At 49.3% G+C, this 71520-nt stretch overlaps 1 protein-coding gene across 2 annotated transcripts; it reads right to left on the bottom strand.

The window, feature by feature from the left end:
- Positions 1–41869: 41869 nt before the first annotated feature.
- Positions 41870–66770, bottom strand: Dnajc27 (DnaJ heat shock protein family (Hsp40) member C27). 2 transcript variants are annotated; one of them, XR_009375675.1, is made up of 8 exons: positions 66479–66770; positions 62938–63020; positions 60084–60153; positions 56521–56685; positions 55744–55866; positions 48718–48878; positions 45740–45985; positions 41870–42095 (listed from the first exon to the last, which is right to left on the bottom strand). XR_009375675.1 is itself a non-coding variant. In XM_059248331.1 (7 exons), exons 1-7 carry the CDS (start codon positions 66566–66568, stop codon positions 45853–45855), a joined length of 825 nt encoding a protein of 274 aa, XP_059104314.1. In that variant the 5' UTR covers positions 66569–66770; the 3' UTR covers positions 45511–45852. The 2 variants fall into 2 exon arrangements, 1 of the variants encoding a protein (XP_059104314.1); XM_059248331.1 differs by lacking the exon at positions 41870–42095 and having other exon boundaries at positions 45511–45985.
- Positions 66771–71520: the final 4750 nt, after the last annotated feature.

Here is a 71520-nt window from a genome sequence, read left to right as displayed (position 1 = left end):
GTCTGCACATATCCCTGCAGGCCAGAAGAGGGCGCCAGATCTCATTACAGATGGTTGTGAGCCACCATGTGGTTGCTGGGAATTGAACTCAGGACCTTTGGAAGAGCAAGCAGTGCTCTTAACCTCTGAGCCATCTCTCCAGCCCATGTCTCTTGGTTTTTACTGCCTTTTCATCAAATGCACTGAGCCTTGGACTGCAGCCATTTTAAGTGTACACTCTGACAGATGTTGACAGCTGTGGGATGTCGTGTGACTATGTTCCCAATAAAAACACACGCCAAACTCTGCTGTGGCCACGAGAGTTCCACTGTGCCCCCACACAGTCAACTTCCCCGGCCCAAGTTCCACAGAGGTACGGCAGCTCTCACCACACCACACTGACATCATCCACTGTCACCTACGTTTATCTTGGTATTGCCTTTTTTAAAAAATATGGTGCCACACGCTCCGACACAGAGCTATGTAACCACAGCCTCAATAATTCAAATTTCACAGTCATCAAGTTACGCATCCTCGGGGAATTAGCCTTTTGGGATGCATTTTAATCTACAAAACTTGGCCTTGAGGCCGGACACACCTTGATTCGCTGTGAGCGTGGGCACAGTGTTTCCCGTCACTGTCCACCTCCACTTCCTTGGCTATAAAATGCCACGGACAAGGACAAGCACCTCGCAGAGGTAGGAGGAGGATGAATGGACACACTCTAGGGAGACCATACTTTAAAGGCTTATGTAAGTATGAGTCCTAGCTGGGCACGGTGGCGCACACATTTAATCCCAGCGCTTGAGAGGCAGGGGCAGGTGGGATCTCTGCGTCTGAGGCCAGCCTGGTTTACATGGTAACCGTGATTCCGGAGTGGTTTCCCATCTTCAAAGATGCAGGCTGTGAGGAAGGCCAGCGAGTCCCGAGACACTGAAGAAGCAAAGACCAATGATAAGCTTCCTGAGCGGTGCGTTACAATTCCCAGGGAGGCGGGAGGGTGGTCGAGCACGGAGAACCAGAGCGAGGCCATGAGAACCCATGGGAATGTTCCCCGGCCTGCGTGCCCAAGGATGCTCTCCGCATGCAGCCAGACCACTTTCATTTCATATCCACCTGAGACCTTCACTACGCCTCCTCCTACTCCCCTGCTCCAAAGTAAGGTGAACGGAGTGGGAGAGCACTGCCATAATAAAGTGTGGAGGATGGGGGCGGGGAGGGGGCCGCATCAGAATCCGTCATCCTCCGTCCCCTCGGACAGCGTTGCCAGAAAGAGACTCCTTTCCCTGGCAACCACAACAAAATGGTGGCTGCCTCCAAAGTGTCTCTTCCTTTGCCTCCTGGGCCCCCCTCCTGTTTGCTGAGGGTTTCCCCGCGGAGGTGAGAGGCAATCCTCAGAAGCCACGACTAGCCAACAAAGCCGCAGTCACTCCAGCTAGAGTTCGGTTTTTTTTCTTAATTGGGAAATGTTCGACAATTGTGAAGCTGCCTATTCTGAGGGTGCTTTGTTATTGTTGTTGGTATCCTTTTGTTTACACTTTTGTAAACAATGCATATGGGGGCGGTGTACACACCCGCGCACACAGAGGCCAGAGGAGGATGCCAGGTGTCCTACTTTATCACAAGCCACCTTGTTCCCCCGAGGCGGAGTCTCTAACCGAACCTAGAGCTAGGCTGGAGGCCATCAAGCCCCAGCATCCCTCCCGCCTTCCCCCTCCCCACAGAGCTGGCGTTACAGTCCTGGTCAAGACCATGCCTAGGGGCTGGAGGATGGCTCCGAGGTTAAGAGCACTAGCTGTTCTTCCAGAGGTCCTGAGTTCAATTCCCAGCAACCACATGGTGGCTCACAACCATCTTGTAATGAGATCTAGTACTACTTCTGGCCTGAAGGGATACATGCAGGCAGAGCACTGTGTACATAACAAATAAATCTTAAAAAAATAAATAAATACAAATAAATAAATAAATAAAGACCATGCCTAGCCTATTATGTGTGTGTGCTGGGATTTGAACTCAGGTCCATATGCTTGCACAGCAGATAGTCTTGCCTGCTGGGCAACCTCTCCAGCCCTGTTGTTCTTTGGTGTTTTGTTTTTGTTATTGATTGTTTTTAATTTATTTGTATTTTATGTACATTGGTGTTTCGCCTGCATGTGTGTCTGTGTGAGGGTGTTGGATCCCCTGGAACTGGAATTAGACAGTTGTAAGCTGCCATGTGGGTGCTGGGAATTGAACCCGGATCCTTTGGAAGAGCAGCCAACGCTCTTAACCGCTGAGCCATCTCTCCAGCCCCGTTTGTTTTGTAAAGACCATTCAGAATCAGGTATAGCGCTGTACATCTGTAATCCCAGCACTCAGGAAGTGGAAGAAGGAAGACCATAAATTCAAGGTCATCCTTGGCTACATCCTTAAAGCCACTTCAAGGCCAGCCTGGGCTACAAGAGACCTGGTCTCAAAACAAAATAGACGAGACAGCTAGAAAAGGTAAATGTGGATATTTACTAAACAGGGAATGAGGATCCAATCCCACAGCTGAGGACTGAGACAGACTGGCAGGGAACAAGCACCCCAGGGAGGTATTGCCTCCACCCCACTGCCTTCTAAGAGGGTCCCCCTACCAGGACCAGCAGTTGGCAGCTGCCATAGTTTCAATCCTTCAAATTCATGTTGAAACCTTAACTTCTGATTCCAAATATTATGGTGGAGAAAGGTGCTGGGTGAGCGGGCTGGGTTTTTTGTTTGTTTGGTTGGTTCTGTTTTTTGTTCGATTGTTTTTTGTTTTTATCCACTTGACACAAGCCAGGGTCATTTGGGAAGAAAGAACAACAATGGAGGAAATGCTTCCATCAGATTGGCCTGTAGTCCAGTCTGGGGGGCATTTTCTTGATAATGATGCGGGAGGGCCCAGCATACCAGTGAATGGTGCCACCCCCGGGCAGGTGGTCCTGGGTTATATAAGAAAACCAACTGAACCCAGCAAGCCATGGGGCCCAAACCAGTGAGCAGCCTTCCTGGACAGCCTTTTCCTGCCTCCAGGTTCCTGCCCCGAATAAAATCTTTCCTCCCCAGATTGTTTTTAATCGTGGCGTTCACCACAGCAGTAGAAACCTAACTAGAATTGTATGGCTTTTAAAACATAACCAGGTCCTTAAGAAGTCAACGCTCTCTTGTGGGATTCGGTTGGTTCTCTCAAGAGCAGATTACGATAAACTTGGGTTAGTTTTTTTTTTCCCCCCCTCAGTGTCTGGCTTTCTGGCAGGAGTTGAAGCCACATAAGGGCCTCACCAGAAGTTGATCAGACACCATGTTCTCAAACTTCCCAGTCTCTAGACTCCCAAGCTATTAATACCTCTATTTTTTATAAATGACCAGAGCTTAGATGTTTTGTTATAGGAATGGAAAACAGACTCAAACAGTTACCAAGCCAATCTGCCAGCCATTTAGGAACTTGGCCTGGCTCTCTTGGGTTAAAGTCAGGCCTCAAGGACAAGCCAGGGGCCCACCTAGAGCCAGTCACGAAGCTGCCAGGGGTGGCTGCCACCGTCTGACTCAGCTGGCTCTGCACTGGGTATCTCGAGAACCAATCTTGCACTGACATGTCAACAGCAAACCACAGACCCAGAGATCTTGACGTTCAAGTCCAATCTACTTGGCCCGGGGTTTTAAACAGAGGTAAAGGAGAGTGAGGGTGGGCGCTTCTCAAATGTGCCCTTTACGTCTCTATTTTACAGGAAAGTGTTCTTCGGAAGGGGAAGGAGAGAAATGCTTCACTTCTAATTAAAATGCCTTCCTTAGGAACCATGAGGAGAAAAGAAAAAGCTGAAAACGTGATCCAAAGGAGGAAAAGGTATCAAGACAGAAAATGGCCAGGAGGGGAAGAAAAGAGAAGCAACAGACAGCAGCTGGAATATATAAATCACAATCACGAGAAAAAAAAGATAGGAATGATTAATAAAATTAATGAGCAAACACAGGCCCTATGGTCATATCTGCTATATTACTCAGAAGTTTATAGATCAAATCATTTTTTAATAATTCTTCTGGAGGAGGAGAAGTGATTAGAAAAAGAAGGAATGAACTTAGCCTGATTCATTTATAGATCAAAGGTGAGACATGCCTACCAGGACTAAATGGAACAGAGAAATGATTTAGCCAGGCGTGGTGGCACGAGCCTGTAACCTCAGCCCTCAAGTGTTTGAGGCAGGAGACTAATGAGCTGGAGGCCAGTTTGGGCTAAGATCGAGGGAAGGAGGGAGGGAAGGAGGGAGGGAGAGGGAGGGAGAGAGAGGGAGAGAGAGGGAGAGGGAGGGGGGGAGGGAGAGGGAGAGGGGGGAGGGAGGGGGAGAGGGGGAGGGAGGGGGAGGGAGGGGGAGGGAGGGGGAGGGAGAGGGAGGGAGGGAGAGGGAGGGAGAGGGAGGGGGAGGGAGGGGGAGGGAGAGGGAGGGGGAGGGAGGGGGAGGGAGAGGGAGGGAGAGGGAGGGAGGGAGAGGGAGGGAGAGGGAGGGAGAGGGAGGGAGAGGGAGGGAGAGGGAGGGAGGGAGAGGGAGGGAGAGGGAGGGAGAGGGAGAGAGGGGGAGGGAGGGGGAGAGAGGGGGAGAGAGGGGGGGAGAGAGAGGGAGGAAGAGGGAGAGAGAGGGAAGGAGGGAGGGAGCAGGCATCTATATAATGCTCTGCAGTTTATAAGGTGTACCATGTCATCATCCCCTGCCTCCACCAGGCGACAGAGCATCACCCCTGTCCTTGTTTGTCAAGGTACAGAATGCTAACAGACATTAATGGTTGTCACAGGCCACTGTGTGGGTTGGGACCCTTGTCACTGAGGACTCTACACAATGGCCGCTTCCCAGAACTGGGTCCTAAGCCCTCTTCTCTTCTGATCCTACCCTCTCTCCCTTCTCGTCCCACTCTTTTGGGGCCCCTTCAACGTTTGGCGATTACAACTTGACGTCTGAAGGTCTCACGACATGGTCTGCAGAAGGTATTCAGTAACTACCCACGGACTAATCTGATTAGATAATCCACAGAGGCGCATCACACTAAGTTCATCGTGCTGGGAGGCCCTGCTGGCATCCTCCGTGGGTCACTCCAACAGGCTCCTGGGCTGCCTTGAATTTCCTTGAGCCCACCAGCATGATCCATGTACATGCAAACCAGATCCTGTCCATCCCCTGCTTGAATTCCTTCTGTACCATTCCATCATTGCAAGAATAAAGCCCTTGCCTAGTGGGGATGTCGCTCCCATGGACGAAGCCCCAGCACCATGTAAACCAGGCATGGCGGTGCATGCTGGGAATCCCAGCACTTGGGAGGCAGAGACAGGAAGAGAAGTTTGGTTATTCTCAGTTACACAGAGAAGTCGAGGCTAGCTAGCCTGGGTTATGTGAGCACTTGTCTCCAAACAAAAATTTTTAAAGTTAAAAACAGGGTGGAGGCTCAGTAGTATCGGATCTCCCCAGAATGGGCAAGGCCCTGGATTCCTATCCCAGAACTAGAGAGACAGACAGAGACAGACAGAGACAGAGACTAAAGTCCTTCCACTACCTGGCTACGCTCTTCTCTCTCCAGTTCCCACCACCCAGTCATGTTCTTGGAACATAGTGGTTGATCCTCATCAGCCCCAAGCAATTGTGACCCTCTTATGGCTCTGTTTCCAATGCTCCACCCAGAAAATTCCTATTGGTCCTTCAGGACCCGACTCAAAAGTGGCTCAGAAGCTTCTTCCTGGGTCTCCCTAGACAGGTCCCCTTCTGCAGACGGGATCTGTTCCACAGCTTCTGGGCTCTGTGAGCACAGGCCATGGGATCGCGCATTGTATACTCCCCGCCCTGAACATTTGCCGCTCTGACAAAATGTTTGGTAAGCGGCAAAAGGAATGGAAATTTTCCCCCTGGACAGGAAGAACAAGGGACTGAGATAGCCACTGTTCCAACTCTGCCCAGGGGATCTTCTTATGCAAGTCACTTGTGCCTGAGGACTGGATTAAAACTAGGCCAGGAGAACGTCCATGACTCATTTTCCAAACTCCTAAAATCACAGCCTTTGTTGCTGCTTTTCACTTGAGCCAGGAAAGATATTTGTCACCAAGTGGCAAAGGAGGAATGTCAGCACTCTAAGGGTTAAAGAAACCTTGGGGGCTGAAGGGGTGACTCAGTGGTTAGGAGCATTCCATCACTCTCGCAGAGGACCCGAGTTTGGTTTTCAGCACCCACATGGTGGCTCACAACCACACAGAACTCCTGTTCCAGGGGATCTGTGGGAGCCCCACAGAGGTTTCCTAGTGAGATCTGAGCTTGCTTTACCCAGCAGGACTGCGTAGGTGGATGATTGGACCACGGGCCTGGGTACCAGGTGTTTAGAAGGGTCTACACTTGGTTGTATCTAGCAAGGGGAGGTCTTTTGCCCCGCCCCTTGGCATTGTTATAAAAAGCCCTTTTGAATAAAGTTCTGGGCCAGTAGATGAGGATCCAGGCCCTCCCGAGGCTATCTTGTGTTTCTGTTTCTCTCCCCTCTATATTTCTATCTAAATCTCTTATCCCTCACTCCTCAAGAGTACCCGGGTAAAGGTGGGGGCGGGTCCCCCACAAGGATCCAACACCCTCTTCTGGACTCCAGGGTAACCAGGCATGCATACAGTGCACCTACATGCACGCAGGCAACAAAACACTCGACACATACAATAAAAATAAACAGATCTTTAAAAGAGATAGTTAAATCTTGCTTTAAAAAAAAAAAATCACTCTCAAGCCACCAAGATCAACACCAGAACATTTCCTCAGCCTCAGTAAGAGATGAAGAAGAAGAAGAAAAAAAAAGAACATTCAGCCGGGCAGTAGTGGCGCACGCCTTTAATCCCAGCACTCAGGAGGTAGAGGCAGGTGGATCTCTGTGAGTGCGAGGCCAGCGTGGACTACAGAGTGAGTTCCAGGAAAGGCGCAGAGCTATACAGAGAAACCCTGTGGGGGGAAAAAAACACAAACAAAAAAACATTCGACAGACATCGACCAACGGATGCAACCAAGGCCCTGCGAGGGACGTTCAAGGACTCCACAACAGGGCTTTCTCCTCCTTGAAGCATGTGGCAGCCTATCAGGAATGCTATACTGCACGTGTCTAAAAGATGCATATAAGCAAACCCTGCCTCCTGGGGAAGAAACACAGATGTCGGATCTGCTGTGTGCAGAGCAAGGCCAGACTGGCACCAGGGTGTTGCTAGATGGCATCTCTTGAGGTAGAGATGGCTTCCTGTGACCTGGCACAATGTCCTGGGCATAAGATCTAGCTCATGTTTGAAAAGGCAGGAAAGCTGGGCATGGTAGCATGCACCTGTAATCCCAGTGTCAGGAGGAGGAAGCAGGAGAATCAAAAGTTCAAGGCCAGCCTCACCCTTGAAGCCAGGCTGAACAACATGAGCTCTGTCTCAAAAACATTTTGTGTGTGTGTGTGGGGGGGGGTCAGGGAAACAAATTCTTCCATGCATGGAAGGGGAAACAGCCCAAGTAGAAGAGCTTAAAAGCCATCTTCATGCTAAGTATACACAGACTTTTTGAAAAGCTGAGCAACCACACAGAGGATCTGATGGAGATCTTAGGGGAGGTGTTGGGACAGAGTCTTCAGCGTGTGGCTCAGACTGACCTCCAAGGTCTCCAAGGTCCAGGATCACAAGTGTGTGCACCACCAGCCCCAGCTGAGAACCAGAAGTGTAACGAAGGCAAACACGGCCCTGTTCTGGACCACACGTCCAACCTCTTAAGCATCCCACGGCCATGGGACATCCTGTATCCCACGCAGACTGGCAGCTTCAAAACCGAGTCCCAGGCCAGTGAGATGGCCCAGCTCAGCAAGCAAAAGTGATTGCCACACAAGCCAGGTGACCTGAGTTCCAGGCCCAGAACAGACAGTAGAGAGAACCCACTTCTAAAGGTTGTCCTCTGACCATAGCATGCACACCTGGGACCACACTCGCTCATACAAACACACCATGCACATGCGTACACGCAGTGGCATTAAGAATTAAATTTAAAATGAAATAAAATTAAGCCCCTTCTCCCCAGGGTTATTTTATGCGCCTCCTAGCTTGGGACAGTCTCGGATGATGGCTGTCGACTCCATCCCTGCCTCGTACTATGTCACCCTCACATTGAGGAGTAAAATCAGTTTCCTCTTGCACCTGAGTCAACCTTATATTGCTTTGACCAACACTACTGAGACAATGGTCTTTAAAAACTGGGCACTGCCATTTTCTCCCAGAGGTCGTGTGCTGTGAGGGAGCCGTAGGAGCTACACGGAGGCGCGCTACAGAGATGTCAAGGCTGCCGAAAGAGAGCAAGGCATTCTGAGAGCCCGCCAAGAGAGCTACCAGCCAAACACGGACTTCTGAATGAAACAGGCCCAGCAGCCAAAGAAAGTGACCCCAGACAGTGCCACATAAATCATAAAACTACCATCAGAACAGAGCCAACCCAGAGGACTTCGAGAAACAACAAAATACTGAACGGGCCATCCCACATTAGTGAAGTTCTTCCACAGTCTCAAGTGAATTATTGGTCCAAACATGTTTATCTCTGTGGTATCACACGTTTCCAGAATGTCTTTATATTACACTGAAGGGAACGATACAGTCCGATTATGGACATCACTGTTACGGACATCAGTAGCCAAGGGCTGAGTGTTGTTGGTATCCTGACAGTTTCCGCACTGAGACCAGCATGGGTCATTGTGGCCACCTGGTCACCTTGCACACACAGGCAGGGTCTCATCCTGAGTGCTGTTAAGGCATGCATGTCTGGACTGTGACTAAGGATGCATCACCTGGTGAGGGGACAGGTGGGAAATGACAGAATGATTATTCTAGGCTGGACCACCTGAGCGAGATCTGTGGTAACGCACAAACTGGAAGGTCTACAGCCATACCACCTTGAACACCTGATCTCATTTCATCTCGGAAGCTAAGCCGGGTCTGGCCCGGTTCAGTACTTAGATGGGAGACTGAAGAACAAGAAACTTGGAATCCTAGCGATTCTCATGGAGAATTTACCCAGCCCTGGGGAGCGAGCATGGGTTCATGTGTGCTGGTGTGTGCACACATGTGTTCATATAAAACAGCCTCAGTCCCCACAGCTGGCTCAGCTCTGAGCTTCTTTCCCTTAAAAAAACAAACAAAAAAACCTAGCTGTCTATAAAATGCTGACCCCAAACATCACAAACATGGGAACACCAAAGCTAACCACAAAATGTCAATGAAATAATATGGGTGAAAGGTGGGCCCTACAGTGCTTGTGAACCATCAAGACACACTAGGAAAGCTCTGTTTACACAGAGATAAGGACCAGAAAAGACCACAGAGAAATGTGACCGGGGAGAGGGGACTGAGAGAGGGGTCTCTGCAAAACATTTATGTGTTCGACTGATGTGTTCATTATCCTTCAATCACGAAGTTGGATTCCATGGCCCCATCGCTCCTCCCTTTCATCTCCTCGGGATCCAGGTCCCCTCCTTAGACGCCCAGCTGTACGCTGTTCAAAGAGGGACAGCTGCCACTCTCTCTCTGGGACAATGGCAGGGCCCAGGGCCCAAAGAGCAAAACTGAGGTTGCGTAGGACTCCTCCGGGTCTGTCTCCAGCACCTCTCCCACATGCGGCTTCCTCTTCGCTAAGGTGCCCAGGCCTGCGCCCAGCCCCCATGCCCTCCTCCTCCTCCCAGCCCTGGCTCCCCCTCATCCTTCTCCACGTCATCTCCACATCCACCTGACCACGGCTTCACAAAGAACTTTCCGTTACAGGCTTCCACCCTCTCTGCACCCACTTCCCAGGAGTAGAGGGGAGTGCTTCCTAACACATTCCGGGGCCTCCCGTCTCTTGGGCACTGTTCTTTCACAGTGCTCAACAAGGGCATCGGGACAGCCAAAGCAGGCGGCCCAGCCGCCTGGTTCCAAAGCCCCTCCACACCACTTCCAGGTGACTCTCCAGCAATCTAGCCCTCCTTGCCTCCTTTGACTTTGACAAGCCTCAGTGCCCTCATCTGTGAAATGGAGCTGACCTCCAGAATGCACTGACCTCCAGAATGCATGAGGACAGTGTGTATGTATACACATTTGGCTCCCGCTGTGGGCGAGGGTGTCTTTGGAAGTCTTATCCCCCCCCCATCCTCTTTGCTGAAACTCTCCAGGGCCCCCCCCCTTCCTGAAGTGAGTAACAGTATAAGTTTTCATTTGTAAGCATGAAAAGGTCCCATCCACAGCCTCATCGTGCTTCACTTTGCAAATAAAGACCTCAGCAGGCTGCTCATTCCACTAGAGACCTTTGCTCCCAAATAGCCTTCCTGCTGGGGACTCAGTCTACAGACTATTTGTCAGGGATTCCTAGGCCCTCGTTTCTGAACGACACACAGCACAAGTTAACAGAAGCTTGTGAGTGTGTGCAAGGGTCTCCGAGGCAGTGACGGACCAGAGACATGCTTCCCGCCATCTTTGCTGTGTCTTCCACCCTCCACCCTGCCACGCTCCCTTCGCCCCCAACCATCAGCTGCTCCGGGTCCTGCCTGCGTGGCTTCCTCACCTCATCTCAGGGGCGTTTAAGGCAGCTGGAGGCAGGGTGTGCTGTAAGAGGCATTCCGTCAGAACCCAGATGAGGGAGGCTGTAGCTCCTCCTGACTCACCCCTCCTTGCCAGTCAGCCCTAGGCCTAGCCTGAGAATCCCACAGCTGACAATCCCATGGCTGCCCCTCTCTGCCCCAGACTCAAAGGCCGCAAGGCTCTCTACTCTTCACTCTGTAATATTCTGTCATTCCCTCATCTACGAGGCCCCAACACCACCCTAATCCCATCCGTCCACCTGCACACAATCTCCTCACTGGAACCCACCTGCTGGCCCCTTGAGAAGAATCCAGGACAAGATGTCAGGTTGCCACAAATCCCAAGTCTACCTCTAGTCCTTCCCCGACAGAGCCAAGCACACACATGGGTCTGTGTCTGGGTGTGTGGGGGCTGCAGGCGACTGACTCTGGCACCAACCTAGCACAGGAACCACTTCCTTGGTGCTACTCACAGTCATAACCAAAACCACGAGACCCACCCAGAACCACAGGTGTCCTCTATGAAATGGAGCCCACCTCCATGACCCAGGAGAACCTAGTCAGGGTCAACAAGCAAGGAGAAGAGAAGGAGGAACACATGGGCAGGAATTGAAGAAGAAAGTGAGCCCAGGTGGGGGGAGGAAATTTGGGGGAGTTTGCCTGATGGAGGACCTGAATACTTGGCCCTCTAACGCCTCCCCTGCTCATTCCTGAGGGAGTTCCCATCCCACAGGCCGGAGGAGTAAACACTAGGGTGAAAGAATGACGCTTTTCTCCACACCCAGGGGACATGGGTCCTAGGTATCTGTCCCCACGGCAACGCTGCATGGACCGTGGTTTCCACAGTACTCAGAGATGGGATGCAGGAAAGCTCTAAGTGAAGGAAGACTTTGCTGAGTGGGCCTGGGAAACGAGGCACCTTGTGAAAAGTCACATCGTGGGACTGAAGAGATGGCTCAGTGGTTAAGAGCACTGGCTGCTCTTCCAGAGGACCCGGGTTCAATTCCCAGCACCCACATGGCAGCTCACAACTGTCTCAAACTCCAGTTCCAGGGGATCCGACACCCTCCCACAGACATACATGCAGGCAAAACACCAATGCACATAAAATAAAAATAAACAAATCATTAAAAATCAAAAGAGAAAGCCACATTAGTCCCAAAGAAGTGACTCAGAAACTTCTGGAACACGTACTGTAAGCTGGGCTTCCAGCTTATCTCAGGCTCCTAATTTAACCTTGGGAGGGCCCCTTTTCTCCCTTCTATCCCCAAAGCCAAGTTCCAGGCACGGTTTCATGTCAAGCTCAAGTTCCCCTGGGATGCAAAATTCTTATTATACATTTTTTATTTTATAAATATGTATTTGTATATTATGGGGGGGGGGGGCGCTGGAGCTCCAATTCGGAGAGCCTCGAGCGTGCTGGGCAAGCACTCCACCACTGAGCTACGGTCCCAGCCTCGAATATCTTTACTCTTGAGTTACTAATTTTACCTTTTTCACCCTGATCCCAACAGGGGCTTGCTTGCTCTTCTTTGCAGCCCTGGTCTCTTTTAAGACCAGTAATCCTGAGTTCAAAACTCATCTGCAGGGACCCAGGCTACAGCTGTGACCCTGGACCCGCCCTGTGACTACACTTTGTCTGGATCCAGATCCACAGTCCTCCTTTTCCGGGAGCCTCCAAGTTAAGTTTCTTGCTGACTGGAGAAGGCGAGGCCCAGAGTGACATGGGCCTGAAGTACCGACACAAAGCTCCGAGCAAGGGGCCTCAGAATAGATAAGTCCAGGTTCAAAACCGAGATGACGATGTTTCCATCTACTTGATGAACAGAGACTCAGGGTCTCTACAAGCTGGGGCTTCTACAGAGATTTGGGTGACAAACAGGCAGAGTACTTGTCGCCAGTAGACAAGAGAAGCCAGGATCCTGCTCTCGGGCTAAGGGGACAAATTCCCACCGCCACGTGGGAGCCCTGGCCCAGGAGTCAGCACCCCTGGGCTCGCCCCTCATTTCTGCTGCCAGTGAGCAGCAGCAGCTGCTTATCTGTGACCCGGGGGCTCTGGACTAGATGCTCTCCCAGGCTCTCACCTGTGCTAACACCTTCCGACCATTTCTAGAACAAATCAGAAGGCCTAAGTAGAGAATTTGGTAGAAGAGTGGGAGTATCTAGGCACAGCTCAGTGCTGGCCAGTGTCCACAGGCCAGCAGCGGCTTCTGTCTGAATCTCAGGTACACCCTCTCTCTCCTGGCCCCCAGCCGGTCATCTCCTTAGGCTGACCACCAGGCCCATCCTCTACCACACAGAGCTGATGCAGCAATCGGGTCCCCTCCACCAACCAAAGAACCCACAGGACAGTCTTCCTAGACCACACCCTGGGAAACAGCTCCCCCTTATAATCTGGTCAGTGGTTTGCTGGCCCCTTGGGGACACAGTGTCTGCAATCACTCAAGTCTGCTCCCTGCTAAAACCTAGAATCTCTGCTATGGCAGGGCCCCTGTGTGCCCAGCCCTAGGATTAGGGTTGGACTGCTCAATTTCACTAGAAGACACTTTCTGTACCCCAAATGTCTCCGGCCAACAAGCGGGTCTAGGTGTGGTCAGAGGCGGGGGTGCTCTATGCTCTTCTGACGTGTTCCCTCAATGAATACCACACTGGGGTGATATACCCAAGGCCCAGGGACCCTGGCAAGAGGACAAAGGAAGAAATGCTTATTTATTGGAAGGTGATGGTTCAGAATATGTCCCCAAGCCCCAGAGGCTGCCAGACCGACCTGTCCTGACCAATCCCCGGTAGCAATGACTGTGTGTATCCTCCCCCAACAGAACTGTCCACAAGCAGGGACACAAGCTGAAGCCACCAACCCAGAAAGCCACAACAGGGATGACAGGTGTTCACAAGAAAACACCCAATACCAGGCAGCAAACGAACAAAAACATGGTGGTGTGCCCACAAATCCCCACAGGCTCTCGCCCAGAGCTGAGCCGGGGAGAAAACTTCCGTGAAATTAGCTGAGCATGGGAGCCCACATCTGTAATCCTAACACTTGGCAGTTAGAGGCAAGGAGGGTCAGGTGTTCAAAGTCATCCTCAGCTGCAACAAGGCCATTTGGGGCTGCATGAGACCCCGCCTCAAAATAAAAAAATAAATAAAGATCTGTGAAATAGATTCCTACCTGACCTAGAACGGGAAAACAGAAAGAACATTGGACCAAGACCTAAAAAAAAAAGTTAAAACCCACTGGGCAGTGGTGGCACACGCCTTTAATCCCAGCACTCAGGAAGCAGAGGTAGGTGGATCTCTGAGTTTGAGACCAGCCTGGTCTACAGAGTGAGTTCCAGCTAAATCTGTGACACAGTGAAACCCTGTCTCCAAAAAAAAAAAAAAAAAAAAAAAAGTTAAAACCCAGCAGAAGCCATGTTTTCCTCTAAACAGATGGGAGACAATGGAACAGCCCCCCAAAAGTTCTCTCATCAGCCACCAGATGTCCCATTGGGGTCACTGTAGTCGATGCCCCCAACCCCAAGCAGACAATGCCAAGGTTTTGGTAAGACTAAAACGGTGAGGTGTGGGGAAAAGAACTCTGGAAGCGGGTAGACAATACCTGGTCACCTCCCAGCTCTCAGGTCAAAATGTGGAAGGCACGCCGTAAGATGGAATTCAGTGACCCACATCTCTGGGGAGCCCTTCAGGGGATGACCAGATGAACTCAGGCCAGAGTCACAGCCCATCTTCTGCAGGCTTTGGATGTCAGTCCCTCTCAGCACTTGCTGGGGGCACAAATTAGTCAAAGATGAAGCCAAACGTTCCATCCCTTCCAGCAGAAATAGCATACTAGGACCAGCATGCCCCACACCACAGTGACTAAGACAACTGTCCCCAGCTGTGTCCCCACACCCTGACTTCTGTGGGGAGACCACCCTTCCTTACACCACCTATCTGCTGGGGACACTGAGCTCTAGGGCAGAAGCAAGATCTCCGATAATCACTTCTCCGCTCCTTACAGCTCTTCACAGAACCCAACAACAGGCTTGCACCCACGTTCCCTTGGATCTCCGTAACAGCCATTTCTGTGTATCCCCACTTGACAGAGAGCACTGAGCTCGCCCAAGTCAAATCCCATCTGGAGTTAAGCCAAGACAGCTAGAGATCAGGATTTGCCACAAGAAGTGACCAGGGTCACTGACGGAATGGCAGGGCAAGCCTTTCTCCACACCAAGACTCCAAGGGACCGTCACCTACTCCACTCAGCGCAGGTGGCTGAGTAGCCCTGAGGCCCAATGTTCTGCATCAGACGGCACGTGTGTGTGTGTGTGTGTGTGTGTGTGTGTGTGTGTGTGTGTATGTGTGTGTCCGTGTCCATCCCGGGGGTGTGGAAAGCAATCCCACCTGGGTGAGACCCGGGTGGAAGGGGAAGGAAGGCCCAGGATGGCCGGGGAGGAGGGTGGCACTCACCTCCCTCAGCAGCTGTATACCTTGCAGCTCCTCCTGCTGCTGCTGGGCCACTGTGACCCCCAAGACGAGCGTGTGCACCACGCAGGAGACCACAGAGATGATGACGATGGGGCTGAGGCTGAGGGGCAGCGTAATGAAGAAGGAGAAGACGAAGAAGGCCTGCCAACCCACCGTGTCGCTGGCTGCGTGGGCGCGCGAAAAGTTCAGGCCCAGGTAGGAGAAGATCTGGGCTGTGATGAGCAGCCACAGCAGGTAGGGTACCACTCTGCGGCTCACTCGGTCCGGGAGCAGCCCCTTTTTGCAGAGCACGAAGAGGATGATGTCCAACACCAGCCCAATGCCAGCCACCATGAGGGGCGCCAGCTTGTCGCTGGAGAAGACCACCGCGCACATCACCACCACGTAGCAGTCAAAGAGAGCCGCAAAGACCACCAGCACCAGCAGGGTCTCGTGGCGCTGCCTTTTGAAGTAGGTCTGGTAGAGGTTCTCCAGGGACTCAGGCACGAAGGTCAGCCGCATGAAGCGAGGCAGGCACAGGCAGGACCCCGAGTTCCGCACTGAAATTTCATGGGTCCGGCCGACCCCACGGTCGGGGTCAGAGGGCAGGCTGACCGAGTACTCGGCTGAGTACTCTGCCGAGTACTCGGGATCCGAGAAGCCCTGGTTCCTCGGCATCTTGGCTGGTGGCGGCTTCGAAGAAACGAGGGAGGAGTCCGGGGTCAGGCTCTTCACCAGGGCTTCCTACCCGGGGAAGGCGGGGAGGCTCTTCTTGGTTGTGGATGAAGGGAGATCACCTGGGGCAGGAATGCTAAGGAGGTTCTCGGGACACAGGTGGCACCAATCATCTGCAACTTAAAAGGACATGGCTAAGTAGAAGCGCCTCTTTCCTCGCCACCCACCCCACCCCTCACACAGATCCCTGGCTACCTAAGCCTCCAACCCCAGTCTCCAAGCACGCCCACACACACTCAGTCCGGTCCACACCAGACACCCGGTTTCCTGCCTCTGGCTTCTGGAGGGGCCTAGCCACCTCTCCATCCCTCGCCTGCCCGGCTCTATCCCTGACTTCCTCACCTAAAGTCCCTCCAGGCCCAATCCCCGCAAAAGCTGAAAAATAAAACGTGCCTGCAAGGAGCAGGGGCGGTCCTGGGGATTCCCGCATCTTCCTTCTGTTTACTTCCTTTCCCCCACCCAACCCCGGGAGACTCCCTCCAGCCCCTTCCCAACCTCGGGCTCCGCAGCCTCGCCGAAGCCCAGCCCTGGATCCCGGCTTGGCGCTGACCTGTACGAGAACTCGGGAGCCGCGCGCTCCGGGGGCCGGGGCTGCGGGGCCGGGCCAGGCGGGCTTCAGCGAGCCGCAGGCTGCTCCCCGTCGCGCCGCCGCGCCAGTTCGTCCGCCCGGAGCCGGAGCGCGGCTCCCCTGGCCGTCAGGCCCCGGGTCGGGCCGGGAGAGGCGCGGGGCTGCGGCTCAGCATCGGCGGGCGCAGGGGACGGCGGCGGCGGCGGCGGCGGCGGCGCACGCTGCGGATGGCGGGCCCAGGCCGGGGCAGCCGGCCAGCATCCTCTTCCCGCACGCAGGGCGAGCCAGCCGAGTCCGTGCGCCGCGCTCTGCACACTGATCCACGCGCGCCGCAGGCCCCGGGAGGCGGGCGGCCCCTCCCCGCCTTGTCGCCGCCTCCAAGGCGCGGGGTGGAGGGGCCCCCTCGCTGTCCCCAGTGTCCCCCCACGTCCCAGCGCCCGGCGACAGCTGCGTGGAAACACCGGGTGGGTGGCAGAAAGGAAGGAACGAGGCGAATCCACACCTTGCCTCCGGCAGGCCTGTGTTACGGAGGATCAAAGCCCGGGATGTGCACTCCCTGCAGGTGAGGCGTGCTCGGGGCACCCCCTTCTTCAACCCTGGCTTCCTTCCGGGGCCAAGAGAGGCCTGGGCTGAGGTTTGGGGGCCGCTCCCCGAGTGGGCGCGCCCCGTCTCGGTGTCCCCGCCCACCCTGGCAGCCCAGACATCAAGCGTGGGGCTTGATCTCTCAGGGAGGAGATAGGCAGCCTAACCTGGTGACAACAGCGGACTGGAGTAGCTTCGGTTGGTACCTGGCACGTGGAGCTGGAAGTGGCCTTGCTTCACGAAGGTCTCCAGTGCACCTCCTACCACTCTGAGATGTGTTTGAATTCTTCCTTTAAGACGCAAATGCTCCTTTTGAATCCATCAGTCTTCTAAACCGTAGTATCAATTATTTTCCTTGATTTTGCCAGAACGCCTTGTTGGAAGAAAATGTGCTGAGGGGACAGAGGACAGCCCTCAGCATTAAGGGGTCAGGTTGGGGGGGGGGGGCGGTAGGTGCTGGCTAGGGGTGTCTTGTCATGTTTGGGTGGGTGCCTGTTTAGAACTTGAGGCATACATTCCCAGCACCCAGGGAATAGGTCTATGATCTGCCATTGCTGCTGTATGTATGGGTGTCCCTCATCTTGTCTGGAGACCCCACCCCACCCTGCCTCAGCCCACACTCCCCAGGGCTTTGATTAGAAAGGCAGGGCGCGAGGGGCTGGAGAGAGAGCTCAGTGGTTAAGAGCACTGGCTGCTCTTCCAGAGGTCCTGAGTTCAATTCCCAACAATCACATGGTGGCTCACAACCATCTGTAATGAGATCTGGTGCCCTCTTCTGTATACATAATAAATAAATAAATCTTTAAAAAAAAAAAGAAAGAAAGAAAGAAAGAAAGAAAGAAAGAAAGAAAGAAAGAAAGAAAGGCAGGGCGCGATAACTTCGACTGTAGAAGGAAGGTTGTCTGAATGAAGCGTCACCCCCACTGTTTTAAGTTGTTTGGGGTCCAGAAATTTAACTTGTTTCTTGATGGTAAAGGACATGTGGTTTTTTTTTTTTTTTTACTTTTAACAAAGGAATGTGTTGAGGAAGAGGAGGAGGGGAAGAAACGGGAGAGAGGAAGGAAGGGAGAAAGAAAAAAAAGTGCTACAGGGCGGAGTCAGCTGATAGAGTGCCTGGCTAGCATGAACAAGGCCTGGGATTCAGTCCACAGATTGAATCCCCAACGCTGCAAAAGTAATAAATGCCCAGAATCCCAGCACGATCAGCAGTTCAAGGTCACTTCTAGCTGCATATCAAGCCTGAAGTCAGCTTACGCTATGTGAGACCTTCCTTGTCTCATAAAAGGAAAACATAAAGATTCAGGGTGTGCCTGAACTGCTGAACTGCTAGGGATACCGCTCCGTGGTAGAGGACATGCCTAGTATGTCCTTAAACAAGGTCCTTGGTTCAGTCCCGTAACTACAGTGGTTAAGAGCGCTTGCTGTTCCTGCAGAGGATCCAGGTTTGGTTTCCAGCGCCCGCATTGAGCGGTTTGCGTGGTTCATTCTGGGGGATCTGGCGCCCTCTCCTGGCCTCTGATGGCACCAGCACTCAAGAAGTATACAAACACGCAAGCGAAAGACTCATACACATAAAATAAAAATAAAATAATTTTTTTTTAAAAAGCTAGGGGCTAGAGAGGTGTCTTGGTGGTTAAGTGCACTTACTGTTTTTGTAGAGGACTGGGGTTCAGTCCCCAGCATCTACCTAGTGTCTCACAACCTTCAGCGACTCCAGTTCCATGGAGTCTGGCGCCCTCTTCTGGCCACCATGGACACCAGGCACACACACAGAGTACATACATACATGCAGGCCAAAAAAAAATATTCATGCATATAAAAATTTTAAAATAAAAAAATAACTTTAAATGCCCATAAATACATTAGTTTTTGTTTTGTTTATTTTGCTAGAGTTTCTCTGTGTAGCCCTGGCTGTCCTGGAACTCTATTTGTAGATCAGGCTGGCCTTGAACTCGGACATTCTCCTGGCTCTGCCTCCCAGGTGCTGGGATTAAAGGAATGCACCCCCTGCACCTGGCAGGGTTTATTTTGACACAGGGACACTCACTCCATTACATCTTTACAAGTCCCCCCAATTCTTGGGGTCTCCAGTGCTCCCTCATGTGGCAAGGCCATGCCATACGCCTGGGTCCTGCGCTGAGGTTCCTCAACAGGGCTTCCACTACTACCTGTGTTCCAGACCTACATCCCCTCTACGCCTTTTATTTTATTTTCTTTGTATGAGTATTCTGCCCCTGTGTATGTATGTACACTGTGTGCATGCCCAGTGCTCAAAGAAACCAGAAGAGGGCATCGGATCCCCTGGGACTGGAGTTAGGGACAGATGTGAGTCATCATGTGGGTGCTGGGAACCAAACCTGGGTCCTCTGCAAGAGCAGCCAGTGCTCTTAACCATTGAGCCATCTCTCCTGCCTGTTGGGATTCGAACCTAGAGCTTCATACATGCTGAGCAAGCATTCTGCCCACTTAGTTCAGTGAACTTTATCCCCAGACCCGAGAGCGGTTAGTTTTAAATGTCCTTCGACCTGAATGTTGGAGTGAGGAGTGAGAGGGCTCCCCTCAGAGACACTCCTGACCTCAGCTTTGCTGCCCACTCAGTGTCCTTCCCTAATCCTCCCTGCTATGGGAACCTGTTTACTGGCATGTTCTAAGAGTCAGGGGGGCATGAAGAGCAGAAGACCTGGCCTCATCCTCTGCCTACTGCCGGTTCTGCCAGGCACCACATCTACCAACAAGGCAGCCGCTCAGGTAGACACAGTTCACAGTTGCTGATTACAATGGATAGGAGCCTGTCAGGTTGGGAAGAGAGGATCTGATTGGGCCTGAAGGTGACACATTGGAGGTGCTTAGAGCCACCCAGCCAATGTCTGGCAACAGGAAAGTCTGCAGCATAGCCCCCAGCCTGCTCTGCATTCCCAGTCAGGGGTGTGCTCTTTCCTGTGGATGCTGGAAGACATGCGTAGATCAGGTGAGGCCTCCCTGGCAGCTAGATACATGGAGTGAACACTTAAACTCAGAGGAGCTGCTCACCACCCCAGCCCACCCGTGCAGGAACTCACCAGTGTGATTCACAATGCCTCCCAGAGTCCCTGGCACTAGCATAATCGATACTTAAGCAGAATGAATGGATGACTCCCTAAAAGAGATGGTACTTTTTTTGTTTGTTCGTTTTCGAGACAGGGTTTCTCTGTGTAACAGCTCTGGCTGGCCCTGAACTCACAGAGATCTGCCTGCCTCTGCCTCCCAAGTGCTGGGATTAAAGGCGTGCGCCACCACCACCCAGTTGAGATAGTACTGTATAAGGATGCTGGCTGCCCCTGAGGCAATCATCTGGCCTTCTCCCCTGGTACTGCCAACATTCAGGTCGAAGGATATTTAAAACTAACTGCTCTTGGGTCTGGGAATATAGTTCATTAAACTAAGTGGGCAGAGTACTTGCTCAGCATGTATGAGGCTCTATGTTTGAATCCCAACATTGCATAAACCAGAGAGGGTGGCACACGCCTGTAATCCCAGCACTCCTGAGGCAGAGGATCAGAAGCTCAATATTGTCCTCAGCTACAAATCAAGTTGGAGGCCGGCATGGACAACATGAGATGCTATCTCTATAACATAACTGCCCTTGAGGGATGGGGGTAGCCTGTGCTACAGCACTCACCTAACATGTGGCATGAGTGAGGCCCCGAGTTCTATCCCCACTACCAAGAGAAGTCAAGAGAAGTGTGGGCTTGTGGGGTGATGTTTTTTGGCAGTCCATTGTGCCTGGTCAGGACCTGGACAACATGTTTCAATTCCATCACCAAAAGTGTAAATCTGACTTTAAAATGCCTGGGTGACTTGTCCTTCACATATATCCTTGAGGAAAACCATAACTGTGGGTGTGGGCTGAAGCCAGGAGGGAGTTCTGACCCCCACACCATCCTAGCCTAGGCCCTATGGGGTAGACTTTGTTGAAGGTCCATGGTGTAGTCTTTGCTGAAGGTCTATGGGGTAGATTTAAGGTCTATGAGTAGACTTTATTGATGGTCTATGGGGTAGACTTTATTGAAGGTCTATAGGTAGATTTTTTGAAGGTCTATGTGTAGTCTTTACTGAAGGTCTATGGGTAGACTATTGATGGTCTATAGGGGTAGTCTTTACTGACAGTCTATGAGGTAGACTTTATTGAAGATCTATAGGGTAGTCTTTACTGAAGGTCTATGGGGTAGACTTTGCTAAAGGTCTATGGGTAGATTTTGTTGAAAGTCTATGGGGTAGACTTTGCTGAAGGCCTATCGAGTAGACTTTGCTGAAGGTCTATGGGGTAGTCTTTGTTGAAGGTCTATGGGGTAGACTTTGTTGAAGGTCTATGGGTAGTCTTTGTTGAAAGTCTATGGGGTATACTTTGTTGAAGGTCTATGGGGTATACTTTGTTGAAGGTCTATGGGGTAGTCTTTGTTGAGGTCTATGGAGTAGACTTTGTTGAAGGTCTATGGGTTAGAGTTTATTGAAGGTCTACGGGGTAGTCTTTGTTGAAGATCTATGGGGTAGACTTTGCTGAAGGTCTATGGAGTAGACTTTGTTGAAGGTCTTCCATTTTGTTTGCCTGGTTCAGGACTGGGATGATTGCTGAGAAGTAATTGTTATTGGATAAACAAGAGTGGTTTGCCCCGCCCCCCCAGGGGACATGGTGGCTCCTGAATGCTGCAAACAATAGGCCAGAGCAGAACTCTGTTGTCCCATGGGCAGGAGGTGGAGGGAGGAGAGAAGATCATGAGTCCCCCTGGGACCAGGCACCAGGAGGGCCCTGGAAGCAGAGCAGAGCCAGAGGCTGCCAGGTGGTTTAATTAGAGAAGCCATTCTGGGGGGGGGGATGCTAGGAAAGCAGTAATTTCTAGGGTTTGTAGGGCAGGGGAAAGTGAGGGGCTCCATCCTGCTGGAGACAGCTCAGATATCACTAGAGGGTAGTCCTCCATCTACTGCCCTACCCTAGGAGTTACAGGGTGCTTGTGGGTGGGGGGAGTGTGTGAGGTAGTGGGGGAATGGGGGGGTGTCATTCCTAGTTCTTCCAGGCTTGTGTGAGAGGCTGAGCAGTGGTGTCCAGGCAGGAACCAAAGGAGTCCAATGCAGGTATCTGGCAGGTGCGTGTGCTAGGATGACCAGAACAGGGGAGTGGGTGGAGAAGATGGGGCTAACCCTAGAGCTCTCCCTGCAAGGCTCAGAGCCCTGCTTGGCTGCCAGCAGCTCAGAGGTCTGGGTCCTGTTACCTGTTGCACTGGCCTTTACACTCCCTTTCAGGCTATCTGGGGACTTGGGACTCCTTGGCCTCCTGTGCCTCAGTGTTCCTGCAGCGCAAGGTGTGCGTCTTAGATAGGGTTTCTATTGCTGTGGTAAAACACCAAGATGTGGAGGAATGGAGGGGGAGTGTTTTAGCTTACAACTCTCAGGCTGTCACGCTCTATTGCTGAAGGAGGTCAGGGCAGGAACTCACACAGGGCAGGAACCTGGAGGCAGGAGCTGATACAGAGGCCAGGGAGGGGTGTTACTTACTGGCTTGCTCAGCATGCCTTCTTATACCATCCAGGACCACTTGTCCAGGGATCGCGCCACCCACAGTGAACCGGGCCCACCCACATCACTAATCAATCAATCATGAAAATGAATCACAGGCCAATTTGTGGGGGCATCACTGAGGTTCCCTCTTCCACAGTGACTCTGGTTTGTGTCAAGTTGACATAAAACCAGCCAGCACCGCCACAGCACTGATCCCCAGACATGATCATTGTGGAGGGGAAAATGTGAAACCAGATCGCTAGCAAGCCATGCTTGGTAACTCATGCCCTCTGCTCATAGAAGTCAAGGCAGGAGAGCTTGAGCCCAGGAGATTGGGGCCATGGGCTCAAAACAAGACCATGACCAAATATTGGGGAGCAGGGGCGGGGGGGGGAGGGAGTGCACAAAATGGTTGGCAAACCTGTACAGAACATATCGGTGGAGCCTGTCCACCTCCTAGATGGTGAGCAGCTCTGGCGCCCATGGCGTGTGCAAGGCTGAGCTAAGCTGCCATCAGCCCGTGTCCTCTCCCTGGATCCTTTAGTTGTATCTCTTGGTTCCAGGACAGTTTCTCTCTGGCTGCATTGGCCTGCTGTCCGTTTGTCCTTGCTTCTTTGTCTCTCTGTCCCACTCTGTGTCTCGGTACTTCTGCTTCTGTGTTGATTCTGGAGCCACTATGGATACATGTGGGTGTAAGAATGTGGAAGAATAAGAGAAGAGGGAGTGTGTGTGTGTGTGTGCATCTATGAATAGGTGAGTGTCTATGAGCATCTGTGTGAATGTCTAGGTGAGTGCGCATGTGTGAGCATGTGTATGAGTCAGTGTATGTGAATAAGTATATGTCTGATGTTAGAGGGCATGAGTAAGCATGTATGCAGGCATGTGTGAGCTTAAGTGAGAACGTGTGTGTGAGAGAGAGCATTGTGAGTGTGAGAGAGCAAGGGTAAAAGAATATGCGTGAGAATGAGAGGTTGTGTATGTGAAAGGCTGTGTGTGTGTGTATGTAGGCGAGACTATGAGTCACTGAGGGTGAGTTATATGTGAGTGAGCACATATGAAAGCATGTGTGTGTATGAGACCATATATGAGGCATGAATGACTAAGTGTGAGAGAATGTATGTGAGAACATGTAAGCATGTGAGAGTGAGAGCATATGTGAGTAAACATGATGAGCATGCATGTGTGAGTCAGCATATGTAAGAGCATCTGTGTGAGAGAGCATGCGTGAGTCAGCATATGTAAGAGCATCTGTGTGAGAAAGCATGTGAGTCAGTGTGTGTGTGTGTGTGTGTGTGTGTGTGTGTGTGTGAGAGAGACAGAGAGAGAAAAAGCATATGGTGGAGCATGATATGTATGAGCAAGTGTACCTGCATGTATGAGGGCTTATCTGTGAACATTTTAAGTATGTGTGAGTCAGAGTGTGTGAGTGTGGCTGAGCACGTGTGTGAGCAGCCGTCTGTGTGTGTGTGTGTGTGTGTGTGTGTGTGTGTGTGTGTGCTGACTGGCACTTTCCTGGAAGTCTCTCCTGTTCCTCATCCTACTCTGGCTTGTTTGATCCTTAACCACAGCCACAGCCTCCAGGCCCCTCACTGGGCAAGGCAAATGTAGTCGGTGTACAGCCAAGACATACATGTACTGGTGATTCACAGTCAGCTTGTCTTAGCTCGCCGGGCCTGCGGTGGGGGCCGAAGTCTTCTGCCATCAAGCTCAGGCTCTGAACAAAGCAGCTATCCTGGCTGCTGTTGAAACAATCCGGTGCTCACACTGGTCCGGACCCCCATGTGGCTCCAGCCTTCCAGGCATCTGTCTGTGTTCTCTCACGTGGGATAGTACTGCTAAGGCCCCTGTTTTACAGGTAAGGAAACCCCCGCTCAGAGACTGTCAATCACTTGCTCCAGACCCCACAGTGGAGTAGGGGCCCGGGCAAAGCCTCCCTGGTGACCTGCCCCTGTGTAACTGAGGTTTCAGACCCCGCTTCTTCCTGACAGCGGAAGCTGGAGATTCTCGGATGCAGGAGCCAAAAGAGACCCCAGACACCATTCTGCTGCGGCCCAGACGGGGACCAGAGAGGTGAAATTCAGAGAGAGGTAGATCGGCCCAGGAGCACAACCACTGTGAATGCCGAGTCATCCCAAGGCCTCCGTGGGAATGTCACGGGTTCCCAGAGTGCTCAAGCCAGGGCCCTTGGGAAGAGGCTCCATAGGACTTGGTACTAACAAGCCTTGGCAGGCCTTCTGGGGGAAAGGGAGAGCAGAGGAAGAGTCTAGAACAGCAAGAAGCGGCTAGAAATGCCCTGGCTGGGAGCAGATGAAGGGTCACCCTAGGGGTCATCTGTGGGTAGAAAGTCACCTCCTCTCAAGTTCAAGGCTAAGAGCTGAGGCCGGTCAGACAAGGACCCTAGGAAAGGCTATCCCAAGCATCTCCTGAAAGTGACAAGAAGCTAAATATCCAGGTGAGATCCAGGCTCAGCAGTCAAAAAACAACAAAAAACAAAACAAAACAAAAACAAAAACAAAAACAACAACAACAAAAAAGACAAACAAAAAAACCTGGCTGCTCTTCCAGAGGACCCAAGTTCAATTCCCAGCACCAACACGGCTACCCCCAACCATCTGTAGTTCCAGGAGATTCTACAACCACCTCTGGCCTCTGTGGGTACCAGGCACACTAATAAAGCACACACACATACATAATATTTAAAAACAAAAACTTCCATCCTAGCAGTTACACAAACAGAGCCATCCTGCCTCATCTGAGGAACCGAGAACCATCCTTACCCCAGAACTTCCTCTCCTTTCTCGGCCCATTCTCTACAGTCCAACAAAGATGATCCTTCCTTGAGTTTATGTCTGATTGTGACACTATCTCATTTAAATATCGAGTAGCCTAGCCCACCCAGCTTGCTGGGTACTATAATCATCTTTTTAGATTTGTAATTCATTTTTTAAATTTTCTATGTGAACTCACACATATGTTCATGTGTGTGGGTGCACACAGATACATGAAGGCTGTAGGTCAAGTTCATGTGTTGTTCCTGAGAAACCATCCTGTTTAACTGTGTGTGTGTGTGTGTGTGTGTGTGTGTGTGTGTGTGTGTGTGTGAGGCAGGGCCTCTCTATGTAGCCCCAGCTGGGCTGGAACTCACTATGTAGAGCATGCTGGCCTTGAACTCATGGGATCTGCCCGCTTCTGTCTTCTGGGGGCTGGGACCGACGTCCCATGCTGCCATGGCAGGCTCTCCTTGTTTTTTTGCGGTAGGATTTCTCACTGGCCTGAGGTTCACCAGGCGGGCCAGGCTGACTGGCCAGAAGCCCCAGGGATTACAAATGCATGCCGCCCTGCCAGGCTTTTTGTGTGTGTGCGTTCTAGGGGCTGAATTTAAGGCTCCGTGCTTGCAAGCTCTGTGACGGAGCCTTCTCCCCGTTCATGTTCTAAGGGTTATGTGGAACACTCACACGTCACTTGCACTTGGCCGCTGGCCTCAAGTACCTTAGTCACTTTACTTTTTTATATTTTTAATCTTGTATGTGAATGCATGTACATGTTTGCGTGTCGGGGTGCAGTGTGCACACAGGTACCCGAGCCCAAATAGATCCACATCCAAACCCCAGGAACCTGTGGTTGAACTACTTTGAGGAAAGGGTCTTTGCAGGTGTAACTGAGTAAAGGATGTGGAAATCAGATCACCCTGGATGACTGGGGAAGGCCCCAAAGTCCTTACAAAGGAGGAGGGCATGTGACAGAGGACAAGATTGGAGGGATGGAGCGCTAAGCCAGGAACTCTAGGAGCCACCAGACTCGGGAGTGGGGGGCAAGAAGGCTTTTTCCCCTCAAGCCCTCCCACGGAAAACGAGATTTGGAGTGGCTAAGAATGAGATGACTCCCGGGGAGGCGGGTGGACAGGGAGAGGGAGGGGCCGTGGATAGGTGATAAAGGGGGTGAACTTCCGGGATGGCCAACTTCTTCCTAGCCCTCCTGACCCAAGATGAAAGACCTGAGAACAAAGGCCTTGCAGGGCTTCCTTTCCCATCAGTAGGTCTGCTGCTGATGGACTGGCTCAGCAAGTTTGAGGCCATGGCATCAGGACATGTTACACAACGGTTGTGGGCCAATCAACCATCCATCCATCTTCAAACTCACCAACCCTGAATTAGGAGAGGAAAACTCTTCAGAGGCCTTAAAAATCCCTGCCCTCGAGAAGACACTGGTTTTTCCAGCTTCCTGGGTCCCCCTTCTGCTTTACAGGGGTCTCTTCCCTGTGAATCTGCTGCGTGTATGTATTTCCTCACCCCAATAAAAGTCTTCCTTCAATCGCTGATTCTGTCTGCGCCTGTTTGTGGTGTCTGAGATTCCTCTGCCGCTACCTGTTACCGTCAAGATTTTTCCTGCCTTTTAATTCTTTAACTGGCAGAGAAAACAAACTCAACTGAGACCCTTAGATACTAACAGTTCTGCTGGTACTCAGATTTCAGACTGCTGGCTGCCGGAGATGTGAAGGCAAGAAACATTCTAATCTAACACCACCCTGCTTGCATTAACTTGTTATGACAGCCACGGGAGACCCAGGCAGGGTCCTTGCACATTTTTCACACCTGTATTCACACATGCTGGAGTCTGTTATAATTGTAATGGTTTTCACCCCACTCTAAGACTCTAAGCCCAGGAACAAGATTTTGATTTTCTTTTATACATGGAATGACGACCATGATAAACACTCAACAATGCTTTGTTAAATAATTGGGTTTTTTAAAATCTTTAAGGGGCTAGGCTGGTAAAAAAAAAAAAAAAAAAAAAAAACTGCCTCAGAGGCATTGGGGACCCGAGTTCAGAGCTCCAGAACCTGAATAAAAAGCCAGGCATGGTGGTGAGAACTTGCAATCCCAGAGAGGGCGGGATGGTGCGTCCCTGGAGCTCAATGGTGAGCTAGTCAAGCCTGCTCGGAAAAGTTCTCATACCAAGATGGAAAGAGCCTGAGAATCAATACCCAAGGTTGTCCTGAGATGTGTACACACACACACACACACACACACACACACACACGCACGCACGCACGCACGCACGCACACACGCACGCACGCACTCATATGAACACATCCATACACACAAAAGTATTTTTTAAATTAGGGTTGGAAAGACAGCTGTGTGCAAGCATGGGAACCTGAGCTTGGATCCCCGGCCACCACGAGAAAGCCAGTCATGGTAACATGTGTCCACGACTCCAACACTGAGAGGTGAAGACAGGTGGATCCCGGGGCTTGTTGGCCAGACAGTCTAGCCAATCAAGGAGCTCCATGTTCAATGAGACACCCTGTCTCAAAAAATAAAATGGACAGCAATGGAGAAAGACAGTGGATGTTAACCTCTGGCCTCCATATACACACACACACACACACACACACAAAAAAAAAAAAAAAAAAAAGGGTTAAACTTTGTCAGCTCTCTTTTCCAATTCAGACTTAAATACCCAGAGGGTATCCTGGGGGATGCAGGTATGACCTGCCTTGTGGCTGCTGAGAACCAAACCTGGGTCCTCTGCAAGAGCAGCCAGTGCTCTTAATGGCTAAGCCGTCTTTCCAGCCTCAAATTACTATTTTTATTCTGAAACCATCAAGGATTAATTGTGGAACAGAAGGTACAAACACATATCCACTTTTTAAAAATTCTGTGAATGTGTGGTGTATTTGTGCGCGTGTACGTGTGTGTCTGTGTTAGTGTTTAAATAAGAGTGGCCCTTATAGGCTCAAATATTTGAATCTTTGGTTCCCAGTTAGTGGAACTGTTTAGGGAGGATTAGGAGGCGTGACCTTGTTGAAGGAGGTGTGTCACAGGGGCTGGCTTTGAGGCTTCAAAAGCTCTTATCAGACAGTCTTGCTCTCTGCCTGCTGCCTGCAGATCAGGATATAAGCTCTCAGCTACTGCTTAGTTTCTGAGACAGGACCCCTCACCGAACCCGAAGCACACCCTTCTAGCTAGGCACACACATATGGCACACAGAGAGCGCAGGAGTTGCAGGGGCGCGATGCCGTGCCCAGCTTTCTGTGTGAGTTCTGGGGACCTGAACTCGGGTCCCAGCTCCTGTGGCAAGTATTCTACTGACTGAATCGATCCCCCAGACCCTTCGTGTCCATGTCTAAGGCACAAAACAAGACTCCAAGAAGAGAGACAGGAGGGAGTTTTTGGTGACCACAACTCACACCCCCAGGAAGGGTCCTTCTATTCAGAAAGCCTGGAGGTGCCCACCTCCTACTCACTCCAAGGACACTCAAGGACACACACACACACACACACACACACACACACACACACACACACACAGAGCCTCTCTGCATTCCCTGGCTCCACTGTCCTCAGCTGTAGCTGGGAACACACTGCACCCCTCCTACCCCTGTGTGTTCGCATACTGTCCCCTCAGCCCAGATTTCCCACCCACCCCACCCCCTTCGCCACCTGAAACAAACAAACAAAAACCCTTCCATTATCCTAAAGACACACCCTAGCTCACCAGCTCTGTGCCTCCCTGATCCCCAGGCAGCGTTAACCCCCAGCCAATGTGGCCCCTTAGGCACCCCTATGTGAGGAAGAGTCCTCTCCTCTGCCTCCCTCACGGGGTGAGTTCTCCAAGGTGGAAACCAGCACCTGGGAAGTGCATCCATTTTCCACAGTTGCTCAACATGACTGGCCTGGCTGCTGAACTGGAACTCTTCTTACCACTCCTGGAGGGCGGACAGGCCTCCCCGAGCCAGCGTGAAGGTGGTCAGGGCTGCCTTCTTTTCAGGAGGCTCAGGGGGACACCCTTGCCTTCCCCAGCTTCTGGGGTCCTCCAATTCCTTCAGTAGTCTGGTCTCCCTTAGACACAGCAAGAGAAGGTCTCCCGTTCTAAGGACTCATGTAAAACTGGGTTTGTCGTCACATGCCTGTAATTGCAGCTCTTTCGGGGTAGAGGCAGGAGAATCAGGAGTTCAAAGCCAACCTTGGCCATAGATAGATAGATAGGATAGATAAATTAAGGCCAGCCTGGGCTACATGAGACCTTGGCTCAAATAAAACAGGCAAACTGAAGGTTCCCGGTGATTACACCGGACCTGGCATTTTCCTAGGTACCTCAGGGTCCTTAACCCAGTCACACTGACAGAGTCCCTTTGCCATATAAGGTAGCAGCCTCACAGCATCTGGAGACCAGGGTGAGGACACTAGGGAGGTGGCATCATTCTGCCTAGTACAGTCAGCTCATAATAGGACATCTGATTAGTACTTACAAGAGACAAGACCCATCTTAGTTCCTCCCATTAAAATCTCCCCTGGGGCCAGGAAATGACTCAGAAGGGAAAGATGCTTGCCACATGAACCTGGTGGCCTGAGTTCAATTCCCAGAACCCACATAAAGGTGGAAGGAGAGAACAGACTCCCCGGTTGCCCTCCAACCTCCACACGCACGCCATGACACGCGTGTCCACACACATCAAGCACATACATACAATGATATAAATCTTCCCCAAGTGTCTCAATTCTATGCTGTAAGATATGGGTGCTCACTGCAGTGGGCCCCCAGACCTTAGCACAACTAACTCCATGATGGAATTTCCATTCAGGCTGTAAAACTCAGCACGTAGGCAGCACCACCTCCCATAGTTCTGGGAAAGTCTCTAAAGGTACTAACCTTGCTTTTTAGCTTCTGTAGTTCCGCTTCTGGCTAACGGTTCTTGTTAAGTGTGTCAACCCAGAACATGTTTTTATGCTTAAACGCTCACCTTGAGAAAGGCTCGGGGCTACACTGGGATCCTGAGCACCCAGTGTAGCTGCTGGCTGGCTAATAAAGACTTTCTATTGGCTTAGACCGGCATCCGAGCAGTCTTCTCTGGTGAGCAGCCCACAAAACTCCTATCTGGGCACAGAGAGGCATCTCATGAGAGAGAAGGCCCCAAAAAGCATCCAGGACAGGAGAAAAGGAACGCACCTGAGAGCGCTCTTCCACGTCCCCTTCTAGTCCTTAATCTGCATCCAGATGATGTATACTTGATTCCACAAAGGTTGCTTGGGAACAAGAGGCTGCAGAAAGCCAGCAGCTGAATGGATCCTGCGACCGTGAGACTTCTCTGTGATGGCAAACCTTGGTTGTCAACTTGACTGGGTCCGGAAGCAACTAGAAAGCAAGCTGCGGGGCACTCCTGTGAGGAAGAATTTTCTCCATCAGATAAAGTGGGAAGAATCGCCCTACTGTGGGTGGCCCTTCTGGTGGCAGCCCAGGTAAACAGAGACAGAAGCGAGCCTCGCTTTTTGCCTGCCTGCCTTAGTTTGGTTTTGCTTAACTAAGATTCATTTACTTTATGTGTATGAGTGCTTTGCCCGCATGTACGTACGTGCACCACCTGTGAGCATGCCCGGTGGCCAGGGAAACCAGACCGTGTTGGGTACCCTGGAACTGGATTTGCAAATGGTTGAAAACCACCACGTGGGTGGTAGGGGCCAAAGCCAGGTCCCTTGCTGCCATCTCTCCAGCCCCCTTACCTTCACCCTTGGTGGCACGTCCATCCATCTATCTACTCTGTTGCTGCGTTCCTTTGCTGGGGTCAGAACCCAGCCTCTTCAGGCTTCTGATGTTGACAGCACACTAGCGGCTCTTTCCAGGAATCCTCCAGGTCTCCAGTACCAGATTAGGGCGGGTGAGATGTCCAGCCTCATGGGCTGGGCAGCCACCAGGTTCTCAGCCCCTCTGGGGTGAGACAGCCATTGTTGGACTACTTAGAATGTATTATGTGATCTGATCTAATAAATCTTAATTTGTATATGTAAGTGTGTGTGTTTGCGCACACGCGCGTGTGCATGCACATTCCAACCTACAGAGCCCTTTCTGGTATGTTCCTCCAAAGTTCCTTTTAGCTGCTATGAATTGTTTCCCTGAAGCATAGTTCAGGCTGATTCCCTTTCCCCAAAACGCTGACAGTTTTCATACTGCCTACGGTTACGCTCTAAAGGCTTCAGCATCCAGACGGTTCCTTGGTTAGCTCCCAGTTTTTTTACCTCTCATAATCTTCACAGCAATTCTAGGTGGTAAGTCCCTGACCATGCCACTTTCCAGATGGAAAAACTGAGGCTGGATTTTGCATTCACCCAAAGTCTTGCAGCTGGTAAAGGACACGCCCAGGTTCCACCCATACATCTATTCTAAGGTCTGGCACTCAGACCTCTGACCTGCTCAGCATCATCAACCATTGCTGGGAGAATGAGGGACCCATGCCATCCCATATGCTTGGGCAGGGACCAAGATGGTTCTGAACTTGGGGGTCATGGGAAAATCCAAGCAGAGGACTTGGCAGTAATGGCTAGGTGGCAGGGCCCTTACCTTAGCTGCCCTGTCTGCATAAATACACTCATCCTTCCTACCCTGGAGCAGGGAAAGCAGCCCAGTCGGAAGGTGGAGACCTAGACAGCTGAGCCACAGCCGAACAACACCCAAGCTTGGCCTGGAGGGCTCAAACCAGCCTGATTTACATATTGCCGACCCAGTGGTATGTATGCACGTGTGTGTGAGAATGTGTGTGTGTCTGCATGTTACTGCTGAGATCTGGTCACAATTTAGTCTCTACTGCTGTCTCTAAACCATTGAGGAAGTGTGTCCGGGAACTGGAGAGGTAGGCACAACCCATCAGCTCTACACAGACTGAAAGTGGAACTGGCAGGGGGTGGGGGGTGCAAACATGCATAGGCTTTGATAACTAACACTCGCTCTGGACGTCAATTCTATCCCCAGCCACCAGCATGTGGGGTGGCCAGACACATGTCTGGGAGTGCAGCGCCTGCCTGGGAATATAGAATGGTAGGACGGAAAAAGTGGGAGTGTGAGTCTGTAAAGGGTTAGGCAGAGACAAGCAGATCTCTGGGGCTCCCTGGGAGTCCCTAGCCAGTGAGAGTCCTTATCTCAAAACAAGGCGGATGATGGTATCTGAGGAATAACACCCAAGGCTGCCCTCCGGCCTCCACATGTACACATGTGCATACACCCCTGCACACATACGTATACACACCTGCACACATACATGCACCTGCACACACTCACACACAGAAGAATGAGAGGAAAGAGCCACATCACAGAAGGTCTTGAATGCTGAGCTTAAATGTCTCATGAATTTTACAGCAGCTATCAAAGATTCCTTTGAGCAAATGACCTGTCCTGCTCACTACATCTTCTCAGAGGATCCACTAGGGATACAGGACGGTTTGGCCAGGGAAGAGACTCAGGAGAGGAAGCAAGGTACCATCCACCAGAAGACAAGAGTCCAGAGGTAATGTGCCCTAGGATTCCCTCCCCAGAGTCCTCAGGCTTCCCACAGCAGACGACGGGTGGGCTTACACTCACGTGAGGCACATTCAGGGTTTGGTTGGGCATATCCCTGATTCTGCAGAGAGCAACTTCTGTAACTGTGAAATCACTCGCTCTGACAAAGAAAAAGACAGTGCGTGCTGCACGGGGTGAAGGGGAAGATGAACGTGCTCCCTCTCTGCCACCTCTCCCTGTCTAGATGCAGGGATGCCCCAGCATGGCAGGCCCATTTCGGAAAGTGTTAAGACTCAATGAAATATGTGCTTAGCATTTACAAAGCCAGACCTTAGAAAGATGTGTGTGTGTGTGTGTGTGTGTGTGTGTGTGAAGAGAGAGAGAGAGAGAGAGAGAGAGAGAGAGAGAGAGAGAGAGAGAACTTTTATTTTTTTTAAGCGCATTCTTTTTTTCTTATTCCATTCAATTTCATCCCAGTGCAGTGGACTCAGAGTGGACTGCAGGAATCTTGTGTCTTGCCAGTTCCTCTCTGAGCTATAAGCTCTGCAGGCAGCCAACTCCTGCCCACGGGGAGTGGGGTGCCCTGACTCACAGGCGGGCTGTGATCCAGCACACAGTGCAGGGCTCCCTGGTCCACACTTCCATTCATTCACAGCCTCCGCCCTGGACCCTACACTTCCCACCAGTGTTAGGTCTGTTTGCAGAGGGAAGCTCTGCTAATTTTAGCAGCTGTTCAAGGTTCAGTCTGTCTTTCCACTGGCTGGACACCCTCTGCCTGCTCTTTCTCACCCGTGTTTTTCCGTAGAAAAACCTACCCTACCCCATCCCTGACCAGGCTAGGGTCTGTATCCCCCTCTTTATCCTTACACAGGCCTGGGACCGGTTTCCAGGAGTCCCCAAGTGCATGTTTTTCTTTATAGAAAAGCCTCCCTCCCCAACATGCGGCTTGTTCACAGTTTCCCATTAAGGAAGTCTGAGAGGGAAATGTTACATTTTTTACAAGCCGTGTCTAAATTCAAACATGCCTTGAAACTGAAAATAATCATATTTAAATAACTTCCGAGAGTGGTATGAAGGAGAAGTTCAATGCTAGCTATAAATTCACACTCACACTTCCCTTTATTTTTTCCCTTCCTTCCTCGGAGTTCAGCAGTGACTGGCACAGAAAAAGGACTGAGTAAGTTGAAGGAGGGAGGAAGACAGAAATACATTCTAAGTGTTAGTTTGGTGATTTCTATAGTGGAGAAGAAAATGTAACCCGTAGAAGCAGCCGGGAGGCTGAGGCTGGCTGTTCCCGGGGCTTTAAAACAGCTGCCTTTTTTTTTTTAAAGTAATGGCGATCAACCCTTGCACGTGCTCTACTGCTGAGGCACACCACAGCCCCCGAAAAACATCACAGGCTTGCAAGATGGCTCAGCAGGTAAAGGTGCTCGCCATGAAAACCTGATGCCCTGAGCTTGATTCCTCGACTCCACGGTGGAAGAAGAGAACCAACTCCTGAAAGCTGTCCACTGATCTGACCTCCATGTGCACACCTGCACACATATACACCTGCACACATACACACCTGCACACATACACACCTGCACATACACACCTGCACACCTGCACAATACACACCTGCACACATACACACCTGTATACATGCACCTGCACACATACACACCTGCACACATACACACCTGCACACATACACACCTGCACACATATACACCTGTATACATGCACCTGCACACACACACACCTGCACACATGCACACCTGCACACATACACACCTGTATACATACACACCTGCACACATACACACCTGCACACCCACACACCTGCACACATACACACCTGCACACACGCACACGTGCACATACACACCTGCACACATACACACACGCACACCTGCACACACACCTGTACATGCACACCTGTTCACACACACCTGAACACCCACATGCCTGATCACCCACACCTGCACACATACTTGCTCATCCACACACCTGCACACACATACACACACCTACATGCACATACCTGCACACATGCATCTGCACATACACGCACCTGCACACACACACAATCACACATGCAGACAAAATACTAAGATTTAAAAGTGAGAAATAACTAAACAAATAAAACCCAAGTGCTTTGCATTTTCTACTCTGCCACCTTCAGACACCTGGCTTCAGCAACTCGGGCTCTCGCTCTTCATGGCTGTAAGATGGGTGCCAGAACATGAGTGTTATACAAAGATGGGCATTATTTGGCAGGGGAGGAGAAACACTTTCTGTGTCTCCTGTCCAGAAGTACAGAGTTCTTTTCTCGGAGCTGCCCGGGAGAGTTCATTCATACCTTTTCTGCAGGGGCGGGGCCTGATGCCCATTCCCAAACCAACCCCTGACAACAGAACTGGAACCAACATGGATGGCTTCCACCATTCATGACTGGCTCCTGGGCTGTGCAAGGACATGGGAGGAAGGGCTCTTGAACAAGCTGTTGACAGGGTGGTTCTGGCACTCCTCAACGCTGGGCAGGACTCCAGGATGAAGCCAGCTCCCTTAGGAGACTTTATAAACTCAGAAAACAGCAGGCAAACTTCACTGTGAACAGGACACCGCAGTCTGTCTGGCTAATGAGCGTGGTGTTTGAGTGCTAAGGGTAACCACACATGTATTGCACCCGTCTCAGGCTCCTTTTTAGGAACATTCGGCTGTATTCTCTAACTTCTTTCATCTTGGGTTGGGAACGACGCTGTTGAGGGACCCACAGGGCATCTCAGAGCTCAGCGACAGGGTTGTTCAATCAATCGTCAAGTACTCACTAGGCCTTCACCACACACTTTGGTCACAAAGAGGAAGAGATGAGATGATGCTCTGCCAAGAAGGTTCTGGAAGGAAAGCTCTGGCCCTGCTAAGAAGGAAGTCAGCTGTAGGTGCCCAGGCAGCAAAGCCAAGTCTAAGAAGTTTCATAGGGAGGAGTTGTCAAGCTATGCACAAAAAATACACTAAATTAACCGGGCAGTGGCTCACGCCTTTAATCCCAGCACTCGGGAGGCAGAGGCAGGTGGATCTCTGTGAGATCGAGGCCAGCCTGGGCTACAGAGTGAGTTCTAGGACAGCCAGAGCTACATAGAGAAACCCTGGGTCAGAAAAACTAAAAAAGGGGGGGTGGAGAATCCAGTAAGTTGCCAAGTAAGAGGAAAGAGGGAGGTGGCTATGGAGGACCAAGGCCATGAACAGCACGTGTGGGCAGGGACCACTAAGTTCACTGTGTTCAGAATATAGGGAAGATGAAAATGTCCAGAGCAAGGACAGAGAATGCAGGGCTCCTCCAGCCTCTGACAGCAAGGTGCCGTGGTGACCCCCAGACCCTGGAAGCCAGCTGCAGGTCAGGCCCCATCCTTCCAGAAGCTCCAGGGCCATGCCTGTTTGCTGGATCACCATGACAAATTATAGGCTGAACATAATCAGAAGAGCTAAGGTGAAATGCTGTAAAATGGGAAACTTAATGAGCATCATTATCAATACTCAATACACCTATAATCCCAATGCCGAGAAGGCGGAAACAGAAGGAACCCTGGGGTCTGCCAACCAGACAGCCGAATCAGTGAGCTCCAGGCTCAGTGAGAGACCCTGTCTCAAATGCTGACTCCTCACTCTCTCAGGATTGCTGGTACACAGTGACTCCTAGGGCCTGGCAAATGACGTATTTGGGCTTCTTGAGAGAACATGGGAGGTGCCACTCCAAAGAAATCCTGGCATAGACCTGATCTGATATGCCTAAGAGCAGTAACAACTGAGGAGGGCCGGGGGCATGGACCTCAAAGTCAGCTGGAGAGCTATGGAGAGTCTAGGGCAGGGGACAAGGGACAGATTCTTGTCCAGGTCAGGAGGTCAGCACCAGTCCCAACTCCTGCCTGCCTGGGGAATGGAAGATGGGCGGGGATCTTGTCCTGACTGCATCTTAATCCTCCATCCACCATGGTTAGAGCTGGAGCAACAAGCTGAACTCAGCAGATTTTCACTCTGCTGTGCTGGGGAAATCATGAGCACAGGAGTCATGGTAACCCCTGAATTACAGAAACCCTGTTCTGACACCTCAGTCTGCTGCACTGGCTACCAGAAAGTTCAGCCTAGTCATCACAGGCCTCTGTAAAACCAGATGTTGGAATCAGTTACACGTAGGGAGCTTAAGGGTTTTATTTAATGAAGACAAGGAACAGGGCATCAACAATGCCTACTATTCCAAACTGCCAGAGAAGCCGAGTTCACTATTTGGTTAAAATACATTTTTCTTGCCAGGTGGTGGTGGTACACACCTTTAATCCCAGCACTGGGGGTGGGGGGCAGTGAAGGTGAGGCAGGCAGATCTCTGTGAGTTCGAGGCCAGCCTGGTCTAAAGAACTAGTTCCAGGACAGCCAGGGCTAGACAAAGAAACCTTGTCTCAAAATAAATAAATAAATAAATAAATAAATAAATAAATAAATAAATAAACAAACAAACAAACATTTTTTTTTCTTTTCTATTATAATTTTTAGGGTTTTTTGATACAGGGTCTCACTATGTATCCCTAGCTGTCCTGGAACTCACTAGGTGGACCAGGCTGGCCTCAAACTCACAGACATCTGTCTGCCTCTGCCTCCTGAGTGCTGAGATTAAAGGTGTGCACCACATTTTTTTTTTTTTTAAGATAGGGTCTCACTAAATGGTCCAAGTAAGGCCTTGATCTTGAGATCCTCTTGACTTAGCCTCTGGAGTAGGACACACAGGTCTGGCCTGCAGCACCAGACCCAGCATTACAGAGGACCTCCAGTGTTATCAAACCAGACAGCCTGTCAGACAGAGGGAGCTCCCTCCAGCCTGCCCAGGACCACTATTAATTAGCAGGAGAGAAGACACCAAAGCTTCCATTTCATTCTTCCTGCTTCTGCGTTCGTTACCTGAGAGTTTGTGGATTCTAATTGCATTAAGTGGACTTGAAATTCCAGCCACAGAGCACTGATAGCTGTTACGGTTTTTTTTAAAAAAAATCTAAGTGGCTAAAAGCCTCTTCCTCTCTAGTCTGAAGTTTCCTCCTGTGCAAAGATGCAATATTTAATTACAGCCCGGAGATGCCGCATGCCTCAGGTCCCACAGACAGCCTTTAAAAAAAAAAACAAAAAACTGGTGTTCTGTTTAGTTTTTGGTTTCTCGGAGCTTTTTAGAGGATTAAGGAATCCACCTTCATGGAGAAAATTCAAACAGAATAGCCAAGCAGAGGGCAAAGAAAACAACCCCCCGACCCCCCTAAACCACGCTCCTGAAGGTTAGCGAGCATCAGCCACTCCTTCCTCATGTATGAAGTGCTAGCATTCCTAAGGTGGGGAGGGAAACCACCCTTTCACAGAGCCTTAGGTTCTAACTGTGACTAAAGGACACACTGGGGACATGAGAATCACCAAGAAGCAACGTCCTTAAGGCCATTTTCCCTGGGCCACCCTTTAGTTCTTGGAAGCCCCGCCCCCCAGTGGCTGACTCAGACAACCTGGAAGATGGGACTGAGTCATTTGGGAAGCTTCGGAGACCCTGCGGGCTTCTTCAAAATTTCATTCACAAACAAAAAAAGAGGGACAATGTTTTGTGGTCTGTATTTTTGGTTGGGAGCCTAGCCATTAACGGCTGAGCCATCTCTCCAGCCCTCGTGGTCTGCATGTTAACACAGTTCACTGAAGGTCATCACATGGACTCACTCCATCTTGGCTCGGGTATACCACACACGTTTTTGGGTTGTTTTTTTTTTTTTTTGAGCCAAAGAAAAACATTTATAAGGACTCCACTTAGTTCAGGCGCCTGACAAACCTCCCAAGATTTCCTCTGCCGCGTCACCTGCTTCTCCAGATTTAACATGTGCCACCTACTCTTAAGTCACCTGCTCTGGGTTAGCTATAGGTAACCCCTCCGCCCAAGGGTTACCATGGTAACAGCGGTTGCTCCAATCATCTTCCCCCACACCTCAGTCTATAACTACCCCTAAACACAGCACTAGGGCAGGGGGCTCAGATTAGCTCTCCTCTCCCACACGCCTGGAGACTCGCGAATGAAGCCGCTGTTCACCCGTAACTGGTTTTGGTGATCGGCACAGCACGCGATGTGGAAGCCGAAGAGCCTTATTCAGTACCAGATTATTGTTCTGTGTCCGTGAAGGATGTGAATTTAGACCATTACTGAAAAGAAAAAACTATTGGTCTCAGTGCTGAATTAAAAAAAAAAAAAAAAAAAAAGTACAGGCTTCTTTCTACAGTAGCTTGTTACCTAGACAAACAGAATGTTACTTACTGAGTCAGAATACACACAGTCCTCTGCTGAAGATGGTTTGTGATTCCACGCATCCTGATGGTGCAAAAATTAGATATGTTCAATAGAAGTGAGGACTTCATCAAATTTTCCATTTTGAACCTGTCCTAGGCTGGAGCCATACTGCCCAATCCTCTCGTGACACTAGGAGGCAGATGGGAATACAGGTCCGTCACCAACCAATCTGTGATCACAAGCAGACTAATCCCGATTGTGGGATGTGGTCCACAAGTTAGGTGTGTTCGATTCAGGATATTTTGTGTGTATGAAGATGCCTATTCCTGGAGTGTGAGGATGGGTATACCCATGATGCACGTGTGCAGGTCAGAGGGCAGCCCCAGATGACAGGCCTCATCTAGTCCTGAGGCAGGGTCTGCTGCTATCTGTCAGGCCACACACCCACAAACTTCTGGAGACTCCCTTATCTCCACCTCCCATCTCACTATAGGAGACCATGGATTGAACACTTACTGTGATGGTTTGAATAGGTATGGCCCCCATAGACTCATGTGTTTGAATGCTTGGCCCATAGGGAGCGGCACTATTATGAAGTGTGGCCTTCTTGGAGGAAGTGTGTCACCATGGAGGTGGGCTCTGAGGGCTCATATATGCTCAAGTCATGCCCAGTGTGGCAGTTCACTTCCTGCTGCCTGCAGATCAAGATGTAGAACTCTCAGCTCCTTCTCCAGCACCATGTCTGCTGGTACGCTGCCACGCTCCCACCATGATGACAATGGACTGAACCTCTCAACTGTAAGCCAGCCCCAATTAAATGTTTTCCTTTGTAAGAGTTGGCATGGTTGTGGTGTCTCTTTTTTTTTTTTTTTTTTTGGTTTTTCGAGACAGGGTTTCTCTGTGTAGCTTTGTGCCTTTCCTGGGACTCACTTGGTAGCCCAGGCTGGCCTCGAACTCACAGAGATCAGCCTGGCTCTGCCTCACGAGTGCTGGGATTAAAGGCGTGCGCCACCACCGCCCGGCTCGCGGTGTCTCTTCACAGCAATAGAACATTTGCACTACTGTATATCCAGCTTTAACTTGTGTCTTAGTGTTCTACACCATGACCACAGCAACTCTTACAAAGGAAAGCATTTAACTGGGGCTTGGCTTACAGTTCAGAGGTTGAGTTCACTGTCATCACTGCGGGGAGCGTGGTGGCATGCAGGCAGACACGGTGCTAGAGAAAAAGCTGAGAGCTACATCCTGATCCAAAGGCAGAGGGAAGAGAGGGATATTGGACCTAGCTTGAATTTCTGAAACCTTGAAGCCCACCCCAGTGACACACCTTCCTCCAACAAGGCCACATCTCCTAATCCCTTTCAAGTAGTGCCACTCCCTGATGACCAAGCAAAGATATGAGCCTCTAGGGACTCTTCTTTTGTTGTTGTTTTTTGAGACAGGGCTTCTCTGTGTAGCCCTCTGTAGACCAGGCTGGCCTTGAATTCAGAGATCCGCCTGCCTCTGCCTCCCTAGTGCTGGGACTAAAGGCGTGCACCACCACCGCCCAACAATGGGGGCTATTCTTACTCAAACCACCACACGTGGGTTCTGGCAATTTGAACTTGGGTCTTCACATTTACACACCAAACATTTTACCCATGAGCCATCTCCCCAGCCAGCTTAAGGTATTTTTAAAAATCAGAATATAGCCTTGTAAGTTGAGGAGTCTGTAGGTACAGATTTAGAGTGTGACTTCTAAAACCCTGTAGCCTTGGGTTTGAATGGCTTTTTACACGGTCTTGGGAAAATCAACCTCTGAGTCAGTGTCTCTCATCTGTCAAGTGCAGGCAGTAGGGCTGAGGGGATGGCTCAGGGAGTAAAGTGTTTGCCACAAAAGCTGAGTTCAATTCCCAGGACCCATATGGGGGTGGGGGCGGGGGGGGGGGGGGAGCTAGGTGTGGTAGTACATGCCTGCAATCCTAGTGCCGGGAGATGGGAGAATCCGTGCAGCTTGCTGGCTAGCCAGTGCAGCCCAATCTGTGAGCTCCAGGTCCACTGAGAGAGCCTGTCTCCAAAGATAAAGTGATAAAGAGAGACACCTGGGAATGACCTTCAGCCTTAGCATACATGTACCCATCCACATGTGCACCACAGGCACACACACACACACACACACACACACACACACACACACAATGTAGATAACAACATAGCATGCTGACTGGCTGAGCTGGGAGTTACATTCCTGTCCCCCGGATTTATCTCTGTGGCCAGGGAGGACAGATGGGTCCTAAAAGAAGTGAGGCACTTGGAACAAGTCTGCAAGATGTGTAGTTCTGAGAGTGAGGGGGGCCATTTTCTGGGGTCTTAGAATGCTAGGCAGACCAGAGTCTACATGAGAATGAAAAGCAAAGTTCAGCTTTGCAGCCTTCAGAGACAGGCCGCTTCTTGCAGACTGGTCCTCCAAGACTCTCCAACTGCAGTGATGCCATCCTTCACCTTAAGGGTTTGGTTAACTGAATTCACTACGTTAGTAAGTCATTCAGCACTACTTTGTGTGTGTGTGTGTGTGGGGGGGAGTGTTGCTGGGCATCGAACCCAGGGCATCATTTCCTCTAAGCACAGACGTGCCCACGGAGCTGCCCCTTTGCCTTGGTCTGTACTATTTCAAAATGAGTTAACAGTCTCATGTGAGCTACAAAGCCACACTAATTGAGTCGGACTGGCCTACGGGTCCAACAAATACAATTTTCGGCATTTTTCTCATTGGAGTCCTAACTAAGAGGTCTTTCTCTGCTTTGCTTTGCTTTGTTTTTTGAGATGGGGTCTCACCGTACAGCCTGGTTGTCCTGAAACTGGCTACACAGACCAGGATCTCCATGATCCCCTTGTCCTGAGTGCTGGGGTAGACTACAGGCACGTATCACTATACCTGGATCGTGTTTTTGAGAGAGGGTCTCTCTTTGTGACCAAAGTTGGCTTCAAACTCATGATCTTCCTGCCTCAGCCTCCTGAGTGCTGGGATTATGGTGAGCAGCATGTCTTGCTGACGAGGAACTGGATTCCTGTTTAGTCTAGTTTACACCGAAGATCAGGGTCTCAACAAATCAAGGCAGCCAGCAGACCAGGGTTTGCTATTTGACTTTACTCTATAAAAATACACAACTTAAATCCATATGACACTCTGTATACAAGACATAAACAACTGGTAGTTGAATACTTTCAGTTATTTCAACAGAAAGCAAATATGTAAATTACTTTGTAGGAGCAGTCACAGTCAAGGGAAAGAATGTGCAGAGAGCAATCAGTGCAGGGGACTAACCCAGGCTGCCCAACTTTCCAGGCACAGGCCTTCCACCAAGAGCCTTCAGCAGTCAGCTCGGTACCGCACTGTGTGACAGACACAGCCACTGTCCGCCCACACCACAAGTGAACACAGTCATCCTCCCCAGAGACAGTGAATGGCACAACCCATGTCCAGGGGCACTACCCGTGTCTAAACTGTGCTCAGCACCAGGGGCACTACCCGTGTCTAAACTGTGCTCAGCACCAGGGGCACTACCCGTGTCTAAACTGTGCTCAGCACCAGGGGCACTACCCGTGTCTAAACTGTGCTCAGCACCAGGAGGAGGAGGAGGAGGAAGAGGAGGAGGAGGAGGAGGAGGAGGAGGAGGAGGAGGAGGAGGAGGAGCTCCTTGCTTGTGTGGCCTGCAGTGGAAATTGCTTAGCTTGATTTTACAACTAAATTCATTTTCAAAAGTTTTCCAGAAGTGCTGAGGGACTTAGCTGCATGGCCTGCAGTGTGAGGGAAGTGCCATTCCAGACCTAGAAGAGGGCACTGTCCCTGCCAAATGCAATCCCCTCATCCTCCTGGTGACGGCTGCCACTCTAGGTGGACTAGCCACTTGTCCCTGATTCAGAGCTGGCAGGCACTCCTTGCTTTACTCTGATGAGCTTTCGGCCACCCAGCTGCCCGACCTATGGCTCACTAACCATCCAGCTGCCCGACCTATGGCTCACTGACCATCCAGCTGCCCGACCTATGGCTCACTGACCATCCAGCTGCCCGACCTATGGCTCACTAACCATCCAGCTGCCCGACCTATGGCTCACTAACCATCCAGCTGCCCGACCTATGGCTCACTGAACTAAGAACTAGTTTGCAGGTATAAAGAAGTATTTATCACTTGAGATTTCAATCAGTGAGAACATACTAGAATAAGTTTCCTGAGGTAAATACAAGCCTTAAAGAATGGTGTAGAGTTTATAGGATGCCAGCGATTTTATCCTCAACATCTGGACTCTTCGGTTAACAGGCTGGTAAAACCAAGGACACATTGAAATGGAGAAATAAAGTGGCGGTGCTTAAGTAAGAGATACTGACAGTGGAGAACGGCCGTTCCTAGGGAGGCACCAAGGAGAGACGTCTCTGACACGAAAGGAGAGGGTTTCTAAAGTGCTGGAGAGGGTTGGAGGAGTGACTCTGAGATGCACCAGGGAGTTCCAACAAGGTGAGGAAGTGACCCTTGTTGATGACTCCGATGCAGAAGACATGGCTTTTCTCTACTAACAGCTGGTCAAATGTTTTATCCCTTTTGGAGGACACGAGGTCCTTCATAAAAGTTTTCAGCCGCTGAAGTGGCTGAGTTGCGACTCCTGCTGATATTCTGAGATCTTAACTGGGTAAAGAGTTGTAAAGAGCATGAGGGAAAAAGCACACACCTGTTCCAAGAACTGGAATGAACGCAGGGGTCTGTACGGGTTTCAAGAAGCTAAGGCTCATTTGGAGGCAGGCTTCGATGGTTCTAAAGCCCGGCTGCTGGATTGTGGAAATCAGAAAACCCTGGGACCCTGAGGCTCAACCTTCTCATTTTGTCAACATATATAAAGTAGAATACAGCCACCCTAAATGTTAGTAAGGTCTTAGAAACAGAGTCTCAAGATCTAAGAGGCAAGCCCAGGCTACATTTCAGCAAACCACTCTGAGGGGCCCGAAAGGGAACACTCAAGTGTCCTGCTGTGACTGTTCATCTGCCCATGGTGTTGAACAGATGTCTTTAACAACCGTGTCCAAGACTGGGCCCCACTCTCGGGCTCACAGCCCCAAGCACGATCCCTCATCCACGTGACTCCACCTTCTGTCCAAGAGCAGTTGGGGGTGCATGAGGCATGAAGAAAGCCTCAAGAAGAACTGAGGCCCACAAGAACCTTGAGTGGAGTTCTCGGACCAGAAGAAATCATAAAGCCACATCCCAGACCTCTTTATCATTTTTTTTACACAGATCTGAGTTCACGAAGGACAACACTTTTAAGCTCAGTACAGCTGAGCACAGCCATACAAAGTGAGGCTACTATGGTGGAGGGAATAATCCAGAAGCCTGCAGTGGTGGCTTCTTAGGTGAGAAAGATGTTATCTGGCAACCATTATGGGACAGGTGTTTAAAGGTCACAGTCTAGTAACGGTTTTGTGTCCTTCAAAACTCCAGTTAGCGCAGGTGGCAGCAGCTAAAACCACGAGTGACACAGTTAGGGACGAGGACCGGAGTCAAGCCACGAGCCAGCTCCCCTACACTGTGAGAAACGCAGCCCCATCCTGCGGACCAGGCAGGGACAACGGCCTGAGGAATGTGTCTCTGCGAAACGAGTTCTCAAACTCATAGTTGAACAGTCTCTCTGGAAATTTGGAACCCAAGCAGAAACTGTAGAGATCCTGCCCTACCCAGGCTCAGGATGTCCCACTGTGCCCCCAACAGGTCATACTTATTTCAAGTCAGCTGAGCCTCGGGCAATGCTAGGGATTCAAGGAGAGAGGTGATGGCGGATGTGGGGTGTAACAATAGAGCTGGGCGAGAAAAGGATTAACACTGGTGCCCAAGAAAGAGACCTGCTTCTGGAAGAATGCGTGCCTGCCTCTCCCACCACCTGTGGTGAGGAACAAGGAGAGGGACAAGTTTTCTGGAGGGACCCTCCTGGTGCCCAACACCCCTGAGCTCAGCTGGCCTCTCCCTGTGTGGTGTGGCTGAGTGCACACTCCCGAGTAATCTACAGCATGCCTTCTCAGTGACTCTGTCTTGATCTCTGGTCCCTCGTTCCCCAGGGGCACAGCACTCCTTGCTGCTTGCTACTAGGGCAGAGCCAAGACCTAGGATCCAGGGTAGGCTTCAGGGTCCCCAGCTCCTGAGGACACTACCTTTCTCTCTTAGCGCTGGCTCATCTCTCCCCCTGCTGGCTGAAGAGGGAACAGAGTGAATGTCCTAGAAAGGCAGGCCGACAGAACAGTGTCAACTCACTTTACATTCTTCTTCAAGGGTGCTTGTTTTTCCTTTTTTTCTTTGAGAGAGTCTCGCATATAATCCAGACTGGCCTCAACCTCACAATCCTCCTGCCTCATCCTCCTGAGTGCTGGGATTATAGGCACATGCTACCGTGCTTGACTCTACAGATAAGAAGTGGGGATGCTAAGCTCCCGGGGCGGGGTGCTGTCCACTCACTCCTGTCGTTCTCCTTTCTGTTTTTATTCCCTTCTCTATGATGGTACATGGATGGATGGGTCGGGGTGGGGGGGGAGAGGCGGTGAGTCAAAGCGTCCTGCTGCCCTTCCCGTCTCTAGAAGCCTCATGGACTTTCAGAAGCCAATGCCTAAGCGATGCTACAATTACGAACACTGAGTTATCTGGCAATAAGAAATGAAATGCAGTGCACAGGAGACGTGGGGCTCTCCCTCACACAAAAGCAGGTCATCTCGCTGCGAAAGGCCCACAACATGGTACAGGCACCCACACTATTAACTCACAAATGACAGCACATGAGGGAACCGAACGGTGAGCATCTGGGAAGGAAAAGTCCACGCTGGTTATTTCACCTCGGGGAGTCTGCACTGAGGCCGCCTGTCGCCTCCTCTGCCTTCTACTTGACATTTTTCAGGAGGGCTGTCCGGGCATTCACAACCGCTTTGAAGGCGTCTTCACTGCCGGGCGCTACACATTTGTCCGGGTGAAGCAGCACAGCCAGCTTCCGGTAGGCCTTATTGACTTCCTCCCTGCAAAAAGCAGCCGAGCTCTGTCAGTAACCAGGCTGGCCCCAAATCCTGCATCCCAGCTCTCTGGATACACTACACATCTCCCATGCAATCATTTCCTTTTCTCAAAGGCAGGATAAAAGACTAGAAAACAACACACAAACACAGGCCCTATAGAGTAGAAAAACACAGTTGGGGGTTGGGGCTTTAGCTCAGCGGTAGATCAAGGACCTGGGTTCGGTCCTCAGCTCCGGGAGGAAAAAAAAAAAAAAAAAGAAAAGAAAAAGAAAGAAAGAAAAAGAAAAGAAAAACACAGTTGTAAGTGAGTCTAGAAGTCGGTCCAAAAAGTGCCATCCGCTGCCAGGCAGCTCTAGACACGCAGGGGCAAGAGCAAGCCTTCACTAACTGAAGGGATGAGAGCCTTTCTCCCTGGGAAAATCCCTCGGGAGAAGCTTCTGGAAGAAGAGGGGCCTGTGATGAGCATAGGGTGGAGGATTTGGAATGCCAGGGAGGAACTGGCAGAGAGGCCTGGAGCAGAGAGCAGATGTATGGCTTCCAAAGCAAAACAAGGAAAACACTGGGTTTGACTGACAGTCACAGTAGTAGGCATTCTGCGGCAACGGGCACTGAGAAAGCTGTTTCTCAAAGTTGAGAGACAGGCAGACTACCACAGAGCAAGTTCAGATGGAGGCGTCTGCGAGAACAGCCAAGGGAAGAGAGCGCATACACCAGGAACACACGTCAGTGGGAGCAGCTGCAGATAAAGGAGGAGCTGCGGGATGGACGGGCTGGAGAGGGCTGGAGACAACAGGCTCCTTTGCCACCCCCAGGTGTCAGGCTCTGTCCCCACCACGTGGCTTTACTTCCCAAGCTTCTGTCATCAGAGCGCCTGCAACCCTGTCAGCATGGCATGGTGCTGTCAGGTGCCTTCACCCTGTTTCTGTTGGAAGGACTTCTCACAGCACTCTCCCTGTTACAGAGATGCCCCTTGCTGGCCTGGAGATGGTACAAAGTCTGGTGTCCATCTGGAGAGACTAAGGTCTGGGGTCGCAGCAATAAGTCCCTGTGTCTTAGGCATACATGCCAGAGCTCTACCTGCTGCTGGATGAGTCCTTCTGAATTTTCCTATTCTAGCTTTGCATGTTATAGTCTTTTTTTTTTTTTTCTTTTTTCTTTTTGGTTTTTCGAGACAGGGTTTCTCTGTGTATGTAGCTTTGTGCCTTTCCTGGAATTCACTCTGTAGCCCAGGCTGGCCTTGAACTCACAGAGATCTGCCTGACTCTGCCTCCCGAGTGCTGGGATTAAAGGCGTGCGCCACCACCACCCAGCTGCATCTTGTATTCTACACATGCAATGTGTAGTCTTTTCTATGCAATGTGTTTGTGTGGTGTGTGCCTGTGTCTGTGTGTGTGAATACCTAGAGGCCAGAGGTCAATGCCAGCTGTCTTCTATCACTCCCCACCTTATTTTTTAAGTCGGGTCTGTTAAGCCTCAACATGGCTGCTTTAGCTACACTGGGTGGCTGGGGAGCTCCAGGGATTCACCTGTTTCTGCCCTCCCCAAACTAGGATTCCCCTACGCTGACATGCCTGGCTTCTGAATGGGTGCTGGAGTGCAAACTCAGGTCCTTACTCTTATGTAGCAAGAACTTTATCCACTGAGCCATCTTCCCAGCCCCACACATGCAATCTTGGTACTGCTTATCAAAGGCATTCCCCTTCGTGGAAGAAATTAGAATGGCCAGAGTTTGTATCTACCCAAAGACCCTGTGTCCTTGAGATGAGTACACATCCCCTCCTTCTCCAAGATGGAGTCTGGGGCAGAGCCAAGGGAGCCACTGATTTGGGGAGCATGTCTAGATGGGCTCAGTGTTACGCCTGGCCCCTGCACTGAGAGCCTTTCAAGATTTACAGGCACCGAAAAGACTCTCAAGGGAAAGTTCTGGAGAAACAAGATTGGTGCAAGTGTGTGTCAACAGTGTGTCACCTACAGACAGAAAGTTCAGGAACTGTAAGCACATTTGGCCCCAAGCAAGTACCAGAATTCTCTAGAACTTAATACTATAATGTTCAAGGATTTGTCCCAAATGTGCCAATGTCATTTGATAGACAGAGTTGTACAGACAAACTTGTGTTTATATGGGTTAAGGAAACAGAAATCTCGGAGGCTCTGGAATTTACCAGAGCTGTGGTAGCCTAGATAACCACAATCAATAAAGAGCCAACATTTTCCTCTTCTTCAACTGCCATGCCCAGCTCTCCCTAAATAAATCTTCTGAATAAAGCAGGTAACTACACATTACCCAGTCACAGTTGGGAACGAGCAGGGTTTATGAGAAAAGGCAGCTGGGCCGACGGTGTTCCTGGGCTGAGAGGCACCGCTGTCTGCTGGGGCCTCAGGGATCCCTCACTGAACACCAGTTTCCCCAGGCAATGAGAGCACCTTGAAAAATCTTTCTTCTTCTAAAAGTCTGTGATTTATAATTATTTTTTGTAAAGTTTTCTAAGGTTACAGTCGAAGGTGGAGCAAGCCACTTTGTCAAGTGTTTACGCGAACACGGCCCAGCTCGCTCAGCAGGCAACGAGCCTTCTGTTTTATTCCTGTGTTGTTAGTGGGGCAGAGTCCTCGTGAAACTCATTTCCACACACCCTCGAGTGTCCAACCACTTAGAAGAAGAAAGATGGCGTAGCACTTTAGGCAACAGAGCCTCGGCTCTTCCAGAATGCCGCACCAGGCACCCGAGACCTGCTTACCTGGAGGCCCCGGGTCTGACTCCCAGCATGTCCCAACTGTCCTTACTGTTTCGGATTCTGCGAATGGTGTCTGCTTGTTCTTTGGTGAAACTAGCACTGTTATTTGCAGTAGGGCGTTTCCCGCCATTTTCACACAAGTCCACTATGGACACGTAAAAGGTCTGCAGGGAGAAAACACATCATCCCAGAGAAGTGATTCTGTGAACTAAGAGTTCCTCTCACACAGTCGGTAACACTTTTTTTTTTTGTTCTTCGAGACAGTTTCTCTGTGAAAAGGCCCTGGCTGTCCTGGAACTCACTCTGTAGACCAGGCTGGCCTTGAACTCACAGAGATCCGCCTGGCTCTGCCTCCTGAGTGCTGGGATTAAAGGCGTGCCCCACCGCTGCCTGACCCACTTTAGTAACTCTTTTTTTTTTTTCCCCGAGACAGGGTTTCTCTGTGTAGCTTTGCGCCTTTCCTGGAACTTGCTCTGTAGACCAGGCTGGCCTCGAACTCACAAAGATCCGCCTGGCTCTGCCTCCTGAGTGCTGGGATTAAAGGCGTGCGCCACCACCGCCCGGCATGAAAGTACTTTTTTTTTTCTTTTTCTTTTTCTTTTTTTTTTTTGTTTTTTTTTTTTTTGTTTTTGTTTTGTTTGACTCTTAAAAGTCAGGAGTAATACACTTCACTTGGAAAATTTTTCTCACATGATTGAACTATATTTATATCCATTCCCTTGGTGCTGAGGACAGACCCCAGAGCCTTAGTGCACTACCCAACCCCCTAACTACATATTTTTAAAACAGCAAAGTATAAGCTAACTTAAAATGTATTACTTTAACTAAAAAAATTAGAACGATTCATAATTCTGCTCTCGGAGAAGCACATTTGCGGTTGGTAACAGATGAACACTGTTAAAAATCCAACAGTAAACTCAAAACTTTCTCCCTGATGTAGGCACATTAGCATATTTAGTATCCCTCCAGAAACATCTGCTACAGCACATGTCCTACACAAGCACACAATCATTTACATGGAACGATGCTTAGCAGCTTGCAGCTCCCCGCAGGACACACCTTGTGCGGACCTGGGGATGCATGCCTGTCATCCCGGCTACTTGGGAGCCTAAGGCAGGAGAAGCAGGAGGTCAAGGTCTACCCGACCTACAGAGAGGGTTCAAGACCAGCCTCAGTAACTTAATGAGACCCAGTCTCAAAACAAAAAGTGAAAAGGAGACTTGGGATCAGCTTAGCCTGAGCAAGGACCTGGGTTCAATCCCTAGATCTGCCTTGGAAACGTCCTACATTTACAGACCGTCTTTGCTCTCTAGTGACTCCAGTATCCTATTATGTGGCTGTTTATTTAATTTATTTAATTCCCTATTCCTGGACTAGCCTGTTATTTTAAGTCTTTTGGTCACTGCAGACAGTATCGAATCGATTTGTTTTTTGCTTTTGTTTTTGTTTTTGGAGACAGGGTCTCACACCGCCTAGGCAGGCCCTGAACTAGCTACACAGCAGAGGGTGATACTGAACTCATGATCCCCCTGTCTCTGACTCTTAGTGCTAGGATGACGGGTGTGCATTACCAGTGCAGCTCTGCAGTGTGTTCCTGGGTGAACTCAACCTGAGTCTTTTGCAAGAACAACACGTGCTCTTAACCTCTGAGCCTCCTTTCTGTAATTGTAAGGAAAGTGAGTCTCTCTCCTCCCTTCTCCTTTCTCCTCTTCTCTCCCCTCCCCTCCCTCTCTCCCCTCCCCTCCCTCTCTCCCCTCCCCTCCCCTTCTCTCTCCTCCCCTTTCCTTCTCTCTCTTCTCCTTCTTCCCTCTTTCCCCCTTCCCCGTCCTCCTCTCTCCTTCTCTCTCCTCCCCTCCCTCTCCTCCCCTTCTCTCTCCCTTCCTCCACTCCCCTCATGCTAAGCAAGTACTGTGCACTCCCAGTGCCTAGAACTATTTTAATTGATGTATTTCCTCTTCCCTTAGTTTCTCTTGAAATATCTTCCTCTCTTTCAGATTCTTCAACAGAGCCTTTTGTCTCCTTTTGTAAATGCATCTTTGGGGCTGAGAACTCTGTAGTTAAGCATGCACTGCTCTTCTAGAGGACCAGAGTTTGGCTCCCGGCACCCATGCTAGATGGCTCACAACTGCCTATGACTGATGCCTCTGGGCTCCTCACATCACATGCAAAAACACATACACATAATTAAAAGAAATCTTTAAATAATGTATCTTTCCTGTAAGCTCCTCTTTCTCATTTCCGGGAACTGCAAACGACTGGGAACCTAACAAGAAACTTGACATCTGGAAAGAAAGAGCATCATGGGAAAAGCCACCAGACCAGGACCACAGGGGTGCTGGTTCACGTGTGTGATCTTAGGATTACCTTTGCTAGCAGAGTCAGAACAGACAAAACCACCTTCCTGCTGGCATAAAGTCTCCGTTAAGCAGTAGGAAATCGAGATAATGTTTATCAAACCGAGTCACCAGGAGAGCGCAGCTCCAGGCTTACCTACAGGACAGTGCTACTGTCTCTTCTTGTCAACCTACCCACCATGTTTACCAAGAAGCAGCCAGAAGGATAAAAGCACCAAGAAGGGTCACAGTTCACAAACATCACTAGGGTTAGGGTTGACATTGCCTGGGATTAACGTGAAATAGAAATATATAGATTCTGTGGGCACAGGTAGTCATTAGCACTCGTGGTGACAGAAGACCAGCCACAGTCGTCCCAGGAGGCATGAGGTCGAAGTGGTAACTCTCAGGTCTTAGCTCCACCCATCCCGTGCACAGTGCTAGACCAGATCTCCTGTCAACCATCCAACAGAACAAAGGCACAGGCAGCAAGCATGAACTACTGAGAGGCAAGCAGGAACTCTCTTCCTAGAGGCCGTATCTGGAGCATGCAGACACAAATCCCCACTGAGAGAAGGAGGCAGAGGCAGAGACCAGAGTCTAAGGCTACAGCAGGGACAAGAATCAGCACAGCGAGCTATTGGGCAGAAGGGAGCTGGGCAGAGCTGGGCCCACTCTAGGTGGGGCTTCCTTGTGGGTTTGTAGCTAAGAACTAGGTTACTCATACGAAGATTAAGGTCACCTGAAGCTTGCCAGACAGGAGCTGAAAATACAATCCTTATTTTCTAGGGGAAGAGCTAGCCCAAGACACCTGAGCTTGGCCTTCCCAGAAGACCTAATCAACACTCCTAAAATCCCCCTGGGGCACCACAGAAAGGCTGTACCTTAAGAACTTCACCCACCCTAACTACACCCAAAGCCAAGAGGCAGAATTTGGCTGAATCCTGCTAAATCAGAAGGTTTAAGAAACACTTTGGGCTTCCTTCAGATCTCTGACATTAAGCAAAACTGCAAGCTTACACAAGTTCATTGCAATCTGCCTCCTGCAACAAGAAGGAAAAGACAGAGAACTCTGCAGGGTCTCTACAATGCACTCTCCACAGATGTGGTACCCAATCAATACATCACTACCACACAAAGAAACAAGAAAACACGACCGACGTCGGGGAAAGCAGTCAGCAGTAACTGACCCCACGCTGGTTCAAATACCGGAGTTGGTAGATTTCACAACAGCTGGCTGTAAGAAATACTGTAAGGGAAATAAAGGAAAATACCCCTAAAGAATTAAAGGAAAATATATTAATATATCTTTAAAAATATCTTATTTGGGCACTGAAGAGATTGCTCTTAAGAGGACCTGGGTTCAGATCCCAGCACCCACACGGCAGCTCACAACTGCCTGCAATTCCAGCTCCAGGGGACCCCACACCCTCTTCTGCCCTGTGGTACCAAGCAAACACTCGGTGCACATAGGAAACAGGCGAACACTCATATGCATAAAGTAAAAAAAAAAAAAAATTTTAAAAATGGGCTGGGAATAGCCAGGCTGTGGTGGCACACACCTTTAGTCCCAGCACTCGGGAGGCAGAGGCAGGCGGATCTCTGTGAGTTCGAGGCCAGCCTGGTCTACAGAGGGAGATCCAGGACAGCCAGGGCTACACAGAGAAACACGTCTTGAAAAGCCAAGAAATAAGGGGCTGGGGAGATGGCTTGGTTGGTAGGACTCGCTGCACAGCACGGGGCCCTCAGTTTGATCCCATTTTTAAAATGCTGCACACAGCAGTATGTGTCTGTCACCCGGCACTGGAAGGCAGAGACAGGTAGCTACCGGGGCTTTTGGCCAGCCAGCCTAGTGACAGACCCTGTCTCAAAAAACCAGGGGATGGCACCTGAGGAATGACATCCAAGATTGTCCTCTGGCCTCCATATGTGAGCGCGCGCGCACACACACACACACACACACCAAAAAGAAACAAGCAAAAGACTTCCCATATTTGATGAAAAATACCTCCCCTTTATATAAAAGTGATTTTTTAACATGGGGGGGGGCGCTAGAGTAGTTAAGAGCATGTGCTGCTCTTGTAGAGGACTTGGGTTTGATTCCCAGCACCCACAGGGCAGTTCACAAGAGCCTGTGTGACTCCAGCTCCAGAGGACCCAACACCCTCTTCTGACCTCTGTGGGTACCAGGCAATCTCAGAAATGAACAAATCCCAGGTAGGATACATACATATAAAGAGAGGCACACCTCAGCATAGCCCAGCTGCTGCAAACAGACTCTCCAAAGCATCCAGAAATGGAAAAAGGTGCAATATGGACAGAGACATTAGAGTGTGAACATGGCTTCTACCTTATGAGACACACAGAGGCCAGAGAGAATGGAATTTAATCTATGAAGGTTTTTTTGTTGTTTTTTTCAGTGAGTCAACTCAACGTTATTCCACTGTATAGGGGATATATAGGATTGGGTGGCTGGGGAATCACCTAATTTGCACTAGACAGCACACCCCTATCATAAGGCTCCTAATACAAGTCTTGGTTGTCATCTGTGGAAGCGCGGTCCTACCGTAAAGCTCCTAGCACAATGTCTCATTACCACATGGGAAGCAGGGGAAAGCTTCTGCAGGGAGCTGTGTCCCACTAGAGATAAGTCAGTCACCAGGCCAAGAGACAGTCTCCAAATAAGGCCGGGTAGAGAATACGACACCTTCTACCCGGGAGACGGAGTTGTCCATGTTGCTGCCAGGCCATGGTAGACTGACCAGCACAGTCAGTCTCTGACCAGCGCGGTCTCCAGCATGAAGATGCCAATTACCCTGATTTGTATAGTGAAGCATTGTATATGTGTATCAAAGGATCACAAATAATGTACCGTTAAAGTACTGAGTTAGAAGAAAAGAGAAATGTAGTCTCTCTCAGTTACTGCACTCACTCCCTGAGACGCTCTCCTATGTGAAACAAAAATAACAGCCGCCACACACGGTCACACATCTCAAACAAGGTGAGACGTGTAAATACCAGAACTGTCAGAGGTTACCTGAGTGGCTGTGCATCACAGATAAGGCACACACACAGACCAACGTGCTCAAATGAATAGGAAGCACAGCAAACTGGCATCACCCTGCCAGTCAAGATGGCACTGGTCTTCCAGGAGGAGTGGCCTCTTATGAGAAGGAAATCCAGAGACAGAATCAGTACAACCCCACCCAGCAATGAAGATGACTCTGTGCAGGATAGATACACTATCTGAGGGGCTAAAAATTCCTCAAATGCCAGACACAATCATAAGAAGAAAAATAGTTTATTCACACCACCATTTCCAAACGGACCTATAATCAAGCCCTGATTCTATTACTTCCCGTTTTAAGTAGCCTACATCCCTTAAATTATACAAAATTAATGGCTTTAAAAAGTGACTTCTGGAAGCCAGTGGTGGTGTACACTTTTAATCTCAGCGCTCGGGAGGCAGAGGCAGGCGGATCTCTGTGAGTTCAAAGCCAGCCTGGTCTACAGAGCAAGTTCCAAAAACAGTGGCATCTGGGGCTAGGGAGCCAGGAGCAGTGGCTGGTGCCCACAGCCTCAGCACTAGATGGAAAACAGACAAATGGATCCTGGTGTCTGTGTGGCTGCCAATCTAGATAGTTGACGAGCTCCAGGTTCATTGAGACACACCGTCTCAAAAGGTGAACAGCAAGAGAGAAAGACACTTGACATCTACCTCTGCACACCTGAGAGTACACCTATACATATATGCTCAAGCCCATGCACTTGCATACGTGCGCAAACACACACACACACACACACACACACACACAAAAGAAATGACCACCTTCTCAGGCTGCCATGTGAGCACGTCCTTCTATATTGCCTTTTGGATTTTTATGCACGACCCCTGGATTCTGCAATGATGGTCTCCTAAGCTAACTGTGACCTCTGTGAGCTGCTCTGTGAGTACAGGGTTAGATACCTTCGTGTGCCAAGGCAATTTTGCTACAGCAAGGCTTCAGATGAATGTAACACCACTATCCAAAGATGGTTTTGAAGAAAAATCTTCATCACAGTGAAATAGCACAGTAACTTGCTTAAACCTGATGACCACCAGAATCACCTGGGATGTTTTTTCAAGGCACAAATTCCTGGGCTCTAGTCAGGGGTGGTGGCGCACGCCTTTGAGCCCAGCACTCAGGTGAAAGAGGCAGGTGGACCTCTGAGTTTAAGGCTAGCCTGGTCTACATAGTGAGTTCTAGGACAGCCAGGACTACATAGTGAGACCCTGTCTCAAACAAAATAAAAGTAAAATATCCCTAGACTCCATGGCAACTTGAGGTTTCCAGAGGTCTGAAGCAGATGTTGCATGTTGAAGAATTACCCCAGGTTCATTTTGACTGTCTACTTGCTGGGATTAGAATCACTGTGGAATGTTTGTGAGGGCTTTTCTAGACTGGATTAACAGCCTGTACTCTTCAACTGGGACCTACAATAAACCCCTCGAGTTCCTTAACTTGCTTTTGACAGGTTATTTGACGGCCGTAAGGCGAACAGGAGCTAAGCCATCAGGTGACCTACAATAGAGAGCAGACAGGTCACTCATCTCTCGCCACCTCTCCCTCTCCACTTTGACAAAGTCCTATGACCTGTTCCGCCCCTCGGGATCTTAACTATACACTGGCATGGCTAGATCAGGATGTCTGCTTACCTGGAACATCTCACTGATTCCCTCTCCAGTTTGTGCTGACGTTTCGAAGTACAGGAAGCCCTTGCTTTCAGCCCACAGACGCCCCTCGCTTTCATCGACACAGCGGTGTTTGGCGCAGTCAATCTGAAAGACAAAGTTGGGAGGGGGCAGAGAGAAGATCCGCCCTTGTCCCACACACCAGGCCCAGTGACTCTTCATCACTGAGCCTCAGGACAATGTATACAATCACCAGGCTAAACAGGACCAAACCACGAAACCCACCGACTGGTTTTCTGTCTGATTTAGGTTGCATTTCCTACTTCCTCCCATGGGAAAGCAGTTGCTATGTATTTCTGTGAAAGTGACTTCATGATCTGTCCTTCCCAGGGGCCACCTTCTGCTGTCTGCCATGAGCAACCACTCCCATCAAGACATGAATATCAGGCTTTTCCTGATTGTCCCCAGTGTGCTTCCTCAAGGTGGACACCAAGGGAAAAAAAGGAATAAAAATCTAGTCAGAGACGTTTTCAAAGCCTACCAACTACTGATTTCCATGTTAAAAATAGCGCCTCCTCCAGTGTGCATGTGCATCTATGTTTGAAGACTGAACACGATGTCTCAGTAAGCCATCCAGGTTGGCCTGAACTCTCTACATAGCTCAGGTTGGCCTCCAGTTCATAATCCTCCTGCCTACAGCTCCCGAGTCCTGGAATTACAGGCTAAGCTACACATCCAGCTCTCGCCTCTCCACAGCCTCGAACTCACAGTTGTGTTAGCAAACCAATTCAAAGCAGTTACCTTGTTGGCACATACAACAAAGACAATATTGTCCATGTTCCCGTGAGACCCAAGCTCCTGCTTCATTTCTGCCAGCCATGAATCCAGGGCATCAAACGAGTCTTTCTGTCCAACGTCATAGACCAGTATCACACCCTGTGTGTCCTTGTAAAATTCGTTTCGTACCTTCAGATGGAAGAACAGAGACACAAGGTGTTGGCTCTGTGATCTCTGTAAGAATGCACCTCACAGCCATTAACTTAACCAAGTGTGTCCTCTTTTATATTCGGAGTACTCATTATTATATCTCAGCATTTACTGGCTTTTAGAGGACTTTATATAAAATCAAAATGAAACAAACGAATTTGCAGGTCAGGAGAATTTTTTAGCAGAACACAGATCACAGCTACTCAGAGGCAGCACTCTCCAGCTGTTGGTAGACTCAGAAGACAGTCCTGTCAAGATCTTCTCAGGAAGGTAGGCAAACAGTCACGATTATGAACAATGCTGCCACCACACAAACATCACATCCCAGAGTTTACCCAGCATTCCAGGCAGAGCTTCCAGACTGCTCCAGGGCTATACACCAATGTTCAACCCCCAAACTCAGAGCCCAGTGTAACCACATGGTCAGGAGGACAGCTGAGGAGGCAGGCAGCTCTGGGTTCACGTCCACTAGAAGTCGTGTGACCTTGGGCAAATCCCGCAACCTCTCTGTACTTCCCGTCTGTAAAAGGGGGTCACAGTCCTAGGATTAGGTGAGGTCATGAAGGCATCACACTTAGCATGGCGCCTGGAAAATCACACATACAAACAAGCTCCTCTCCCTTTCTTCCTTGCATTCTGTCTGACTGTCCTGAGATAATTCATCAGAAATGGCAACTTGCCTCTGGGACATGGCTGCAGCTCTCAAAAGAGTTAACAAGAAGAAGAGGGTGAACTCAAGTGCTCGAGGCAGTGAGACGTTGGGTGGGCTGGAATTCTGGTAGGAACCTGGCAGAGAACACAGCTCTGTTCTTTTCACAAGATCCCCAAATGCACTCTGACTCACTCTAGCTAAGGATTCAGAAGTCAAGAAGCAGGGGATGGTAGAAATGCCTGTTATAGCAGTGCTCAGGAGGCTGAGATAGTGATTGTGAGGTTAAGGCCAGCTTAGGCTATGTAGTGAGTTTGGGCTACTCTGAGCTATCTAATAAAAGCATGTGTGTGTGTGGGGGGGGGCATTTATCTTTCACACTGGGCACGGGCTTCTGAGCACTGACAGAAACCTTGACCAAGAACATGAGGTTCTATGATTACCTTAGAGAAACCTAAGAAGCAGTCCACCACAGTAAGAAACAGCAGATGCAGAAGGGGTTTAAGATGATGACTGCAGTGGTTTGAATAAGAATGGCCCCCATACATCCACATATTCGAATGCTGAATCATCAGGGAGTGACACTACTTGGGAGGGATTAGGAGGTGTGGCCTTGCTGAAGTAGGTGTGGTCTTGTTGGAGGAAGTGTGTCACTAGGGGCAGGCTTTGACATCTGAAAGATCCAAGTCAGGCTCAGTCGCTCCCTTCTTGCTGCCTTCAGATCAGGATGTAGCTCTCAGCTACTTTTCCAGCACCATGTCTGCCTACACTCCGCCATGCTTCCTCCTATGATGACTGACAATGGACTTAACCTCTGAACTGTAAGCCAGTCTCAATTAAATGTTCTCCTTTAAGAGAGTTGTCATGATCTTGGTGTCTCTTCACAGCAACAGAACACTGACTGAGACATGACCAACAGTCTCTCCCCTCAGAGCTGGTGATCCTTGGCCCTTCTCGAAGGTGACAACTCTCCCCTACTGTGCTAGAGCTCTGAAGCCTTGATTTCCACATATTACATCCTCCAGGTTCTCATTCATTCTCTCTGTGTGTGTGTGTATGTCGTGTACAGGTGCACTTGCTTGTGCAGGTGTGTTTACACGTTCATGTGCATGTGGAGGTCAGAGGCTGACATCAGGTACCTTTTTCTATCACTCTCCATCGTAGTTTTTAGACAGGCTCTCACTGAACCTGCAGCTTGTCATTTTGGTTAGATTGGATAGGGAGGGAGTCCCTGGGCCTCCTGCCTCCGTCCTGGCCAGTTCTGGGGTCAGGAATGTATACTACCACACCTGGCTTTTATATGCGTGCTGGGGATTCAAACAGGTCCTCATGTTTGTGCAACAAGTACCTTACCCATCTTCCTAGCTTCTTACAGTATATTCTACCAGAGCTTGAGAGATGGCTCGGGGGTCAAGAGCACTTGCTGTTCTTGCAGAGGACACAGGTTTGACTCCCATCACCCACATACAGTCTACAACATCTGTAACTCCAACTCTAGGGGATTCAACAGCCTCTTCTGACCTCTGAGGGCACCAGGCAAGCACATGATACACAGACATACATATAGAATATACATATATATGTTAGAGATATAATATTTAGCTGTAATGAAATAAATATAAATTATCTTCTACCAACTCCTCTTCTCTGCCTTTGTCTACTCTCAATCCTCCCAAATCCTGTCCTGGGCCCTCTTCCTTTCTGCACTGGTTCAACTGTGACAGTCCCCAAGATCAGCTTGCTCCCCTGCAGCTTCGTCTTCTGGCTAGCACCGGGCTTAGCTGAATGTCTCGCTGAACTCTGATGTGGGGGACATCAGTGATGAGGTGGAAAGCCCAGTGTGTACCTCTGCTGGCCTGCCTCTCTCCAGCAGAGTCACGGTCATGTCTGGATCCTGTCTGCGTGCCTCTCCACCTGTCGCTTCCCTTCCACACAAAGACCAATACTGCAGGACTGCTGCAGTTTCCCAAGCTGTCTTCCAGGACCATGACACACCATGGAATTTATCTTTTTAAAGCCATGACTCAAAACTCCTCGGTTGTTTCCCCACCCCCCTGTCCTCCAAAGTTCAACTTCATTTAAATGGGATTACAGAGTTGGGTTGGGTTGGGTTTTCTCTTATTTTTTTTTGGGGGGGGGAGTGAGGGAGATTCAGGACAGGGTTTCTCTACATAACCCTGGTTGTCCTGATATCCACTCTGTAGACCAGGCTGACCTTGAACTCACAGAGATCCACCTGTCTCTGCTTCCCGAGTGCTGGGATTAAAGGCGTGTGCCACCACCGCCCAGTTGAACTTGTTTTTCTTTTTTTTTTTAAACCACTCTTTTTTTATATATAATTTATTTTTATTTTATGTTCATTGGTATTTCACATGCATGTATGACTGTGTGAGGGTGTCAGAAGGCCTGGAACTGGAGTCATAGACAGTTGTGAGCTGCCATGTGGGTGCTGGGAATTGAACCCGGGTCCTCTGGAAGAGCAGCCAGTGCTCTCAACCATCTGAGCCATCTTTCCAGCCCCTGAACTTGTTTTTCTTAATCTATACAATCATGTACTTGACAAGAGTTTGGATGTAGTCATGTCTGTGTAAGCAATCAAGGAGTATCCACTAAATTGAAGCTCAGGAGGAAAGTCACTAACATGAGCTAAACTTTACCCATGATTTGAATTACCACCCCACTGTCTCCAATGCCGAGACTGGATGTCAGGTCTCTAAGGCTTTCTTACCTCATAGAAGAAGGGGTGTCCAGCCATGTCGAAGATGTTAACTTTGATTTCTCTGTCTCTGACTTGGACCCTGAAATATTCAAATGGAAACAGAGTCACATTTCCAGAGACTTTCTTCATCTTCTTCTTAACTCCAGATAATCTTTACAACAGAAGCCAGCAAGCTGGCTGACAAGCCTTCCTCCCTGCTTCAGAACACTGAGCCCTGACTAAGGACCCATCTTCCACCTCAGATACTTCAGTCCACAACCCTGAACCAACAAGCTGCCCTCACCTGCCAAAGGATGACCGCAACTGAGCTTGCTGATTATTTATGTCCCCTAGGGGTGGTCATAAGACCCTCACCGGAGTATCCAACTTCTCCCTACCTGAGTAAGTAACTCGGCCTTAATTGCAGACAGCCCTGGGGAAGGGGTAGAGTATACAGGCTGGGAAACACGGGGGGCAAGGGGTGCCATCTATGCAGCTATGGGGAAGCCCTTATCTCAGCTGGTAAAGACTTTCTGGGGCAACCTTTTGGGAGAGGAGCACCCACACCATGGGTAACCCCTCACCTACGCTCTGGAAGCCAAAGAAACGCATTGGTTCCCTAGGTGGAGTCTCATCTTGCTTTGTCATTGAGACCTTGGGAGGAGGGGTAAACATTACTTATGTCTCCCCTGGGAAGGAATTTTAGCAATACTCATCACAGAATAATCATCTTAAAAAATAGTAACAAACAGAATAGTCTATTGTGTAACCCAATGCATCCTGTCTCAAAATAAATAAATAAACAAACAAATAAATAAGTCACAATTCTTTGGCTCATACAGCAATTTCCATTTTTAGATAAACTAGGTACTGATATGGATTCTGAATGAAGGTGTCTTAAATAGGCTGTCCCACTACATCACTGATGAACTCCATGCGCTGAAGTAGAAAAAGTAGAAAGAAATATGGATTCAAATGAAGAGCTTCCTAACTTTCACAGTCAAGAGCTACAGACTCCATACTTTAGAGAAAATGTATAAAAACACCTTTTGCTGCTCTCAGCTGACAAATGGCCATTGAATTTACATAGAACTCTTGGGTTCTACTTCACCACTGACCTGAACTACTTAAATACAGTCTGGAAGGGACATACATAAACTTGACCTTGCCCTTCAGACAACTGACATTCTGCTATAGACAAACCTCACCAATTTTATCGACCTCCTTGAATATTGCCTTCATATTCTGATTTGGAAAATTTTCACCTTTAAGAGTATCTATCTAACAATATTTATTGAGGAGTCACCAGGGAGAAACACTGTACCAGGTACTTGGAGAAAACATACAAAAATCCCTTTTACAGCATTCACTTTGGATGAAGGACATTAAAAAACAAACAAACAAACAAAAAAATCAACCTGACTGACCAGGAAACTCCCTCCCTCCTGGCTAGTTTACAAAGTACCAGAAGATGCTCTGCAGGTTGCTAGGGGAGAGAAGAGATCATGATCTCCCCCAGTGGTGGACCCTCCAGGTTATAATATCAACCTGGCTGGTGTAACAGTGGCATGGCAGTCCTTAGGGTAACCAACCAACCACTTTGATTAGCTACGAGGCCGGTTCTACAGGACAGCTTTTATGCCTGACGCTGTAAACCTGGTCAAAAGCCATGGCGGGGACATGACAGATGAGAGGGAACACTGCTGTTTTGCTCAATGATCATGATGTCAAATTGCCTTCCCAATATTTATTTTAGACCCACAGACTTGTGTTGTTCTCAGCTGTGGTCAGAGAAGCTTCTTGTGATCGGTAATACAGAAATGCCGAATCAGTCAAAGTGCCAAGTATAAGTAACTATGAATGCTTCCTTATGGATAAATTGTCTGTATCAGCCTTGACTGAGCCAGTTCAGGGAGCATCAGGCAAGAGGCGGCAGAAAGAATGTCAGAGCTGGCGGGCAGGGAACAAAGACGGGAAACGCTGACTTTGGTTATGACATGACAGATCAGCTCACAGACCCTGGGGTCACCTGGACAAGACCAGATCAAGCCAGTCCAAATTTCAGCATGGATCGAGCACCTTTGGGTCCCACCCTTGGCAGAAGAGCGACTGGCAGTTGGTGGCTGCTGAGGGAAGGGGAGTATCTTTTGAGAACGTGGCCACTGGTGGTTGCTCGTGCTAGTGGATGGCCTCACACCCATGCACATGCGGAGGTAATGGTGAATGATATGATCAAAATACATTATACAAATGTATAAAACTTTCAGAGAATACATAAAGATACTAGCAAAAAAAAGAATATCCCTTTCTCCAAGTCAGGAATAGTAAACGTATACAAATAACACAAGCACTCTACAGTCAGCTGCAGTTCCATGTTTAAGATATGTGCTCTTTACCCCAACTCTACTCTGGGGGGCATTTCTCTTGTTGTTTTAATCCTCTTTCCAACCATTCTCGATTCACCTCCAAATAAATCCCCACTTACCCCCAACTTCATTATTCTCAGATCTGCTGGATTCCAACAAGCTATCAAGATCATAAACCAACAAAAGACAAAACAGCCTTAAAACCCACTTGCTGGCAGGACCCACGTACATAGAAATCTGTCCTAAGAAGCCCCATCTGCCAGCGAGGCTTGTGCTTGTTCATCGCTGCCAAGGCCACATCTACAACCAGGTCTGGACTGGCAGGTTCCTAATACACTGGCTGGCTGAAAAGATGGCACCACATGCCTGAAGAAGTCCCTTAGGCCCGTCTTTTCCAATTTATCTTCAAAGATTCCCTTTCAGTGCCACCCACGCACATGCTCTGATGTAGACACAGACTCTCTCAGGACACTCTGAGGATCTGTGTCATGCACAGGCCAGAGGAACAACATACTCACTTGGTGACTCCATAGTCAATTCCGATTGTCGCCAGGTATTTGGACACAAACCTCTTCTCACAGTAGCGCTTTATAATGCAGCTCTAGAAAGACAAGAATGCGTGCACTTGGTAATACACACTGGAAAGATGTGTGAGACAACACATTCCTTCACTGGGCTTTCTTCAGTCACCTCACTGGAAATCAAAGTGTTTCCAAATGCTAGCTGGCATGGCGGTGGGTGTCTGTAACTCCAGCACTTGAGAAAGAGAAACAGAACAATCAAGGGATCGAGGCCAGCCTCAACCACACGAGACCATGTCTCAAAAATAAAACAAATCGCCGGGCAGTGGTGGCGCACGCCTTTAATCCCAGCACTCGGGAGGCAGAGCCAGGCGGATCTCTGTGAGTTCGAGGCCAGCCTGGGCTACCAAGTGAGTTCCAGGAGAGGCACAAAGCTACACAGAGAAACCCTGTCTCGAAAAAAAAAAAATAAATAAATAAATAAATAAATAAAACAAATCCCCCAAAGACAAAAGAAAAAAAAAAGCATCTGAAATAGGTATTTTAAAAAATGAGGGTTTTATTTGTGGTTTGTTTTGAGAAGGTCTCACTCCTGGCTGGCCTGGAACTCACTATGAGGATCAGGCTGCCTCGCGCCTCTGCCTCCCTAGCGCTGGGATTAAAGGCACAAGCCACCAACCAGGCCACAAGTGAAGATTTTAAAGAAAAATTGAATTCTTACCTTCAAACTAAATCTGGATGTTTTCAGTTTTATTCCCAACCACTGTGCTCTTTTCTTCTGCAGATCTTTTCCATCCTTCTACTTCCAACACCACGAAAACATCCACATCCAGCCTTGACTCCCTCCCAGGACCAGAGCTACATGTCTAAGCATCTACTAGATGGTTTCTACTCACATATCCTGCCATCATCTAATTCAACATGTCTCCAAATGAGTCTGTCTTGCTGACATCTAGCTCTGTTAATCAGGCCATCATTTTCCCAGTGACAAAGGGCCAAATGATTAAAGTCATATTTGATTCAAGGCCCAAATCTAAGTCTGTATCATCATTATCCTTAGTATCAGTATCCAAAAACAAAAACAACCCAGATAGATGAATAAAATGTATTACATCCATGTGATAGACTATACTTCTACGATATGAAAAACATACTGATAGACACCACAACAAGACTCACCTTACACGAGTTATACTAAGTAAAAGAAGTCTGCAGTGAAAGAACACACGGGACTCCACTGATACGAAATAGCCAGAATAGGCAAACCCACTGGGGCAGGAAGTGGGTTAATGGTTAGGGGACACGGGGAGAGCCTGCTAATTGCTACATTGTTGTTTTTTCTTCAGGGGATGATGAAATTGTTCTATAATTGATCATAGTAATGGTTTCACAACTCTGTGAATGAACTGAAAATCAGTGAATTGTATGTTTCAAATAAGTGATTTCTTTGTGAATTATATCACATGAAGGCTTTTGCTTTAAATTTAAATGTTATTTGTAATTATGCATGTATGTGGATGTCTGTGGATGCAGACACATGTAGGTGGCAACAGAATACAGAAGAAGGAGTTAGGTCCCCTTGAGCTGAGATACAGGCAGTGTGAGCCCCATCTGACATAGGAGCTGGGAACTGAATGCTGGTCTTCTGCAAGAGCAGCAAGTGCTTTTAACAGCCGAACTATCTCTCTCCAGCCCACATTAAGGCTTTCTTCATTCAAGAATTTTTATGGTTTTTAATCTTTGGGGAAGAAAAAGGTTATTTCCAATATTTTTTCTCTTTTTCCCTCCAATTTGATTGTGTGTGTGTGTGTGTGTGTGTGTGTGTGTGTCTGTCTGTCTGTATTATATGTATGTGTTCCATGTCTGTCTGTGTGTGTATGTTGTATGTATGTGCCCCATGTCGGAGGTCAACTTTTGGAATTTGGAAAAAAGGTTCTCTACTTCTACCATGAGTTCTGGGGACTGAATGAGGTCACCAGGCTTACAAGTAAGGGCTTTAACACCAGCCCACCCCCCAACCCCAAGGGCTTATTCCTTTCTATGTGGGAAACTTGAAATTTCTCAGTGTACCCTTGTTTATATTCTATTCAACTTCTTGCATTGACAGTGTATACCAGAGCCCCATGCAAGTTTTCAAAGTGTCCTAAGATCTGAAATCACCTAACATGCTCATTCATCATTGACCTCGTGTCTTTTAATATATTGTTAATTTTGACAGCATATTTTTAAAAATAGTAGTGAATAAAAATGGTTACAGTTTTATTTAATCTATTAAGCACATTTTCCAAAACTGTCCAACTTTTATCTACACAGAAGGCCAAAATTTAGGCAAAAAAGGGAGTTTTAATTAAGTGTATGGATGTCATTCTTCAGTGGCCATCCATCTTTCTATTCGGGACCTGGGGCTTGCTGATTAGGCTAGGCTAGTTGGTCGATGGCTGCCAGGGGTCCACCGGTCTCCAAGCCTGTGCCACTATCTCAGGTTTTTGCAGAGGTTCTAGACAGTGGTTTTCACGTCTGCACAGCACCAAATGAACTATATTCCCAAATCTCTTTGCCTCTTAAAACACAGTGGGAACATAGTTAATAGTCGATAAGTGTTAAATTTCAACCAACACTTTGTTAACACATACACAATGATACCTAAGTAGTCGGGGAAAGCTAAGTTGTAAAGCACTACTAAATATTCACTGAACATCTAAGTGCAGCGCACTGGTTTAAAGATTCCCTTTAGCAGGTCTTCTGCATTCGCCAGAGTACAGACACCGCTTCTAACCCCCTCCCCGTCACTGATTTGCCGACCTTGGGATTCTTCACCAACAGCTTCCGCTCATTAAGGGAGAAAACTTGAGTAAGAATAGGCATCTCAATTCATTTGGGAAAAGCCCTAGGTCACCGCTGCCCATCTGAGAGGAAGTTTAATAGCTAATATGCAGCAGATAGAACACACAGAAAGACGGTGGGGGAAAAAAAAAAGGCTTCTCTATGAAAATGGACGTGACAGTATGAGAAATTTAACGCAAAAACAACGTAGGATGCTGGGCAGCCAGTGCATGTCCCCTGAAACACATTGAGTTGTTACGTTCTGGTGACGGGAACGTGGACTTGCGGGCTCTGCCTGGCGACATTTTTCTGAATCCACCACCTCACAGGCATCCCTTTAAAGGCCACAACTAGGAGGCAACGACTCCCCCCACCTTCATGTCTTGGACCCCTGTCTAGGAAAGCAAATTTTGGTATCTAGGCTACACATAAGGAGACCTAGGCCTCCTTACCCCCTTCAAAATTACAGTCAAAGGTCAGAGGCCACCCCAGGCATCTTCTTATGGGCAGTGACGTTAGTAAAGAGCGTGCAACCCAAAGGTCAAAAAGGTCAAGATCGTTCTCCCGAGGCCGCAAACCCCTGTCGAGCGCAGGGATGCTCCGGGAGCCGGGATGAGGCGGGGCTTCGGGCTGTTGAGTGGCCCCTCTCTCAGCCAATGGGCATGCCTCTCCCGGCACGCGGAGGTCCCGCCCCCTCGCAGCCTGCGCTACTCACTTTGCCCACTTCGGCGTTGCCCATGGAGATGACTTTGATGCGGAGGGACTTGGCTGGCTCTTTCCGCTTCGGCGGCACGTTGGCCTCCATCGCCCTCGCCCTGCCGAGGCTGCCGTTTCCGGTGTCCCTGCTGCACCCAGCCGGGCAGCCCGTCCCTCAGGCCTCCTTGCCCAATGGCGGAGCCGCTGCGCTCGTCACCGCCCCGGTTCCGCGGCTCGCCATCCCCACCGCTGCCTGGCCGCGGACGGACGCGGGCGGTTGGGAAGCGGCGAGCCGCGGCGGGCGAGCCGAGTCTCGCGATGACAGCGCGCCGTGACGTCACTGCGGGGCCCGGGAAGGACTGGGGGTTCTCGGCGTCGGCGTCCTGGTGGTCCAGTGCGGCGGCGCGAGCGCGCCTGCAGGAGATCGGGCTGCTTTGCATGGTCCCCAGGGTGGGTCTGCGCTTCGTGGCAGAAATGTGGGTGTCACGAGGAGTTTCTGAAATTTGGTGTAAGGCCCAGCCACGCCAAAAATTCTAAGCGAACCATGCCTTTTTTTTTTTTTTTTCTGCAATCTTCGCCGATGGGTGCCTCTGCTGCCTCCCCCTCTCCATCCATACAGTGACCCCCTCAGTTTCTGCAGGGGACTGATCCCAGGATCGCAGTGGATTCTGCGGATATTCGAGTCACACAGAGATGGTGTCATTAGCAGGGTGTCACTCGGGAGGCAGAGGCAGGCAGATCTCTGCGTGTTCAAGGCCGGCGGGGCTCTAGAGTGCAATCTTGTTTCAGACAAACAAAAATATATAATTTTTAGGTAACCATATGATCCTTATGTAACGTATGCACATCCTCAGCCTACTTTAAGTCACGTCTACATTACTTGTACCATACTGTCTTTGGGTTACTATTGCTGTGAAGAAACCATCAGGAGCTGGTGCAGAGGTGATGGATGAGTTCCGTTTACTGGCTTGCTCCTCCTGCCTCGCTCAGCCTGCTTTCTTATAGAACCCAGGACCACTAGCCCAGGGATGGCACCACCCACCAATGGGCTGGGCCCTCCTCCATCAATCACTAACTAAGAAAATGCCCTACAATCTGATATCATGGAGGCATTTTCTTAATTGAGATTCCCTCCTCTCAGACGACTTTATTTTGTGTCAAGTTGACATAAAACTAGCCAGCCTGACTACCCAATACAAGGCAAATGCTATTACAATATAAATGCCATTATTATGTAAATAGCTGTCATTCTATATTGTTGCCCTTTAGGGAATAATCACACACACACACACACACACACACACACACACACACACACACACACACACCCCTACATGTTTAATACATAATCGTTGACTTCCACTACACTACCCTCCTGTTCCTGATTATTTTTAGCAGACTGTTGCTCACTCTGCAGGCATCCTGCAAGAGCAGAGGGCCACCTGTAAGATTTCTTTTGCTCACCTAAGAAAACGGTGTCAGGAGATGAGCAGTGGGAGTCAGACCCTGGTTCTGGAAAAGGACCTTGGACAAGACTCTTTCCTTGTTGGAAAACAGAGTTGCCCTTCGGAGCAAAGACTGAGGTTTCAGTTTGCTCCTCTCTAGCATAGATCTAATGGCCCATCCTCCGGAGGAAAGCTCAGGCTGGATGCTTCTTACATTTTTGTTCAGCTCCGTGAAGGTGTAGGACTGTACCTGAAATCTCTTCGGGTTCCTCCTCTGATGGCCACTGACATCCGCTCTTAACATAGCATCCTGTTCTCTTTCCCCTTAGCTGACAAGATAAGGTAGAATCCTAAATTCTATGATGATAACTTGTTATTCTCAGGGATGCAGAAAGCAACTGTTTGTCAGTCTGACAGACACAATATTTTTTTAGTCAATGATTTCAGCTACAGATGTAAACAGAACTTGACAAATTTATCCGGTGCCCTGGGGAAAGATGGCTGCCAGTTTCTCAGGAATCACAAAGGTGAAGGTGGCCTTGCTTCTGCCTCCACAGGCTGTAAACGTGTTTGGGAAGACACAGTGAAGGTCAGAGTTGTCAGTACTTGTTTGATATCAGTTTTCAAGCATGTTTAATTTAAAATAGTAAATGCTTTTTAATCTGTGGCCATGGGAAGGTCCGTAGGAGATGGTGAATGAATACAGGCATGACTTGGGGAACCAGGCTCAGGACCCCTGTGGGTACGTAAATCTGTGACTCTCCAGTGCCTTAAGTAAATGTCACAGCACTTGTATGTAGTATAGGCATGTTCCCTCGTACACTTTAAATTGTCTCTAGATTATTGATAAGAACTAATGCAATGTAAATGCTGTGTAAATAGTTGTTATATCATATTGACAAGAAAAGAGTCTGCATTCAGTACAAATGCAATCTTTTTTCCCCTAAATATTTTCAATCTATAAATTGTTCAATACATGGATACAATATCTACAGACACAGGAGGCCGTTGTGCCAGGGGATTTCTCAACAAACAGTAACTGTCTCCTTAAATGTACTTGTGTTTTACATAATAATGAAGAGTCTACTCTTTTTTTTTTTTTTGAGACATAGTCTCATGTAACACAGGCCAGCCTCGAACTCATGCAGCTGAAGATGACCTTGAACTTCCTTCCTCCCTGCCTGAGTCCTTAGGATGACAGATATTGCCACCACACCTGGTTTTATGTGGTGTCAGGGATCCGAACCCAGGGCTTAGTGTGTGCTATGCCAGCACTCTTCCAACTGAGCCATATTCTCAGCCCTTTAAATGTGTATTTCAAAGAGTAAATTTGAAATATTTGAGCCTATCTAAAGATATAAGAAATAATGAATTGGGCATGGTGGCTCACACCCTGAGGCAGGCAGATCCCCACGGGTTTGAGGCTGGCCTGGTCTCTGTCAAGTTCCTAACCGGTCAGGGATATACAGTGAGGCCTTGTCTCCAAAAAGAATGACTGAGACCTGGCGTGGTGGCATATGTCTTTAATCCCGGCACTTGAAGCAGAGACAAGTGGATCTCTGTGAGTTCAAGGCCAGCTTGGCCTACAGAGAGAGTTCCAGGACAGCCAGAGCTAAATGGTGAGACCCTGTCTGAGAAAAAAAGAAAAGAAAGAATGAAAGAAAGAAATGAAAGGAAGGAAGGACAAAGTGAATACTTGCATGTCTGCTACCCAAATAAAGTAAAGCATCACTGTCGCCATGCGTGTGTCTTTCCCAGTCCTTACCTCCTCCTCTACAAACGCTTGCAGCTACCTGTATTAGTGCTTCCAATTTCCAGACCTTATAAATGTTCAAATGCACATTTTACGTAGCTTCAGACTGAGTGTTGCATTTCATCTTTGAAATTGTTTTGAGCCAGGTGGCGGCGCACGCCTTTAATCCCAGCACTCGGGAGGCAGAAGCAGATGGGTCTCTGTGATTTCTAGGCCAGTCTGGTCTACAGAGCGAGATCCAGGACAGACAGGGCTACACAGAGAAACCCTGTCTCAAAAAAACAAAAAAATAAAAAAATAAATAAATAAATAAATAAATAAAAAGAAATAAAAATAATTTTAAAATAATTTAATGAAGAAAAGTTTTAGGAGCAGCACAAAAACAAATCTTCTAGATGTTTCTAAAGCCATCAGTTGTTAAACATCTCAACCCATTTGCTATATAGGTTGTGTTTTCTATCTGTACATATATGCATGCACATTTTTCTCATTTGAAATTAATTTGCAAAATTCTTAAATCCATAAATACTTCAATATGTATTTCTAAGAGCAGAAACTTTATCTTACACAGCAATAATACATGTATCAAAATCAGGCAATATAGCCAAGAAGATGCCAAAGTGGGTAAAGTGCCTGCTGCCAAACCTGGCACCCTGAATTCGATCCCCAGGACCCATATGCTGGAAGGAGAGAACCAATTCCCACACGGTCCTCTGCCCTCCCCACAGATGCTGTGGCACAGGCACTCACACACAGGACACACACATGCACGCACACAAAATAAAACGTAAGAGGGTTTTATAAATTCAGGCCAGACAACCTTTAAACAGCATTAACATGGGGCCCCTGTGATTCTCAAACTCCGCTGAGATCCCCACAGTCCCACAGCGAATGCACAGAGGGATGTCTGTAGGGTTCTAAAATTTCAAGGCAAACCAAATGAACACAAAAGGAAAACAAATGGCCGAGATGCTGCTTCGGTGCTGTGTGCAGTTCTGACAGTAGATGGTGCCCCATCCCTTGCGTATGTCATATTGGAGTTTGCAGGTCGTGAATTTCAAAGCGGAACCACTCAGTCCTCAGAAAGGGCTTGCCGCAGTTTTCATGTATCAGTTTTCGAGCGGCTACTAAATTATTAGAGTATAGATACTTCATGAGTTGTTTACACCTAGCTACATCTTTGGACCAGGACACAATGTGAAAAAAGAGAGAGACAGAGACAGAGATACTTTAACACCACTACGAACAAAGAAAACTAGGAAAGCTTGACTTAATACATAATTGATTATCAAATTTTGTGATTTGTCCCAATAATGTGTGTGTGTGTGTGTGTGCGTGTGTGTGTAGGGGTCAGTTATCTTCCTCCTGTATAGACTCCATCTTATCTTTTGAAACAGGATCTTCCCCTGAACTGGCTCACTGATTGGCTAGACTTACTGATCAGAGAGTTCTGGGGACCCACCACCTCACCATTATGCATGTTAGACAAGAGCCCTACCACTGAGCAACACACCCCGCACTCCTATGTCCTTCCCTAAATCTCCACCACTTTTGAGCATTTTCTTGCTTTCTGCCATAGCAAGCCCTTCCTGATCCCTTGCTTCCTTTTCAAGCAGTGTGGCATTTAGATCCAGGTCTCAGGGGTGCTCATTGGTACCAGCATGTCTCTGCTTTCGGCTCCTCCAGTTGACTGGGGGAAAAAAAACCACATGTAGGTCCATATAGACATCTAAACCCATATTTTAAAACACATGCATGCATTTCCGCCTAGCGGATGCGTTCTGGTAGTCTCCCTCTCATAACTATATTCTCCTTTTTATAGTGAGAAGCTGGCTTCCACTGTCCTTGGTGTATTTAGTCGTG

The sequence above is a fragment of the Peromyscus eremicus genome, chromosome 22, assembly GCF_949786415.1.
Source record: "Peromyscus eremicus chromosome 22, PerEre_H2_v1, whole genome shotgun sequence".
In the NCBI taxonomy this organism is placed as follows: domain Eukaryota; kingdom Metazoa; phylum Chordata; class Mammalia; order Rodentia; family Cricetidae; genus Peromyscus; species Peromyscus eremicus.
The sequence above is the reverse complement of the archived record's forward strand: the minus strand, read 5'-3'. Positions and strand labels throughout refer to the sequence as shown.

What these genes read in the sequence shown, in the direction of transcription:
- Dnajc27 (XM_059248331.1), bottom strand. Translation starts at nt 66,568, where the DNA reads ATGGAGGCCAACGTGCCGCCGAAGCGGAAAGAGCCAGCCAAGTCCCTC. An exon ending in GCAACGCCGAAGTGGGCAAA is followed by an intron (nt 63,021 to 66,478) that starts GTGAGTAGCGCA and finishes TTGTCTTTCTAG; the next exon opens with AGCTGCATTATAAAGCGCTA. An exon ending in GACACCCCTTCTTCTATGAG is followed by an intron (nt 56,686 to 60,083) that starts GTAAGAAAGCCT and finishes TTCCATCTGAAG; the next exon opens with GTACGAAACGAATTTTACAA.